Source organism: Sabethes cyaneus, chromosome 3 (genome assembly GCF_943734655.1).
Source record: "Sabethes cyaneus chromosome 3, idSabCyanKW18_F2, whole genome shotgun sequence".
Taxonomy (NCBI): domain Eukaryota; kingdom Metazoa; phylum Arthropoda; class Insecta; order Diptera; family Culicidae; genus Sabethes; species Sabethes cyaneus.
The window spans coordinates 222372534-222444622 of NC_071355.1; the positions used below are offsets into that span (position 1 = coordinate 222372534).

General features: G+C 39.5%; 1 protein-coding gene across 1 annotated transcript; it reads right to left on the reverse strand.

Moving 5' to 3' along the window:
• Positions 1-40264: 40264 nt before the first annotated feature.
• Positions 40265-41149, reverse strand: LOC128740776 (uncharacterized). Its single transcript, XM_053836343.1, has one exon. It carries the CDS (start codon positions 41147-41149, stop codon positions 40265-40267), a length of 885 nt encoding a protein of 294 aa, XP_053692318.1.
• Between the last annotated feature and the right edge of the window lie 30940 nt (positions 41150-72089).

A 72089-nucleotide genomic window follows, 5' to 3' on the forward strand; every position in this document is an offset into this window, starting at 1 on the left:
AATTGTGAGGTGTTCGAAATATGAAATATTGCACCGGTGCTGGTGAAAAACAAACGACGCTTCGTTCAGGACAAAGCCAGAAAAAACGGGTCGGAGAGGGATTTGACGATTGATCCCAGAAGTGTGACATATAATTCTCTGCAACAGTTTTCGTAAGGTACATATTTCTAGATCGAAAGCATTATGGTTGGCTTGAAACGAAATAATGGAGTTTAGTAAAAGATTTTTTGAAAGAGATTTATCTGATTTGAAAGTATATATTCTAAGGTCCGAGGGAAAACTTTAGTGTGAAATTAAAAATGGATTAGTAGAACAAGATCATGCACATTGTGTAGGTTAAAGCTCTGTTCTAATTGTACAGAGGTATAGCGATATAATGATTTTATTCAAAAAATTACGTGACTAAAATTATTTTCATAGCCTTTTTTTTCGACGCCTTTCCAATCTAAGAATTTATTATAATTACAGTACATTTAGTGTTCGGCGTAGTTCGGATTGCGAATGCCTTGCTTGTGGTAAAAGAGTTATTCAGCAATATTTATTAACATTTGCGTATGAACGTACGTATGCGTATGGAATAACTTTCATGCCATCTAAACGACTTTTAACTTCAGTACAATCGGATCTGGGTTATCACGGCATGGTTTGGTTCTATAAATTATTTGATTTAGGCAATAAAAAAACATTCGTTTTTGGCAGCGGAAAATGTTTAACTTTCAGCCAAATGCTAAACCAAATGTATGCTCTTTACCAGTGGTTCCTAACCTTTTTTGGTTCGCAATACCCTTGGCGGAATTCTGTATGTTATTTTGCTGCAAGCAAAATTTTTGCCGAGCTTCTGTGGGTTCGCGCTCTCCCATTTGGGAAACGCTGCTCTATACGACTAAAAACATCTTTTATTATATATATTTGCATGCACTGACTGCAGGTCAGATTTGAGCGTCGCGCTATATAATGTGCATCGCTTTATTCATAAATTCGAAAGCATAAAACGCATGAATCATTTATGTAGGTTAAGAATAGTTGCTATGGCACTTTTTCATTTTGTTAAAAGTTGATAAATCCAATAGTTTATGTGTGGCTTGCGTTCGTAAAAAACGATCAGGGCAACTTTTAACATGTTTTTTGTAAATTTGGGTTTGTTTATCTTATTCTAGTTTATTCTGGTGTATAGGATACCTATCTCTTATTTTTGAATTTTACAGAAAAAAAATGCAAATGAGCTGTTAACTCTTCAGTTATTTTGACATATCATATTTAGTCAATTGCATGGTTTAAAGTCTTCATTACCAATTCTACTAACTATCAGTAGCATCTTCGGGGTAATGTAGCACGAAGGAAGGATTTGGATTCTGTTAATATGATTTGAACCCACGACTATTCGACAGAACTCAATCTGCAACCTTGCCGCTACGGAGCCCCCATCGGGAAACACTACTCCACCGGCTTCACTCGCCTGGAACCATGCAATCCCAGTCCAACCCACTCTAATTCTAGCACTTCCACTGTTTTGCAATTCAGATTGTGCAGAAATATGCGTCGATTAGAATTGCTTTTACAAATATTGTTTTGCGTGGGGCGTTTGGATCATGCACGAGCATTTTGTGTAGAGGGATGATTTTCACAGTGGTGCCGCTGTGCTATTTTGCAAAATACCTGGTATTTTATCTTTCAGTAAGGTCCATCATTTCATCACGAAACTTAACTATAATGCTTGCATATTGTTGAACATTATTTCACCGATTATTTCAATAAAAAATATAGAGAATATTCTGGTAGAAACAATCAAATTATTGAATATCCAGGCTAATTTCAAATAAATGGTGTTTACATATGCTCGTTTCGTTTGGCAATTTAGCATCGTTTGTTTTTGTACTTCGTTTGTTGCATTATTCCACACTGAAACCGCGCGTAGTTTTCAAGAAATTACGTTTCAATTAAATTGGATCTTTATCTAGCTCCACCTTCTACTAATAACAATTCCTTTCCCGAAATGCTTGTGAAGATGCAGAGGATTCCCTGGTCTATAGTAGCAACAAGTATCGGACTAACATTCCCTCCCATCCCACCATGACCCGCATTCGGACGTGACCAGCGTCGGTATTGATCAGCATGCAAGGACCTGATAAGGTTGCACAATGAGGAACAGTGTGTTGTCCCAAGCATGCTTTTTCCAGTCGTCACTTTACAATTTTCATCGGTCCTGGTCAATAACGGAGTAGCAGCTAACGGGCGGTATCCTATGCTTATGCTTATGCTTAATATTGTGGTAGAAACAATCGTTCTTCTAGACAAGCAATTCACTGTATAAACAAGACGCTTCGCGCTCAATTTATTTTAACAGATACATAGACCATAATCTCGCGACATTAAACAGGTTTCAGTTTTTTAAGAACTTATAAATTGTGCTTTGATGTTTCAAGATTATCTTCAATGAAACTAAGTAAAAACTATGGCTTAGGTCGACACACCAGCGTTTAGCTAGGCATTAAAAAACGCTCGAATAATCACGAAGTCAGAAAGATCTTTACTGATGGAAACAAACAAAAGTAGGACCGATCGAATGATTCTTTAAATTTGAAATGAAATGAAACCTAATAAAATCGTCACATCAAAATTTATCTAATAATGACTGTTTTAAATAATTGATAGAATTGTCATTCGCCGCAATTATAGTCTCGAACGGGCCACAGGTAACAACATAGTATGAAATCAAATTATTTGTCATCAGACATCCCAAGTAACAAGTCTAAAGTCACTTGGTTTAATTTAAATTTTATAAAGGTTTTATTGTGGTATAAATCATTACCTCTAGTTTTATCAGGGTGTTGCGTAGAAAAAGTTGAAAACTACTTGTAGCTAGCTATAAAACCATAATAAAACTGTTAATAAAGCAATTTTTTGTGGTCGCTTTTATTACCACGATAAAACTAGTTGGGTGCACCACGTTTCTTATAAGCTTACCAACCGTGTGGCGTAGCAAGACAATATGGCGCACTAATCAAAATGAATCTTATCACGATTACTTGCCAAACCGCAATTAAACTGCTAGTTTTGTGGTGCTGTTAATACTGTACCACGCTGACCAAATAGATTTATTGCTGCTAATATAAAGAATATTAGATTTCAACAACGAAATCATTCTTTTATGCGAGGCCATTGCCGTTTTCTAGCATTTTTCCGGTCGCCCAACAACAATTCTTCAAAACAAACTGTGAGTTGTAGAAAGGCAACTATTATTAATCGGTTTTCCTGTCATAACGCAACTCAATGATTTTGCTACAAACTAAGATTGACGAATCGAATATATTTATTTTATTTAATCAACCAGTTTTCAAAAATTGCAAAATTTTGATGGCTGGTTAATTTCTGCCACTTATCATTCCAATATGCACTATAAAATTTAATGCGCATATGCTGCACAAATACCGAGTCTGCTGAAAATTTATTACATATTCTTTCGGATATTTTATTATCCTTGCTGCAAATCACACACGAAAAGTTAATAAAGTTGTCTGGGCGATTTAGTTTTTTTTACGCAGCAAGCTTTATAACACATTCCAGCGTTACGAGACACCATGAGCAACCGTTTTTTCGAAGCAAATTTGTTCATATCTTACCAACAGTCTGACGAATATCTTTCAAAATAGGTGTTTTGAGATGCTATTTAGTAGTACTTTCTCAATACGAGGGCGAAATATTTATTAGAATAAGCATCATTGAATAGTGGCGGAATACTTTTCGTTACGGGACACCATCGCAGAAAATGCGTATTCTGAACATGATTCAAACATTTGCAAAACTCTGCTCTGTTTCAAGTTTTTCAAAGTCGACATGTTCCGAAAATTTTTAGCTGAAGGCAGCCTGAAACTCAAAATGTAAAAGCATATTTAGGTTTTGCGTTTAGTTTTTAAGATATAATAAAAATCATTTCGTTACGGGACACCATGCGCTGTTGGGCAAACGGTATTCTGCAAATGGTGTCCCGTAACGGAAAAAATTAACTGCATTATATGGTTTATTTTCTCTAGATTTCTGTTCAGGCCGTCATATTTTCTATATCTGGTCTAAATTCACTATATTTTGTAACAATAGTGTACTGGTTTGGTGTGTTATAATCTGGTAATAAGACATAGGTAACGAAGTATATGTAAGGTAAAGTTTACCAGGTAAAGAGAAATACTCATGTGAGAACTATACTGAAGTATTATAATGAAATGCTTGCCTAATCTTAGGGTTTGGACACATTAGTAATTAAAATGTAGGGGCTATGGATTAATTATGTAACGAGTTTTCCCCATTGTTGACTAATCGCCCCCTCCCCCTATGTAAGATTTTGCATGATTTTGGCCAAAATAACAAAATTCAAAAATTTTATTTGAAAAAATTTAAAACGGAAAATAAGGTTCGTCTTGATGCGAAAGGTATGCTTTATTTGCGCTGCACGCCAAAATGGTATTAAATAGCCAATATTCGAAAATTAGGTATTTTGTTTTACTTCAGACGTATCAGTTAACGTATCATAACGCATAAATTTAAAAGTTTTTAAGCAACTCTACTATTTCATGCAACATTAACAACTTATGTTGCGAACTATAACTATAACATAAGTTGCTATAAAAGACTAATTTTGCCTATTCTTGAAAATAACTTTGTTGATAACTTGCAAATTATTCTACAGTCATAAAACAGTTATATAAAATATAAAAAAAATAAAACAGTTGAAAAGGGTCGTGAAAACTTTCAAAAAAGAGACGCTAAAAAAAGTAGCTGAAAATAATGCCGTTCGAAGTACGGCATTTACTATGCATTTTGCAAGCTAAAAATGTTCTCTGGGGTAGGCTTTCTTGCTAGTGTGCTCAGCGAAGTCACTATGATTGCTAAAAAAGCTGACTAAACAACTTTCAGAAACGGAATTCCAAGTTTTTAGACTATTCAAGTATTTTAATGATAAAGTATTCAAGTAAGTCGCAATCGGCGTTAGGTATAAATGTCTTTAAGACTTAACCCTTCTTCTTTATCGAGAGACTTTCTTTCTTTTTCATTAACTTTTTTTTTTGTTTTCGGGTACAGTGGGTTGTTAGCCTCAGGTCCCTATCTCACTGACGTGGCTGCCATCTTAAGGTGCGAGGAAGCCACTCTGTCCCCTTCACTGTTAGCCTACAGCAACCAAGATTGAAAACCCCAGCCGGCAACACGTGGACGTACGGGTAGAAGTTAGTAAACAGAGGTTATGGAATGCACATGTTCACCCTTTGCCTGGAGCCACCCTTTATCGAGAGACTCTGCAGCTAGTTATTAGAGTACAAAACAATTAGGTTGATTTGTCTATTTTGGATAGGCTTTACGCGTACTTTATTTTGGTCACTTCTATTTGATTTTGCCGTAAATGTCCAAAATATCGTACGCGCAACGTCTGCCCAAAATAGATAAATTACTCTACGGGGCTTGTACAACGATCCTACTGACTTTGGCAGCACCATTCAGTCGAGATTCGAACATACGACGACTGGTATCATTCCTCGTTAGGTATTACTCATCAGGCATCACACCTTTTTTTGCGGTGTCCACCTTTCATATAATGTGTCTGTTTTTCAGTACAATGTCTAAAAAATATGATTACTAGGTAATGTTTTTGATGTTAAAGTATAAGCTTTGAACAAAATATAGTAGTAGTATGGCTGTATCAAACAGAGAGACTTGTGTAGATATTGAATTTTAATCTTGAGGTGCCCGTCTTTACCGCACATTCCTTAATATTACAATATATTATTATATTGTAATCATATTTATACATACTTATAGTAAATACATATTTACTTGCATTCGGTCATCAAAATAATAGATTTGTTATCGTCGATGAAGATTAGTTGAAACATGATGTGATAAGTGATTTTTCATTCAATTACTTTTTGCCTTAAAAAAACGTTACGGGACACCATTTTGAAGCACCTATTTTATTTTACATAGAAATGCTTATCAAAAGTCAAGCACAGCGCGATTTTGATTGTACATATATGATTAAAGAAAATCCATAGTTTCAAAAAATTTGGATTTAAACTCTCTGGTATATGGAAATAAATGCAAAATTTTCGTTACGGGACACCATTATAAAAGTACCTGTTTTTAAAGGCCGCTTATCTGGAAAATGCTTTCATTTTCCAAAAAACTCTGTATGAACAAAATGTTACCCTAGTAATGAAACATGTTTTGACGATATACAGTTTTAAATTATTTTGGCTTAAAACTATTGACAAAGAATTAATTGCAGCCTTGCCTAAATGATGAAAAAATCTATATTGTTAACCTCCCACTTGTAAGGTGCATTTTAGCATGAATTGTCAATAAACAATATGACAATTCAGGATTTTTGTAAGCTTTATAGTATGTTTGAACATACTACATACACATATTTTTAATATTACTACTTTCAAAATTTGCTCTCATGAGATAGATGCGCTTGGAATGTGTCTTATGCTTTAAAGTTTTTTCGAACAAGCTTCAATAGACTGTGACGGTTGCCGTCAAGCAGCGAAAAGCATAATCAATTTTATTGCTGCTTCTAGCAGAGCATAATAAATTAAAATTGAAAATATGACCTGACTCTTCAAGAGGTTATAAAAACTTTCAAAAGAATGAAATTTTTGGTCGGAAGGAAGTTTTATAGCGGCCATTAGAAAGTTCTAGTAGAGGTCAAAGTTTTATTAGCGGTTTCATGAAATTGGTCATGAAAACTACTAGAGGAAGAACTACTACTACTAGAAAACTACTACGTAATAAAACTTAATTTGCTGCTTAGGTTGGGTCAGTGTCTGTGTGAGATTTATTTTAAAAGTTGTTACGATTAAAACTTGGTCAAAGAAGTATTCGTTTAATTTTTTTAAGTCCATTTTCTGTTAAACACCAAAAAATCAGCTAAGTTTCCGGTCGATTGAACTCATATCGGGCGTTTAACTTCCCGAGTAGCACACTTTTGTCATTTCTGATTGCTGCAACCTATTTATGACTGAAATTAGTCATTAATCGGTTACCACAACTAGTTTATAACAACTGTGCTAGTAGGGTTCTGCCATCAGGCCATTACATCCCATCGGGGTAATAAGGCCTTCACTAATATTTTATAAAGTTTGTGTTCAGCACCCCATTCACTTCGCTATTAGCCGCCGAACGCCAGTTTGCCTTAAACTGTTTCACGCTTACAACAGTTTGAGCCTTTTTAAGTTCCGCTTGACCATGGTCAAATATTTTTTGCTTAGGTGACACTCTGGTGCATTGATACGGGGCTAGGCCTTGAACATTAACTGTATGTTGTATGCGACATATCACTCCATAACCTTTGTTCCGTAATGGTATAATATCAAATCCGACCAAAAACAGGACGGAATAATTGAATCGTTTGTTTGATAAACCCTACAACCACCATTTGACATGAGTCAATTTGCATGACTTTTTGACAGTTTTGAATTTTCGGGGATTCCTACATCTTTTCTCAAATTCTGAAAAAAAAATTGGTTCCATAAACTTCTTTTGGTTGGGGTTGAAAATATTTGGAGAAAATCATGTGGGGTTTCTCAAACAAATGATTCAATTGTGGTATTTCACGCAAGACAGCAGACGTCTTTTCAGATATTCTTTCCCGTGATATTCCTAGTAACGGTTCCAGTTGTAATAACAAATAATAATAATCAATAAGGAATAATAATACCTTTCTTTTCGTATCAAAATCATGAAAACCGGTTCAATCACTCAAAAGATATGATTTGGAAAACAGTTTGGCAAAACGACGATTTTAGGGCCCACTCTAACTCAGAAAGAAGCACCCCAAACACAAAAGGAAAAAAGTATGAAGGTCTCTGTTTATCAGTTATTTCACAGTTGGCAGCAATACAATCGAAATTATGTAATCAATTGCATGCAACTAATTGCACAGCAACAATTCAAACACCCAAAACCTATTTTCGGGTCAGACAGTCGCTACCTTTCCCTCACTTTGAAAATTGCTGCATCCCGTTACATACATGAGTATTCCGTAGTTCTCTTTTTCATATAAGACATCAGTCTTGAATAAATTCTTGCAGTAGGGGAACTGTGGGTAAGACGAACAGGGTGGGTAAGACGGACAGGTGGTGGATTCTACCAGTTAAGCAATAAAATTCGAAAATGTTTTGATGGGCATCCAACCATCTTGCTATCTCATGATGTCTGAACGTTTCAATCATCATTTAGAACTTTCCAATTTTGATAAAGTACAGAAAAACTAAAAATTGGGCAAGATTCTGCGTTTGGATGTAACTTTTTTCCCATCGGAATTAAGCTTTTTGAGTGGTTTAATTCCAAAATGTTGCCCCTAGCATGAAGTATTTCGATTTAATACCTTTTCAAGTAACGTCTGCATTGAAATAATACGTAATTTCATTTGCGTATGAAAAATTGTGAACGCTTTAAAAAAATGTATAATGATGGGGTGAAATGGACAACTGATAGTGTGGGTAAGATGGTCAGTGAACATATTATAATAAAATTGTTGATTTCGCTTCTTATTGGTATCTCAAGCATATAATTGAAAATTGAACCGGCAAACGTGAACTTCAAACAAATTAGCAGCGGCCAAGTATGAAACAGTTTTTGGAATGCTTGTTCAAATTGCCGCTGCCAAACAACTTTCTATTGGCTGCCTCTAGTGGGAGGGGGTGGACTGCCCCCTTCATTTTTTGCACGCTACACCACCATATTTTACGTATTCAATTTGTTAAGGGTCAAAAATAATAATATGCGCTCAGTTGGGGCGATTTACAATACCTGTCCATCTTACCCCCACACATTGTCCGTTTCACCCGCAGCACTAAAAAAGTTCACTTTTTCGGACCATTTTTAAAACACAAAATACACTTCGAAAAACATTTTTTGTTAAATATTTCACTAGCTGCTTTTGAAAACAATATGTTGAACTGAAGTAAACTGTATTTAGGTTTTATAAATCATAAGTTCTCTGCGTTATATTAGCTGTTCTTCTTAACCTGTTCGTCTTACCCACAGTTCCCCTATATGAATACAATCGGGCGTAAGATAGGGGTGGGCGCTCACTTTTTTATAACTGTTCACTTTCAGGACATCAAATTGAACTAGGTTTGTCGCGGTCCTAAGAAATCTTGTTAGGACGAGAGAACTTTATCACTTTTTCTGGCGTATTTCCCAAGCACAGATATCAAGTGAGTGTAAGTCTGAACGTCGTAAAGAATCTTCAAAATGTTGGGACGTGTGGGTCTTGTGTCACTTTTTTTGAAACAAAGTAATCGAAATCACAGCATAATCAGATGGTATGTTCAACTGTCGTGCCTGCCTTTGTAGCAAGGAGATCACCAAGAAAATGTAGGGCCATTTGACCTTGAAACATTTCGTTAATTTTTACTCGTAAGATTGAAAAAGAAAGTCATAATAGAAATCATATAATTGCTACTACATCTATTATGAGTCGATCGGTATCTAAGACATGAAAATCCATTCATAGTTGGCAGAGATATGGTGTTCTAAATCTTTCATATTTCCGCGATGCTCGCATTTTTTTGAAATTTTGGGACAACACCCTATCCCAAACCTTACCGTAAGACGTAGTCCTGAAAATGATTTTGCTTACAAAATTTGAATAAATTCGAAGCTCTTGTAAATTTTGTTATAGAGGAAAGTAGTAAACAGTAAACCAGCAGGAACTGTGTAGTTTGAGAAAAAAAAATTTAATTCAATTTTTCAATTTTTCAAGAAATTTTTCAATTCAATCGATGAACCAGAATTTTTACTAAATGATAAAAGCACATTACCACAAGGTACTGATGCGAGAGATAAAGGCTCAATCTGGAAGTTCAAAAATAAAAAGTCAAAAAATACCAACATAAAAAATATTTTCTTGATTGCTTGAGCATGGAATTCCGAGGAATTGAACAAAAAATCGTTGAAAATCGATTTCTGGATGAAAAAGACAATAATTGTCAATTTTTAAAAGACGGCGATATTGTAAAGACTGTTCTTAACCTTAAACTCGTATGCCGAAAATGACAATAAGTCGCAAGCAATCGATGATGAAATAAGTTTTCCCAACGACGAGGTGGTTGGTAACGACAATGAAAACTTACTCCTTTCGTATGACATGATAATAAACGAATTGAATTTAGTATTAGGGTAGATATGCAGAAAACAATGGTTGGCCCCTGAACTCACAGTTTATGTTGCCTAAACGCGACTTGATATTTTTGGTAAGATAATTGATTATTAAATTCCATTGATTAATTTCATAGAATAGCTATAAAATAAAGTAAAAATTAAACCCAGCACACCATTTTGTTTGTTGTTTTATTAAACAAAAGGCTAACCACAACACGAAATTTATTTTGTTTTTATGACTATTGCTTGTATACTTCCAGAATTGGATGAATGCACATTTTTAATCTTAGATTTATCATGTACCCACCAATTTGAGGGATAATATTGTTAATATTAGGTGCTTTTGATTTGCCTCCCCAAGCAACAAATTGAGTTTTATTGTACTCTTATGATAGTATCTGTGACCAATTTTGGTAATGCAAACCATCATAAGAGTGTAACAAAACCATCATTGTTACTTGGGTCTCGTCCCAAAAGGTCGAAGATTCTTTACGACGTTTAATTCTATACGATAACATTTTGATATCTGTGCTTGGGAATTACGCCCGAGTACAAACCCACCACTTTTCTTCAACCAATTTTATCGTTTGAACATTTACCCCAGTCTAATTTGATGTCCTGAAAGTAAACAGTTTTGTTGAAGTGTACAACCACCTCTCTCTTCAACGGCTTTTATCTTTTAACATTGAATCTAGTCCAATTTGATGTCCTGAACGTGAAACGTGATAGAAAAGTGAGCGGTCATTCTTTCCTTTTGCAAGGATGTATCCATATACTGCAAGGATTTGTGCGAAACTGTTGTCTTGCACGGAAACAGGACTAAAGGAATATTTGTGCATTTGACATGTCCCAGCAATTCTCAAGGTGAGGACAACCAGTGACAGTCTTATCCGAGAATAGTTTTTGGACGTTTCATTTCCAGCTCTGCGTCAGTTAATTGCTGGAAATTCTTTACATAATTTTTATTGAATTTCTGTCAAGTCTAATCGAATCTCATACTAAGACAGCCGATTGTTGAAAGCATCCTGGAAAATACCGATTACTTGAATCAACCATTTTTTTTGTCAACGCAGCATGTACCGCAGAGAGAATTCCAATTCTAATTCCATTAAACTCCTTGAAATCAAGAGGAAGGAAGAAAGCGTGTACCTCCCGTACTAAACGCTTCCCATAAAGAAAATTTTTAATTTACAGTCGTTGGGAGTATCTTTGCTAATAAAGGTTACGTGATACTCCGGACCCTCGGAGATGAACTAATGGCATTTAGACTTAAAACCAGGCTACTTTTGGCCAAGGATATAGCGTCTCATTTCGCTCTCTGAAAATAGATTTTTCTACCAAATACATAAACTTAAATTGAAGTATTACCAGGTATGGCCACGTGGAGGCGCTGGGTAGGAGCTTGGAATGGCACTAGAGTTATGTTGGGCACTCTTTCCTAGATGCCTTTCCCATTGTATACCCATTTTATTAGTATTTTTGTCAAGGATGCAAAAAGTTGTGAAGTAGAGTGTCGAACGGAACTAGTAAGACGCAGAGTTAGGTAATTGATATTTTAGCTGGCTGTCCACATGCTAGTTGTAAGACAGTTATACTTCAAACCAATCTATCACAATGAATGGCGCTATGTACAATTTCGTGAAAGTTGACGAATACGAATCAGGGTTGTAAATGATAACCCAGAACGGCTATTTATTTTTTCGGTTCAACCGTAGTTGTAAGCAAGCTCCTTGAGTAAGCTAACTAGAACTGCATAGCAGTTTCAAACCAGATACTTAAAATTGACTAGTGCTATAAGTCATGGAAAAATTGTCAAAATATAAAAACGTCGCCAATCATTAGAAGATGTGTAATGGTGGCCTGCGATGGTTTAACTCTTAGTTGGATATTTAAACTTAACTTCATTTAACAAATTTAGGCACAGACTTCCATACTTTTCTATTTCAACCAACGGACCAGAATATTATCCAAATAATCCAAATTCTCTTAAATTGGTCGAATTCAGGTCTTTCTCCTCTTGGTTTAATTACCCTGAAGCATTTCATCCCAAACCTTCACCAAACTTTGCTTAAAAACATCCGCAGTCGATCCTTTGGTACTCCCTAGTTTACCTAGTACGTAACCTCATGCATAGAAGTCGAGAGGATTTAAATCAGGCGAAGGAATAGTCGAAGAAATGAAATCCGAAAAATTGTCTCCGAACTAAGCCTGTGTAGCTTACGCCTGGTGAGACGGTGCAGAAAATTGTTGGAAGCAGTATGGTGCATTCTTGTAGTTTTTTTGACGATGAGAAGCAAATGGTTCGATGTAATATTTATAGTGGATTTTAACACCAGGTTCAATAAACAGTAATGGAACCTTCAAAATATATCCATACCATAACCCTGGAAACATTCTGAAATCTTTGAACAACTAGTTGGTCCCCAGGAGTAACATTTTTTCATTCGAAAACAAAATTTCACAATCACCGTATCACACGAGCAGCTACCGACATCTTTCGAGTATTGCAACCTTCTGCTTTTCAGTCAAACCATTAACCAGTTGTTTTTTTTTGTATGGAATCAATCGAAGATCATCTTTCAATATATTCTTCATGGTTGACGGTTAAATTCCCAGTTCCTTGGCCGTCTTACGTCCAGACTGATCTGGTTTCCATCGAATTTGCCTCTCTTACTCGTTTGATGGCTTCCGGTGTTCTTACAGAGTGTTTACGGCCATTTGCCAGGCCAGGAGTATTTACCAAGAACCGGTTTCCTTGTATCGCTTATTGGTACGTAAGATGAATGTTTCGTTTCTTCCGAGTGGCTTCAGCCACTCTTAAAAATACCTTTGCGATCGAATTTTTTTCAAAAACAGACTTATCACAAGTTCTCTTTTTGCGTCCACGACTCTTAAACGAATGAAAATTCAAAACAAACTTGTAAGCTCTAAACAAAAAATATACACCTCTGACACATCTGTGATTAACCCATTTTTAATTAAACGCGTCCAAAAACACTGACAGTTATTACTGCTCACTCTGTAATAACCTGCATTCTTATTTTTTAAATTTTACCTACTTAAATATTTTAAGACCTGCAATTACTCAAACAGTCCACCAAAACAATAGTACCAAGAATTACGATCACGAACTCCTCGAGCTTCACTCGAGTAATTATACCGAATGGACACCACTCACAATAATCTTTCTTTTCTTGCTCGTTTCCAGGTAACACCGACCACTCAAGTACAGTGGCAGCAAGCTGCCATTCATACATGCTTTCCGGTTCCAGCGAAGAAAAAATAAAACCAGTCTGAATATTCAGCCTGACTTAACTATAATTCCTGCCCATTTCTGCACTTTTCCACCACTCGACAGTAGCGGCAGTGTACTATGCTATAAAGCAGAAAAATCAGGTAATGAAAAGAAAACCGCTTGCCAGTCGCCGTCGATGTCGGTGAAAGCTCAAGTGCTTTACAATTAAAAGTAACATTCTCAGCAGCTTACCAGTAATAGAGCAGTAGTAGTGCGTTGTAAAGTGCAGACTACCGCCCCACGATTGCACTACTGCATCGGATGCACTTAACTGACCCGTTGTACCTATGTAGGTACCTAGTGCTCTCCTGCTTTTGGTCGGGTCGTATAATTTATACCTTTTTTGCCACACACCAAAGTGTGGGTGGTGGGGTGGTTTCGGTTAGCAGCAGCAGCCTGTGGTGCGATGCGCTTAATTTATTAGGTGTAAAGGTGTCAAGCTGCAGGAAGGTCAACTTAAAGCGACAACTACAAGTGCTAATCAAGTGGTATCTTTTTCACTTGAAAGGTGCTCGATGTAGAGTAATAGGACGAGAGAAAGCGTTTAAAGGGTTCTCACAAGACTTTAAGATAAATAAATTTTATTAAAATGGGTACTATACGTGAATAATTTTCCCTGCTCAAGGAGGATTATTCATTCTGATGAATTTGTATTTTTTTTATCTGAAAAAAATGCAAAAAATTTAACTGTTCATATCTTAACAAATAATAGAGTTATCTGGTGGATTTCTAGCAAATTTTAATATGTATTGTAATATATCACCAGCAAACATATTTTCCCAAATGACATCTGATTCCAACAATTTTCTGTTGGCAAAAATTTTCTGGTCACTCATGCGAACCAAACAGCAAAACTGGCGAAACCATCTCAATTGGACACATCTGGATTCTTCGGTTGATGTTGATGAAGGTTCCCTTTTCGGACTGGCCCTCATCTCGGTTTTGGGTGGTACAGTTTTTCCACAGCATCAAAAGATAGGATTTTAATTTATACAATACCAACTGACCGGAATTTCATTATTGCTAACGAAACGAGAATCCATCCACATGACGATGACGATTCGGTCGACAAATCTGAGCCCGAACTCGGAATGTGTCCGGTTGAAGGATTTATCTGCAATTACGACGAATATGTAATAATTGCTCGCAGTCATATTTGATGATGCGCACTGTTGAGATATTTTTTTTGGATATAGCCAAATGTGACCCAATATTTGAGAGTCCCTTCTGCAGACTGATATTAGGCTAGATGCAGCACTAATTTTTCATCATTTTATATCATTCCAAAATGCTGCTGGGGTCAAAATTTATTTGCTATGTTTAAGTTACCCATACTTTCAATTACGGTTTTTTGCCAAGTTCAAATACTTTTGGAACAAAAAATGAGCAATAAATTAATACACGCATAGCTATCAATTCGCATGCCAGACCACCGCAATAAAGGTCACATAATCGTAACGATTCATCATCCTGCAGTATTTACCCCCCTAGTGAGCAATCAATTGTGCACGATTCAAGAGTGACCACACAAATTTGCGGGTGCGCATTGGGGCTAGTACGGCCGGACGTCGTTCGTTGAATATTATTTGTAAAAGGTAACAACGTCAACAGGTCCAACAGCATCACCGGTTTTGATTTTGAGCAACAGCTAACGTTCATAATTTAATTACTGCTCTGGAAAGGACATCACTCAATTTGGTGTGCACACACTCTGTCTAGTTGAATAATATTTGCATTCGATTTCGTGACCATTAGATAGAGCATCGTGAGGACTGAGCGTCAGAAAACCATTCCATACTTAATTTCCCACAAGACGTAATTTATTTCTGCATATTTCCTCCGGCTACAATCGGTTTCATTTGCCGACCCCCGTCGCACGGTGTGGGAAATGCTCAATGCTAACGCTGAAACGGAGACACTATTTCTGTTCGTCATGGGAACACTTCACGGGGCTAACCAATACCGGTTGCCCAATGAGACAAGCGCACAGTAGTGGCTGGGATGTCTCCAGCGAATCGTAAAGTAAGCATTTTAGTTTCTTCCGCCCCATCAATTTCCTAGCAAGCTACAATGGTTGCTATCCTGCGGCGCAGGATCTTCTCTCGCCAGATGGTGTATTCCACTTGATTGAACCGCCACCGCCAGTTTCGATCGTAATGACCCAGCGAACATGGGAACGTTTCATCGTGCTTCGGTACCGGCCGGCGGCGGCGCGGCGGGTGGTCGGTGGTCGCCTCTGATCAGGGGGCGCGACCGGAAAAGGGTTTAGGATTGGACCAACCACATCCGTTCGGCCGGCAACAGGAAGATCTAATTTGGAAGAGCTGCTTCTGTCTTGAAATGGCGATGAAGGCCCGTGGGCCTAGACTCTACACGCTCGTCTAGTGATGTTGGCGGAAGAAGAATTGGAAATCCAGTTTATCTGAAGGATTTCCATCTCAAGATGGGAGAATGGGAAACTGCCAGCCATGCTGTGATAGCAAAATGTTTTACGGTTGATATAAAACGAGCGAACGATGAAACGGTGGAGTCAGGAAATGAACGGCTTATGATTTGAAAACCAATTAAATTATAAGCAACCTCTGAAATGTGGTAATAATAAAACAAGAGTAAGCACTTTGAGAAGTTTGCCGCATGTAAAATGGAAATATGTTAATTCCATGTTTGTCTGGTACGTTTTAATTATACCTCTGTTAGCTATAGGTATTTTCTATATTTTTCATGAAAAATCAATTACTAATTGAGCTGGCAAAAAATCCGCATATTTGTCATTCGAAAAACAACAAATTTATTTCATATTTCAATTTAGTGTTAGTTAATATCAAGTGAACTGTAAATATTTGTATACAGTATTCAAAGCTTTCAAAAGTTTAATTATCAAAATATCGATTCTTTTTATAGTTTATAATTAATTATTTTTATCTCTATCATGTATAATAGCACTGGGCTCACGACACGGTAATTATTGTTTCTAATTAATTGAGTTGAGTGTTTTTTTTTTTCGAGTATGACAGACTATTACGTTGATTAATGCAATGTGGTTGCTTTCGAACAGTAAAACTTAATTACTTGGTTCGATTATTTCTATCACAATAATCCTCCAGTGCATCATCATATTCAACAACATCAAAAGTTGCTTTAATAGTTAACATGAATCCATCGTTCGGTGGTTCTCCAGATATTCTTTAATGGATTGCGATCCGCACCGATTTACCGGTTGTCGAATTTTTTGCTGGTGGGATAGCTTGCTGAAATACGAGTTTTTTTTTGCGTCGGTATTTGGCTTTGGATGGAACCAATCATCTGTTCAGAAATTCATTAAAATTTGACGATAGCTTTCGTATATTTCGTTAATACCCGGTAAATCTAACAAACGTTTCAAGGTATACTTTTTTTTCATCAGGAAAGATCACTTAGTTGCTTAGTTTCCTCAAGTAGCTTAGAGCCAGAGAAGGTCGCCAGGGTAGAGACTCGATGATGGGTAACTCGTCGCCAAGTTGTAGAACATCTCGACACACACCAGTCACCTTCGTGGTGTCTTGATGGGAGGGGGAGTGGGGGGCCCTTGAAGAGAACAGATTTCGCTTCACTGGTCGTTCGGTATTCTTGTGACGTGGCCGGCTCAGCGTGGCTTCCCGGCTTTCGCCAGGTGTACGATGGGAATCTCTCTAAGAAATGCCTACAGCTTATGGTTTTTTTGCCAACACCATTCTCCGCTATTTGTTTGTAATCCGCCAAAAATAGCCAGTAACGACAAACGATGTTTTTCTTCTGTAAGCAAAGTTACAATGTCAAGTTCGTAAAGGATTACCGATCTTACTGGTATTTCGGTTAGCGTTTTGTGCTGTGGCGTATCCTAGATCGAAGCGTCTTGTGGAGAGAAAAGTACTCCAGTTCGCACAAATAATAGGCCGTATGAATAAAAGAGTTAGAGCATACTCTCCCATAAGATTTACACGGGAAAAGCAAACTGTTTTATTCATACGGCCTAATGTTTGATGCTAGCGCTGCTTCGACGCACTATGGATCCTCTCCATACAAAAGCTGGACAAAAATAAACAAGTTGTCCGAAGATACTAAAAATGCCACTTACTGGTAATTTTGTGTACCTAAATCTGATTTTTGCATTTAAAATGTTCTAAAATTATCATATGAACGCCTAAGGTTGACTTAAAATTTTTATTAATACTGTAAATCATATAGGGCGAAGTTCTGTATGGCCGGACAGGCCTCTATGCATATGATTGATGTTTTTAAATAAACATGAAACTCAGAAAACTGCTGGAAAGAATATGTAAATTTACAAAGCTAACTGTGGTATTATTTATTTTTCTAAGTATCGGCTAAATGAGGTACACTCAAGTCACTTTTCACGCGAATGATGCGTTCCACGTAAATCGAAACAGCGTAAATTCCGAAATTCGCGTTAAGTACCGCGTAAATTTCAAAATCGCGAAAAAACCACGTAAATTCTGAAATTTGCGTAAAAAGCGATTTCAGTGTATTTTAATTTTAGGTAAAAATACTAAAATGAGCAATTCTGTTAGTATTGAATACCATAGCAATAACAAAATAAAATATTAATTATTTTTCCTTATAATACTAAAAGGAGATATTCATTTAGTATTATGTATCATCTGAATAACTTAACGAGATATTTCATTTTTTTTCTTAAAATGTCAAAATGAGATATAGATTTAGTATTGAATAGCATAGTAATACCAAACTGAGATATTCGATTGACGTCCCGTGTGCAAAAACATATGATATTATTTAGGTATTGCAATAGCAAAATCAGTTATTATTCAAGTGTTTATAGAACATTTTTTAGCTATTATTTTAGCTATTTTACCTCTTATATCAACCTCGTCAATACCAAATTCAGATATGCAGTTATTCACCCAAAAAATATCTGGATCAGGTATTCTTCAGTAATTTTCTCTTGCTCGGGAACACGCTTGTGATCCTGATCGCTAATGTAACATCCATTCTGTTCGCATTTTTCCTTCCGTAGATTCGTAGTAACGTTTAATCACACGACTTACCGTTGACTGCACGTTTCAGAGTTGTTTTCTGATGTCTCGATGAGAGAGTTGTGGATTTTCCATTAATTCGCGACGTTGCTTTTTGGGTAACGCCATGTTTCCAATTTTCAAAAACTGACATCGATAAAAATAGAGTGTAAACAATACGCTCTAAATCACTTCTACTCAAGTGTTCAAGAGAAAATACCCAATAGGTATTTTCTACAGCGTTTTTTCCGTGATGCAGTTTGATGTGGAACCCTAAGTAATAAAACTGTTAAGAAAGCAAATTTACTGTAGACTAATCTCAAGTTTTTAGTCTTGACCTTGAAATGCGATCATACATATATATTAATTTTTTTTTTTAAACGATGGTTCTACAATTGATGAAGGGACGGTAGGGGAAAGAAAATGTCCATTGGACAAAAGGTAGGAGTCAAAATGACTACTTGTCAAGCATAGCTACCAATACCCCCCCCCCCCCTTCCTTTCCGCTCTTCCCCTCCTTCACCAAAAAAATTTTCATTTTCTTTCCCCTACCGTCCCTTCATCAATTGTAGAACCATCGTTTCAAAAAAAAAATTTACTGTGGTTGCCTCTTAACTTACATACTTAATTGGCCTAACGTCTTACGACAAGGCCTGCGCAGTATAATTTCTCCATCTGTTTCTGTGGTCAATGGCAACTGATCTCCAGTTCCGCGGGCTCCCAGTGCTCGCCAGATCTCGCTCCACCTGGTCTTGCCACCTCGCTCGCTGTGCCCCTCTTCGTCTTGTTCCTAGCGGATTTGATGCGAAAACCATTTTTACAGAGTTGTCCGGCATTCTAGCAACATGTCCTGCCCAACGTATCCGTCCAGCTTTAACCACTTTCTGAATGCTTGGTTCGCCGTAGAGGCGCGCTAGCTCGTGGTTCATTCTTCGCCTCCATACACCGTGCTCTTGCACTCCGCCAAAGATGGTTCTTAGCAACCGCCGTTCGAAAACTCTGAGTGCTCGTAGGTCCTCTTCTAGCAGTGCCCACGTTTCGTGCCCGTAGAGGACAACCGGTCTAATTAGCGTTTTGTACAGTGTGCACTTTGTACGGGGGCTCAAATTGTTCGACCGCAAGTGTTTGTAGAGTCCGTAGTAGGCCCGACTTCCGCTGATAATACGTCTTTTAATCTCACGGCTGGTATTGTTGCCCTCTATTGCCAGTGAGCCAAGGTATCCGAACTCGTCGACTACCTCGAACTCATCCCCGTCGATTACCACGGTACTGCACAAGCGGGCCCTGTCGCGCTCGGTCCCGCCCGCCAGCATATACTTCGTTTTAGACGTATTTATCTTCAATCCAATCTTCTCTGCTTCGCGTTTTAGTCTGGTGTACTAATCTTCCACCGCTTCAAGTGTTATACTGACAGCATCCACGTCGTCAGCAAAGAAGATAAATTGACTGGATTTATTGAAAATCATGCCCCGCATTTCGATCGCCGCTCGTCTTATAACACCTTCAAGCGCAATGTTGAATAGCAGGCAGGAAAGACCATCTCCTTGTCGAAGTCCCCTGCGAGATTCGAATGGGTCCGACAATCCACCCGAGATTCTCACACTACACTGGATCCCATCCATCGTAGCCATAATAAGTCTAGCAAGCTTACCCGGAAAGCCGTTTTCGTCCAAAATTTTCCATAGGTCTTGTCGGTTTACGCTATCATATGCGGCTTTGAAATCGACGAACAGGTGGTGCGTGGGTACTCGGAATTCGCGACACTTCTGGAGGATCTGCCGCAGGGTGAAGATTTGGTCCGTTTTAGACCGACCCTCCATGAAGCCGACCTGGTAACTTCCCACAGATCTATGGACTATTGGCGATAGTCTATGAAAGATGACTTGGGACCGCACTTTATAGGTGGCATACAGGATAGTGATTGCTCGGTAGTTCTCACAATCCAGCTTATCACCTTTCTTGTAGATTGTAGATAGGACAGATAACTCCGCCTTTCCACTCCTCTGGTAGTCGTTCCGTATCCCAAATCTTGACAATCAGTTGCTGCAGACAGCCGGTCAACTTATTCGGGCCCATTTTAATAAGTTCCGCTCCAATGCCATTCTGTCCCACTGTTCCTCAGCCGCTGGATGGCTTCTTTAACTTCCCTTATCGATGGGGGTGGCACATCTTGCTTGCTTGTTGCTTGTTGCTGGCTACACCAACGTGGTCACTTCCTCCGCTATCATGGTCTTCCGCCGGTCTTTCGATCATCTCACGGTCGTCAGTCAAGATACCTCCATCTTTATTTCTGCACATTTCGGTCTGCGGCACGAAGCGAGATCCGTTGAGTCTCTGATAGAACTTCCGTGTGTCACGATGAAAGCGGTACAGCTGTTCGAGTTCTTCCAGCCCGGTGTCACCAATACACTCTCACATATGATTTGACAATACCCCCATACTGATGGGCCCCTCGATGCTGGGCCCCAAACAACAATGGCCGCTCCATAAAATTTCTATGGAGTGATTTCCCGCCCAGTGCTTTTGACGTGTAGATTTTAGTCATAGAAAAATGGCGATGTGCCGGGGGGTCGAGTTCTTCGCACTCCTTCTCCTTTTGGTGGCGCTTCTTCTCCTTGAAGAGTCGGGTTTGCTACCTCCGCTTCTGTTTGTATCGCTCCACATTCTGACGGGTGGCTCTACGCAGCATTTGTACCCACGCTGCGTTCTTCTCAGCCAATATCTGCTGGCATTCCGCGTCTAACCATTCGTTATGTCGATTCGGTGCCACACGGCCTAGGACGTTCTCCACTACGCTGTTAATGGCTGTTTTCACGGCATTCCAACAGTCCTCAAGCGGGGTTTCATCCAGCTCACCCTCTTCCGGCAGCGCGGTTTCGAGAGATAACGCGTAGTTTTCGGCGACCTCCGGTTGCTTCAGTCGCGCTAGACTATACCGTGGCGGGCGCCGGTATCGTATGTTGTTTACAACAGATATTTTTTGACGTATCCTAACCATCACTAGGTAGTGATCTGAATCAATGTTAGCGCCTGGTTAGGTTCTGACGTCGATAATGTCTGAAAAGTGCCGACCATCTATCATAACGTGGTCGATTTGTGATTCCACCACCCGATCACCCGCTTCTGTATCTCGCCCATCACTATAAAAACTGCGCCCAGCTCGTGTGTATTGCCGCAGCTCTGCTAGATGGTATGACCATCTCTATACGTACGTACCATCGTTCCTTTCCAGTATACCTCCTGCAGCGCTACGATGTCGAAATTGCGGATCTTCACTTCTTTAGAAAACACGTGGGTACTTCCGAGGAAGTTTAGAGACCGACAGTTCCATGTTCCTAATTTCCAATCGTTAGTCCGTTTTCGTCGCCTGGGTCTTTGCCGATTGTTCCGATTAGCGTTATTATTACTTACGGAGTCCATTATTACTTACGGAGTCAGGCTTGCAAAGCCCGCAACCAACCCCACAATATCGCCGAAGGGCCAACAAAGCTCGAAGGATCCCTCCTCCCCTGTCAGCATACGACCTTGGTTTCCACCGGAGTTGGTTACCCGATCTCCACCGAGATTGCTCGTATCCCGGCTGGTACCACGAGGAGGTATGGGTAGGAGTTGCTAGGTAAGAGGCTGTGGACCACTGTGGGGTCTATTTTATGCCCAGTGCACAAGGCACCGATGGTACGCATTACCAAGCCGTTTACCAGCCGTGTGGTTGCTTCTATTACCACGATAAAACTAGTTGACTAGTTAAAAAGACGTGGTACCTTTTATAAACTTACCGAAAGTGTGGCGTCTGTTAGTTTTATAGAGTTATTAAAACGACCAAACCAAACAGATTTATTGCTGATATTTTGAAGAATACTAAAGTTCAACGCCAAAATCATATTTTTATGCGAGGCCATGTTGCCATATTCCAGTATTTTGTTTTAGCTTACAAACAAATTATCAATCGGTTTTCCTGTCTCAGGAAGTATGATATGAATGATTTTACTAGAATGATTTTACTAGAAGTTGAGATTGACTAACTGAATGCATTTATTTAGTTAAAACAATCAGTTTTCGAAAATTACAAAATGTCAATGGCGCGTTGATTTTATCCACCAATCATAGCAACATGCACGATAAAATTAAATGCGCCTATGCTGCAAACGAACTAAGATTGCTCAATATTTAATAATTATTCTATGGGATATTTTGTTATGGTCGTCAAATCGATAAGAATGATCTGACAGTGAAACTTTAACTTTTCTGCTCACGGGTGTTTTTTCAAGTTGATAAAGCTGACGAACTGATTTAGCTCTTACCAGAGCGAAAAGCGAAAAGCTTTATTAAATTATGGCGGTGGCTGTCAAGCAGCGATAGCTTATTCAGCTTTATTGCTGCTTTCAGCAGAGTGAGTGTGATACGACGACTTGAGCTTATAACCTGATTCTTGTAGAGGTTATGAAAACATTCTGAAGAGTGGGCCACTTGGTCAGAAGGCAGTTTTACAGCGGTCATCAGAAAGTTCTGGTAGAGCTCATAGTTTTAATAGCCGTTTTATGACATTGATCATGGAAACCATAGAAACATAATAAAACTTAAAATTGTTACTTGAGACACCCTTTAAGTAGCTCTCTGCGTCCATTGACGGTTAGCGTTCCTCAAGGTAGCAAGCTTGAGCCGTTGTTATTCATTCCTAAGTCAGAGCAAAATGCAAAAATATACAAACAAGCTGTAAAATTATTGATACGAACGTGGATTCGTCGATACTTAATCTGAAACCACTATATATCTCGCGTAACATCAACCTAGCACTTCACAATTCTATCCATACCACGCGTGGCCACGAACTATCTCTCCTTAGTTGCTCGAAGTTGAACCGGGATGCACGCAATAACACACTATTGGAGCCTCTGTAGACTCTGACCCAGTCGTGCGTGACTTTTAAACTGATTCGCAACAGCTGTACTGTAGCAATTGAACCCAAATAAATCGGTCTATGTACATTCTGGAATCAAACTTCGCTATCAAATTACAAGGCTGTTCAGGGGTCGCAGAACAATCCTTTTGCAACCGGTACTAAGCAGCAGCTTGCTTTCACTATCAGCATCATTATTGCATGTTTTGCGAAATAGAATTTCTAGAACAACGATACTGAGAATTATATTACGAATAAGTTTTCCTCTTGGTTCGCTTGCTCGCTCCCTTGAGGTGAAGAACAGAATCAATTTCATCATCTCTTAAAACACCATCCACGGCTCTGATTCTAGGCAACACATCATGCGATATTAAGACAACATTCAAGCGCCAGGTATAAACAGCCGTTTTCAACACTGAACTGCACGGCAACCGAGGGCTGTCGTCGCGAGTCGGCCAGCATCATCGTCATCATCACAGGGAAGCTGTCATAATGACGCGATTTAAAACAATGAAACTACACTCGAAGCAGCGACTGAGCTGATGATGGCGCTGCTGACTGGATGCTGCTGGCAAAACAAGATCCCGTTCACACGGACAAACTCGTAGGTACACACCAACAAACGCAATACGTAGCTGTTGAACGCGCAGATGATTTTCCATCTCGTTCCATGGTCGTACAAAGGCTGAAGCAGAAATCGGGTTGAAAGGACGTTGCGCTCGCTACCATCCCAGCAGCAGAAGTATCCCATGGTTTTTAATGCGGTAACTGTGGGGATGGCAGTTGGGAAACACATTTCCATGGAATTGGAATTTGCATGAAATTATTTTCAACAGAAAGCTAAATTGAAGAAAATGGATACAACTTTTGGGCGAAGATATTGCACAGTGAAGCTGCTAATGGAGCGGCGCCATTAGTTTTGCAATGAAGATGCATTTTTGATAGCACTGAAACGTTCTGTTTGTGTTGTCGAGAATTGTTGTAACTTTTGCTCAGCTTCCTGCGGGTTTTGTTTTATTGACGTTGGGCTGTCCCTGCAATCTCTGCGGGAAAGTTAAGTTTGACTAGTAGCTGCTCTCATTTTGAAAAGTTGATTTCACTCAGACCAAGCTGTGATATGCACTTTACGAAATGATTTCGATTGTCAGTTTGTTATACTTTACATCACCCATTCGTCTGGTAAAAAATAACTGGTTCGAAAATAACGTTGTAGAAGCAGCAAAATCATCGATATATATTTTTCGCGAATTCCGCATCGTGATTCCGAATCAGTTCAGCCACCGTTTTAATTTTCATCAAATCGTTGAACATTCATTATCCTCACCTACCTGTGCCAATAATGGCCACATAGATCCCCATTTGGAGACAAGTGAGAAAGCATTTCGTAATTCCGAATAGCCCAGCTACAAATGCTGCTCTGTGTTTCACATCAGCATTCTCTCTTTTCGGATATGCATGCCATACCTTAGACACTATCAGCAGCGTTCGATCGACGAACGACTCTTCCTGCCATGCAGGTTGATTTTCCGATATTGGAAAATCAGGACAACCTGCCAGCCAGTCAGCCAGCCAGCCAACCAGCATCTCCCCTTTATTCACTGTTCGATGCATTCGAGCTGACGTGTGGAGGAGAAGTGTGAGATCCAATTTCCCGAAATGGGATGTTTTATTCCGGATTTGACCGCAAACGGTAGAGCTTTAGCGTTTAGCGTAGGCGGATCTGCTCCATTCGGTACGTGCCTGATAGTGACGAAAACAGGATTAAAATTTCCTTTCCTAGCATTAAAGGTTTAAGGAAGTGGCTAATTAATTGTAGGATTGCCAAGATAGGCGTTGTCAGAAGATCTCCAGTATAAACGTAGGAAAACGGTTTTCTTTGGAACGACGTACGATGTTGATTCCATTATTTAATTTAGTGGGAATTAACTCTATAATGAGTATCCTATCAAACCCTCAAATACTATAGAATAGGAGATTATTCCTCCTCGGAGCGCTAGAATGCTCACTAGAATGGTTCTATTGTAGCACACACTCGTGACGCGACTTCAACGCCATGAAAGGAAATCATTTTCCGTACGTTTCCTCTGCGAAAACTCAAACTCGACAAGAGCTCTTGCCACTTTGATGAAATCGGAAATTAGAGTCGTCTCTCTGTGTGTGCCTATCTGTACCTACCTTCTGTTTTGCGTGGGGCTGGATTTAATTTCCAACCTGTAAGACACTTTTCGAGGATGTTTCGATTGACGACAGATGTTCTTTGAGTCCGTTGGCAGGAGGAAATCGATTCACAGCGATGGTGGAATATTTAACAGCGTCGATTGAACCATATCGACAAGTATCGAGTAACAGCTGATTTTATTAACGATTGAATTCGAACTTGGAAGCCTGGTGACGATTTGGTGTGGAATGAAATGTAATGATAATGGTATAATTTTCACAGCTTTCATTCGAACAAGCTGCCCTTATTTCGTTTTACCGTTTCTATAGAGCAAGAAAAGTTAAAATTTTGCCTTGACATTAAAACTTTTCAGGGCTTGTATGTATAAGGAACTTGCATACCTTTCTCACGACCGATGATTTGGCCGGGACTTCATAAGGCAAGTTAAATATTATGTGAATTATTTCAAACTGCAATTCGACAGACGGGTAACGATGTAAAAAATCATGAATGAATATTACATTCGAGAGTACTGAACAAAAGTAAAACACGAACAGAATGGCTAGAATTGGTAGACTAGCAAAAACTGACTGTTTCCAACGTTGTTGCATAACCGATGGAATACATTTTTTAACTCTTTTGTCTACATTTATGCAATTGAGAAAGGTAACAAGAGAATTATATTCTACATTTCTGTTTTATACGACCCTCTCTTAGGAGGGGAGGAATTTTTTTGCTATCATACAGATCAGGGTCTACTTTGCAGTCTCTTTTTTCTCGAGTAAAAATTGTCGATTTTTTTCAACTTAAAGAAAAATTTTCACACCAAATAGGAAAAAAACTTAACAAAACACTTTCTAAATACCTAATCTTCAAGTGTTGTCATTTCTAAGCAGACAATTTCGTTTCAGACTTTCCTTTGTATCCTATATTATAGCCACTTTTACAGAAATCTCAAACATCCTCACTATGTCAAAAGTCAAAAGTGGTCACTATGTTGGTGGAAGGTGTTATACAAAACGCACATGTTTCCAATAAATTTATCACTTTCTGGAATATTTCACTTCTTCACAACAGTCACTATCTGCAATTACTTACCAATTTGACCATCGACCGTTGTTTTAGTCTCTTTCCATTTTATTAAAATTAAAACTAATAGCTGCACTTTTTTTGATATTTGCTTATTTGGTGTCTACTGGCATCTGTCAGCCACTTATTATGCCAATTACCGACTCACCGGAACCGGCGACTTCATTCAGTACCCGAGCGCCCAGTCCGTATCAGCTAACCAGCTCTTTTTCTCTTCTGCGACGCTAGGTTGCTAACCGAGGAGTTTTTTGCCCACTAAAAACATTACCGGCATCGACTAAAAAGGCTTGGGTTTTAGGCGAATACACTTATCCGTCGGCAACATGGTAACTGTTATCCATAATTGAATTTTTCTTGTTTATACCTACCAACAAATTTATTCGATGCCAGTTTAATATTTTTCACTATTCGAGAGCAGAAAAATCATGGACCAGAACGAAATATTTGACAAATGTTTGACGCGGGGTAAAAAATAATTTTTGTCTTTAAAGTACATGCCTTTAGGCACGTTCGTTCTTCATAGCTTTTCGGAAAATCGTTACTATGAAACAACTACTTTTCCTAGTACGTATTGATCTATTGGTATCAAAGTTGCTATTTTGCCTCGCGATGATTGCTCATCGCCAGCTTATCAGTGATTTGAACTTCGACAATCGTTAACTCTGTCTTATCCTGAACTGAACTGAAACTGAACTGAAACTGAACTGAAACTGAACTGAAACTGAACTGAAACTGAACTGAAACTGAACTGAAACTGAACTGAAACTGAACTGAAACTGAACTGAAACTGAACTGTAACTGAACTGAAACTAAACTGACACTGAAATGAAATAGAACTGAAACCAAACTGAAACTGAACTGAAATTGAACTAAAACTGAACTGAAACCAAACTGAAACTAAACTATCGACTCTGGCCACAGTCTCGTCATGCGTAAGATTCTAGCAAGTTTGTGGAACGTGACGAAGGCTCGCATCGACAAGACATTGCATTTCAACATCCAGCGGTTGACGACAGATGGCGTTTAAATCGGATATCGACTAGAGTGTAAAAACTATCGGGCATTACATTGCACAATTCTGTCTATAAGGTCCTCTTCCGTATCTGTAAACTGTAAATTGCTATCGTTAGCGGAGTCCTTCATCGACGAGTACCAGACGCATCATCTGCATGGGAACTTTAAGGTGGCGAACGATACAGTCAAACGAAATCGGGTAAATAATGTTAGAACATAGTTAACTGACGAAACTAGTTACGCTAATTCGTGGCTCAAAATCATGCCTCAGGATATTTAGCATTTGGTTGAGGTTAGGCTAAGTGAGATCTTGGTCGCTATCGTGATAACGGAGGGACTGAAGTAAGGGGATTCACTTTCTAACAATGCCTTGGAAGGTGCACAACGAAGAGCAAACGTGGAAATGAACGGGACCATCATCACGAAATCTCGCTGTTCATCGATAAAAGTACTGATTCGGTTCGAAACACTCTCAAATGTGATTCCAAAACGACAAATTCGCCAGCAGTTCAGTTTTTGTTCAATTTCAGTTCAGTTTCAGTTTGGTTTCAGTTCTATTTCATTTCAGTGTCAGTTCAGTTTCAGTTCAGTTACAGTTCAGTTTCAGTGCTGTTTAAGTTCAGCTTCAGTTCAGTTTAAATTCAGTTTTAGTTCAATTTCAGTTCAGTTTCAGATCGGTTTCAGTTCAATTTTATTTCAGTGTCAGTTCAGTTTCAGTGCCGTTTCAGTTCAGTTCTAGTTCAATTTCAGATCGGTTTCAGTTCAATTTCATTTCAGTGTCAGTTCAGTTTCAGTTTAGTTTCAGTTCAGTTTCAGTGCAGTTTCAGTTCAGTTTCAGTTCAGTTTCAGTTCAGTTTCAGTTCAGTTTCAGTTCAGTTTCAGTTCAGTTTCAGTTCAGTTTCAGTTCAGTTTCAGTTCAGTTTCAGTTCAGTTTCAATTCAGTTTCAGTTCAGTCTCAGTTCAGTTTCAGTTCAGTTTCAGTTCAGTTTCAGTTCAGTTTCAGTTCAGTTTCAGTTCAGTTTCAATTCAGTTTCAATTCAGTTTTAGTTAAGCTTCAGTTTAGGTTCAGTTCAGTTTCAGTTCAGTTCTATGAAAGACAAGTTTTAAAGCTCGCCTGTGAAAATAAAAACGAATCTAATTGCAACCGCAAAAGTTCCACTAAAACAAATTTGGAGCATCCATTCTAGTCACATCAATTCAATTAATTGTGGCAAAAAAAGATTCCCTTCTCCATTGACAAACCAAAATTTAGAGCACGAAATTGAATTTAGCCTCCGGTGGGCTCAGCGCACTTGTACGGTAGTCTTGCTGGTCACTAGGCGACGACGGTGGCGGTGGCGGGTTTACAATGTTGGTAGATTAAAAGTCTACGTGATTCTACGACGACGTCTCGGTTGGCACCATCATGTTACCTAATTGCTTGCGGCGTGAGTGACAGTTGGAAAGTTTCGACGAATGAATTATTCCAGGAATTTGCCTTGATCCACACCGAGTTACGTGAGCTGAAACGAAAACAGGAAACGTTCGCCTTCGACTTGCAATTTTTATCTCTAGAGAACTTGTTAGAATGTTCCAAATATCCTGTCACTTGAAATAAAATGTGCTGAAACGTAGCCTGGTGGCAGGTAAACCCCCATATCAAAGTTTAGGAATTCAGTTTAATTATTTAGGCACACAAAAATTATCTAAATTGCATTTGATCTTAGTTTGCTATGCTGTTCATCAAGGAAATAAATCTTTTTGAACCGGCAGGCTGAGCATGCCGAATAGAGGCAACTTTTCCCTCCCCAAGGTACAACCGTAAATAGCTTCTTTTGATGCCAGCAAGTCAAAAGGCGCACGGCAACGAAGTGATTCATCATGTTCCGAAGCAAGAAAGATGGAGCCAGGATCAACTTTCCCACACAACACCGAACATACTGCATAATGAATGTGCCGGTGGAAATTGAAAGCACACTCGACAACTGCCGAAAGGAGCAACTTTTCACATGCACATCCGCACTCTAACATTATTAGCATTGTGTCCGGCGAGGATAGCGATCAATGGTAATTTCATTGTGGTGACCAAACAAAAGTAATGGCCTTTTGGTTGCGCCACGTGCCCGGAATCCGCAAGCACGGTTCCCCACCTTTGTAGGTGGCTGAGGAAAACAATCCGGACAGCACCCAGACAAAGGCTGAGACTGCTGCTGCTGGCTGCCCTGACATCGGAATCGTTATTATTACCGGTAAGCTCCTTTTGGTCTGCCTTTTCTTGGGTGATACGCTGCTGCCCGGCAACCAGCACTTCGTGCCTCAGTGGACACCAGCCAAGAGCAGCTTGTGAACTTTCGGAAAATCGGCTTTGTGGTTAGTTAACTCCGGTGTACCAGGTTGGGACTCGAAGGAATAGAGCACGGTTCACTTCTTTTTTATTTTCATTTGACAATAATGGTTTGTTGCGAAATGGAAAATGGTCATTTTCATTTCACAGCATTTTTATGCATCGCGCATCACGTAGTATGCTATTGGGAATAGTTTTTAGAAACAATTTTATTCTATATCTTCAGCTTTGAATAACCTCTCCTCGAAGTAAGATGCATCCCGTACAAATGTTATGTCAGCCAAGTACTGTAAATAGAAAAGACACAGTTTGAAGGGTCGTCAACCGAAACCGCATATCAATTTCACTTTATAAAATCTACTCAGTATCTTTCTCTCTATGTTTTCCTCATGGAAATAAAAGCATGCTTGGCTGACGTTTATGGACAAAAGTTCTCTTGGCTAGCTTAATACTGTATATTGATTCAGGAAACAACTTTGCCCATTTCGAGAAAACCGCTCACGATTAGAAGCTTTGGGGATGAAACTGAAATTTACTTTCTTTGGAAAAGCTGAGCTTTGATTAAAATTGTGCTTCCTGCTGAAACTACGCAGACGATTCGCAGAGGAAGATCTTCTTACTTAAGGCGAAATATAAGACTAGTTGACAAAATAGAACAACTATGCAGCCAGTCAGCATACCGGGCAATCATGCAACCATGTTTACTGTGAAATTGATTAAGATTAAGACTTATTGACGTTAATTAACTTGTGGCGTCTATTTAAGTGTATCTCTCCTTGATAAGTTTATTAATTGTTTTACTTTATATTTATTAGTTTTCGAATCCACATAGTCACTTGATCGTTGTAGCTACCGACATTGATTACTGACAAATTTGGCATCTCTATCGAACGCAAACGAAAAGAAGATACTTTATTTCACTTGCAGTCGACTAAGTTTCTGTGAAATATTGAATCAATTTGAAAATTATGTTTGGATAAACTTTAATCTAGACAAAAAGAAAATCCAACAGCAAAATAAATGGCAGCAGATAAAAAACTGGCCATTAGCAATAGCAACTGACAACACTCGAGCATGATACTTTTATCGCAAGAAAAGTTCGAAAAACTCTAAAGATAGCAAGTCGAACAATAAAGAAAAGGCCCATCTCCGAACTCGAGAATAAGAAAGGTTCGACTGTGTCTATCAGCAAGCAGCAAGAACTCAAAAGAGTAAACTGCCGTGCCGTTCGACGCAGTAGACTAATCAGTTGGCATAATAGGATCAAACGATTAAAATTTGCCAAAAAGAAAATATTGAATCACAACAAAAGTCTACCTCTTTTCTAGTCTCTTTTTGGATACAAATAAACGTTATTTGGTCAGATGTAAAAAGTTGATTTGAGCTGTAAAGTATGGTAGTAGTATTTAGCATTACAGTTTTTGTCTGGTTTCTTATTATAGTCGGTCCTTAATGATGAGATAATCACTACCAACTTGTTTTGTGGCTAACGTTGGATACGAACATGGTTTTCTGTTTCAACAAGGTAATAATCCTAAAACTTTGTTTCGTAAAGCACTAATCTCTATAATATTATATTCCTGGAGTGATGGTTTCTTCACTTCCTAGAAGTGTACAGTTAATATTGCTTTAATACATGAACACCAGTAATTTGACAAAGCAAGAAACTACTCTTTGAAAAGAAAATGCAGAAGCAATAATCAGTAATCAGTATCAAGGAAGAATATATGCAGTACTGACTACTAACAAACAAACAGAAAAAATGCTTTAAAAATAGTGACAAATGTTTACTACCACACCATTATTTGCGACAAAGACAGGAGGACTCTTTCTTTCAACATCATCTTATTATGTCATGTAAAAGAGCTTGCTCTTCGTGTTTGAAAACTTTTCCCACCGCCTCATCTCAGTTGTTCAACAGATCGTGTTTTCTTTAGCAGCATACATGTATAGATACTGTAAACAAAGAGCTATGTAAATATTATCTTAAACCGAAGTTTGCGCGGAAGCTTTTCTGACAGCTTCCCCGAAATGAGTGCTACCGCACACATTTGAAGCATACTAAATAGATACACAGCATTCGGCCCACACATCACATCACATTCACGCTAAAGCTGCCTGCCAGGAGGCAACAGCAACATGCTTTTCAGTCAATTTAATTAGACCGCTAGTTGCTACATTATTGAAATTTCGATTTAAATATGCAATAGCATAAAAGATGCTTCGAATGTTTCAATGCTTCGAATAATTAATAATTTGAAATTGTTTTTATGTCATTACCTGTTCAGTGAACTGGTCCGGTGCCACATAATGGATGAAATGAGAAATTAACATTTGCAGCAATGATCATAAATGGTGGAGATTCATAAAAATTGTTGAGAATTTTTCAAACCTATATACATACCTATATGTTTTATTATGTATTTCACGCAAATGACAGGCCATAATTTCATTTTCATGTTCATTGCTTTTTTTTAATGACATAACACATAACACAATAAGATTGGGTGTCGTAATTTTGACCGCACGGGTGATACGTAATATGTTTGTTTATAGCATTACGTTAATAGGGTACGTGAGGGTATTTTCAGTAGTCTGAACAACATTCATAAATTTTATTCGAGACAAGTTTTTCATACCAATTGGTTGGATAACATTTATTGAAGTACATTTTGATATTCATAAAACGCTTTTAAGTTTGAGTTATAGTCGTGAAAAATTATGAAGATGACGGGCTATTTTAAGCCTGCGATACTATGTGGACGAGTGGTTTCTATATCCGGCAGGCCTCACGCGCCAATACGATTCAAACCATGCCAATTTAAAAAGCAATCCCTCGAATAACTCAATGGGTGGTACAGCGCGTGCGCCCACCGATTTTTTCTTAGTTGTTCCATTAACAATAAAGATGGTTTTGGCATATTATTCGAACTTATCAAAGGCTTATCGTTTATCAAAAATCAGCTATACCTATTTGAAGAAACCTGAGAAATTGCGATGAACAAACAGCACCATACCCAAGGGTTCGGTGGATTGCTGTACTTCAATAGCAGATCGAAAGGGAGTCAGATGGTTTATGTGTCGATGTTTTTCAAGTGCTGCCAATATCTCGAAAATATAATTAATTTAGTATAAATTTTTACTCAATTTGCTAGAATCGTACTTGGTGCCTCTGCTTTGCGCTTTTGCAGAAGTGTAAATGATGTAATTCACTTTGTTTGGTTAGTTGAGTGATCGGAATTAGGAACCTTCTGTTTTTATATGACAAAGTTCGCAGCCAGCTGTTAGAGCACAGGACGATTGCAGGGCCAGTTGCTACGATTCTATTGACTCTAACAGCCTCTCCCAGCCGAGATTCGATCATAGGACGATTTACTTATTAGGCCAGCATCTTACCTAGAGACCAACTGGAATATTTTTACCGGGAGAAAAAGAAATTTACTATGCAGGGATTTAGGGTGTATGTTGAATGGAAATTTTAAGCAGCGTGTATGCGGAATATTTCATCTGAAATCCGCACATTTTATTAAAAATATTAGTCGCATATACAATAAAATACCATTACTTGTTTCAACGGGATGTTTATTTGGTACATTATAGGAAAATTAGTCTAACCACGTTTTATTATCCCAGTATGAATAGGATACTCCGTACTTGAACTTGAATGACTGAACTTGTAGAGTATGGTTTGAGGTGTCATTCCAAAAATCGAAAAATGCGAGCATCACGAAAAAATGAAAGATTTTAAGCGCCAATAGCTTAGCAATCGATCGGTAAATCTTCTACACATCCACACCAATAATGAAACCTATGGATTTCAAAGTATGTAAAATTGAAAAATTTAAAATAATTAAGCATTGTTCAACTGGAAATCCACGCTTCGTGATTGGTTAGAGTAGACACCATCATAATTTTAACGTGATTTTAGAAAAAAAAGTGACAAAAGTGGAACGGGGAGGCCAACAGGTCGAAGATTCTTTACAACGATTTAAATTTATACCAATTTGATATCTGTGCTTGAGAAGTAAGCCAGCACGTGACAAAGTTGCCCCGTCTAAACAAGATTTCTTAGCACCGCGATTAAGCCTAGACCATTTTGAAGTGCTTGCTTGGGAAGCACGCCAGAAAAAATGACAAAGTTTCCTCGTGAAGAATCGAATGATTACTTGATACATGCTACTATCACTACAAAGAGACTTAGGTAGTCCTGCGTCACCTATGCGGTCGTGTCTTGTACACAACCCCTTTAATTTTCTGTAATGCTTATCTATTATCTAACTTTCTTGCATTTTTCGACCTTTCCGATGAGATACTTGGTCCACATGGTCAACATAATTGAGTAAGGGAAACTCAGATATTTCAAACTCCGAAATAAATGAAACGGTCCGATGCGACCATAGTTAAATTTAAAGAAATGACTCCATAAGACACATTTACCCAAAAAAGCAAAGCCTTGGGCTTAAACTTCTTCCTAAGACTGATAGAGCAGGGTATCGACAGACTTCACAGCCGGCTGTTAGAGTATGGGACAGAGTGCTACAATCTTACTAACTCTATCTAGCAGCACCGCCTAGCCGAATTTCGAACATACGACGTCTGGTTTGTTCGACCAGCACCGTATCTCGAAGTCAACTGGGTGGTCGCTCATTTACCCACCCATGGTAAAAATACCCCAGTTGGCCTCGAGGTAAGATGCTGGCCTAATATGTCAGTCGCCGTATGTTCGAATCTCGGCTGGGAGAGGCCTAAAGAGTCAACAGGATCGTAGCAACTGGCCTATGCAATTGTCCTGCACTCTAACAGCTGGTTGCGAATTTTGTCGTATAAAAAACAGAAGATCAAATTTCGATAACGGAATGTAGCACCTAGGCTTTGCTTTGGTTCTTTTTTGGCAAAAATAATTCTGTAATTTCATAAACTTGAAGGATTCGGTATAATCATTGTTGGTCGCCGTATAAAGTTCGGTACGATCCTAAATGAATTAAATTTTTCGTTACGACCATTGATAAGTAAAATAATTCGGAACGATCATTGTTCAGTGAAGTATATGGTTCTGTACGACCATAGATGAATGAAATGGTTCGGTACGACCATTGCACAGTTGGCAGAAGTGACCCAAAAAACAGACCATTTTGTTAGCGTAGTTTTTAAGGGGTAAAAAGTGACTTTTCTAATGTAAAAAACCAGAAGGGTCGTTCAGAAGACACGACCGCATAGGTGACGTAGGACTACGTATGTCTCTTTGTAGCGATAGTAGAATGTATCCATGTATGCAATAATACGATTCTTCATGTATACATGCTACATGCGTTGTACGTAACGTTTATCAAAGTAGGAACATTGTGTACGTTCAATTCTCAGCAGATTTTGGAGTTATTTATATGAATTGATTGAATCTATTTTATTGAAACGAACCAGTCACACTAAATCAAACAGTAAATCAGTTGAATAGTGCTTTTCCTCTGGTAATCGGTACACGGCACGCGCTAGTTTTCAAAAAGCTGAAAATTTTACGCAAAACTTTTCTTCGGCGCACAAAAGAAGAACACTGATTTACAAGCTGCAGACGTTTTGGAAGTGGTAGAAAATGCCGTCCGTGACCAGAAATCTTATTCCCGCAATTTTTTGGTCGTCCGCAATGACGAAAAATTCAACTTTTCTCTCGTTGCCTGTGTTATTGTATTAGCTGAACAAGAAAATATAATAAACTCTTCAATTGTTGCATGGTCCTTAAAAGAACCGATTGTTTGATTATCATAACTTCAGCTTGCAATAAACTTGCACTAACGCACCTAACGTAATTTTCTTTTTGGTAAATTGGAGTACCGATAACCGCAAATCAGGCACGGCTTGTTGCAACGAACCAACCGGAAAGTCACAGCAACTATGCGATCGACGAAGCCGTTCGTGTATAGTCATGAGTCACGATGAAATACCAGTCCAGGTAGCCATATGCAAGCGACGTGGGATAATTCTGGTCTTTTTGTTGTCGTGAATACGTCGATGAATACGACTGACCGAGAACTGCAGACGAGCGTGACTTTCGCATGCCCTTGATGCTTTTTCCTTTTTCGCGTACAGACATGCCAGTATGATGTTGGCAGTAGCTCAGCTGGCGTTTGAATAATGCTGTTCGCTGGCTTACCTCATGTTATGTACCAGAGCAAGCGACAAGAATCGGTTCCGCCTATTTTTCGTAGTCCGTTATTCCATTATCTACGTTGAAGAAAATGGAGCATTCAATTTCAGTCTGAACAAAAGAGCAAAGTTACCAGTGAGCCGTTCACCTTCTGCTGCCAAAGAAAAATTACGCTACGTATTACTGTAGCATTGGTGATGGATAAATTTGTGTTGCTAAAGAAAACCTAGTGAAAAGCCCTAAGTTCCAAGTTTCCTATGTTTCATCGATTACCGAAAACCGTTCTTTTAAGAATGAACAAATTCTTATATGAAGATGCAAAAGATGTTACTAAAACAATTTCAATCCATAGTTTTTGACGCTCGACCGAACACATTTACTTGTAACTGGTATATTTGTTGACTGCTTTGGTACCTTCCGAGACGGCCAACTCAACTGGCAGTAACATGCGAACAGAAGCGCGGGAGGTGATCGGTTAAAAATTATTTAATACGAAGCGAACAATTAGAATCAATCGAATTCAATTGAATATCAGTGAGCGAAAATTCCTTAAATCTTCATGAACATATGTTTCGTTCTTAAAAGAACGGTTTTTCGACGTGATATGTTGGAAATTTAAGCCTTGTTTTCCGTCTTCTTGTGCAGCAACAAAACAGTTTGGATGTTCGGAAAGACACTTCTCTGAGCAGTGGTGACACCGGACAGCAATTTGTTCAACTCTTCGTTGTTGCGGATGGCCAGCTGCATGTGACGATAATTCTGATCGTTACGTTGTCGCTGATAATTACCGCTTTATTCAATAAAACACTTGGTACTTTTAAACTATACTTTATTCTTCGACATCCGAAAGGTGAAAGAGGTCGAACCTTTCAACGCAATCTCTTTTATATAATCTAAACCGGAAATACAATCGATACAACATAATTATATAAACTCAAGATACAAGAAACTTATCTAGATTAGTTCAGGTACGAGGGGACTTATATATCTACTTAACACCTCCCTGCTTAAATTCATTTTTAAATAATTTCATTGTAAACCAGAGCCATACCTATCTGGTTTCTTCATTGCTCTCTTACTCCTGCGAATTTCCACTGATGGCGATTCGACACTTACACTTCGTTTAGGCTCATCAGGGGATTTTTGTCTTCTGGGTGAATCAGCACTAAAAGCTCGTGAGTGCCTAGGCTGAACACGTGTCCTCACTTGAACTTTTTCATTTACAATTTTTGGGTATATATAATCATCTCTCTTTACCATTCTAGGTTTTAACTGGTTTCTACTAGCTAATTTAACAGCTCCATTGATATCGATATAAAATGTATTAGGACTATTAATTCCTACCACTTTCGCTTCGAGCCATGATCTCGTAGATCTCACTTCACTTTTATACCATACCAGATCCCCTTCTTTGTATCTGGCTTTATCTTTCATTTTATCATAGATTTTATCTTTACCATCCAACTCAAAAGTAACTCTTTTCTTTAATTTTTCTTCATGTGGCTTTAAATTTGAATCAAGCTCCGTTTTTGGAGTAAATGAAAAAACCTTACTAGCAGGAGTACAATTTATAGCCTGACTATAACTATTACGATAGCTGAATAAAAATATTTCAATGACCTCATACAATTTCATGTGGCTAAACTTCGGATCAACTAATAATTTTCTAATACCACTCTTAGCAGTCTGCACTGCCCTCTCTGCAAGTCCGTTGCTTTCTGGAGAGTAAGCAGGACTTTTCAATAATTCGATTTTCATAACTTTCGCGTACTTACAAAATGAGTTGCTAGAAAATGGAGGACCATTATCGCTCACTATAGTATCACAAATACCAAAAATTCTGAACACTGAGTTCAGCACGTTGATTAATGCCTCTGCGTCTGTCCTTTGCATCATGGTAATGTCCATCCACTTAGAATGAGCATCTATCAAAATCAAAAATGTCTTTCCGGCTAAGTAGAAAAAGTCCAAATGTATACGACCAAAGGGACGGAAAGCTTTAGGCCATTCTGAAAACTTTTTCTTGATGGATCTACCCATACTACTGCACACTTCACATTGCTGGACGAACTCCTCGATTTCTTTGTCCAACCCTTGCCAAAACACAAATCTTCGAGCTGCCTGTTTCATGCGAACAACACCTAAATGGCATCCATGCAACAACTCTAAGGTACGCCTTCGACAAGACTTTGGAACAACTACTCTCTCCGAATACATCACACAGTTCATGTACAGCGATAAACAGCTCTGATTCGAAAAATAGAATTTCAAATCTCCTGGAACTGCATTCTCCTTCCATCCGTCTCTCACACAACGAAAAAGCTCTCTCATTCTTGGATCCTCCTGAGTGGCCCGACCGATCATCTCTAGATCGACAACTTCCGCCTCGTCGCTCACCCATCGAAGGTCAGCGACATCCTCTATCCCTGTCTCGCCTTGAACCGGCAACCTACTCAAGGCATCTGCGTTCGAGACTTTCGAACCCGGTCGATACTCAATATCGAAATCAAAAATAGACAACATGTGCACATACTTCTGCAACCGCGTTACGGTTAGTGACGGAATGCCTTTTTTGAAGTTAAAAATGCTGGCTAACGGCTTGTTATCGGTAACGACTGTGAACTTCTTGCCGTAAACATATTTAAAAAACTTCGTTAGCCCAAATACCACCGCAAGTGCTTCTCGATGAAGGTTCGGATAATTTTTTTCCGATGCGGACAGTGTACTAGATACGTAAAAAACAGGCTTCTCTACCTCACCTATTCTGTGGCACAACACTGCTCCCACACCGTTTGAACTAGCATCACATATAATCACAATAGGTAACTCAGGGTTATACAATTCGAGCAGGTTGTAGCTGAGCAAAAGCTCCTTACATTCACCGAACACTCGTTCACACTGTTCATTCCACTGAAAGCGTACGTTTTTCTTTAGCAGGGCATACAGTGGACTTAGTTTCACAGACAAGTTCGGAATAAACTTCGAATAATAGTTAATCATACCTAAAAACGATTTTAGCTGCGAAACATCTTGAGGACGTGGGGCCTCAACGATTGCTTTTGTTTTCTCGTCAGATGGACTGAGACCTTTTTCTGACACCTTATGCCCCAAATACCGAATTTCTTGCACCAAAAACTCACTTTTGTGCATATTGACCTTTACTTTATGCTTTTGCAACTGATCAAGTACTTTATAAACGGCTGCAATTAACCCTTCAGTGGTCTTGCTCCCAATCAGAATGTCGTCAAGATAACACTCTACTCCCTCTATGCCTGCTAGGATTTCGTCCATAATTCGCTGGAAGGTAGATGCCGCGCTCGAAATTCCAAACGGCAATCTCGTATATGCGTACAAGCCTTTATGTGTGTTTACGACCAAATATTTCTGCGACTCATCCGTGACCTTTATCTGCATGTACGCGCCCTGGAGATCCAATTTAGCAAAATACTTATACCCACTTAATTTGGCGAATACATCGCTAATGTTAGGCAACGGATAATGCTCGTTGCAAATAACCTTGTTCACTGTCACCTTACAATCCATACAGATCCTCACGCTACCGTCAGTCTTAGGAACCACTACGATTGGTGATGCCCAGTCACTATGGCGCACCGGTTTGAGAATATTTTCACTTACTAATCTATCCAACTCCCCTGAGACTTTGTCTCTGAGAGAAAACGGTACGTCATATGGCTTATAGAAAATGGGAGACGCATGGTCTCTTACGCGGATGCTAGCCTCAAATCCTTCTACCGGCTGCTGTAGACTATCTGTAAAAAGCTCCCGGTACTTGGTACCCAATACCGCGGTTAATTTGCTTTTCTCTCGCTCACACTTCTGGTCACTACCAGAAACACTCGTATTCGAGTAATCAGCTAACTCGTGTACAAAAAAGTTCCGCCATTCGGGATATAAAATAGCTAACCAATCCCGACCCATAAGCGGGCAAAATCTATCACCATCGACAATAATTAACGGTAGAATGAACGATCGCCTATTATCACAACTAACCTCAACTTGAATCGATCCAGCGATCTTCAAAATGCTTCCAGTAATCACTTTTAACTTAACCTCACTTCGTCGAAGTCGCAAATCTGAAAAATTGTCTAAATAATCATACTTGCTCATAACTGTGTACGTTGCTCCTGAGTCGATCTCGAAATTGAACCACTTTCCATTTAGTCATATCTTTCGAAACAAGGGATGATTGGCCACGTGGTGGACTTCACTGTCGCTCTCCACCAGACCGGCGTCGTCGTCGCTGCTCATCAGTCCGTTCATATTTCGTTTTCCCCAACAGTTCCTGGCGAAGTGCCCCTTCTTACCGCAAGCGTAGCAAGTGATTTCTTTCCTGCCGCGTCTGTTCATGTTCTTTCTGGATTGGGACCGTCTCGCCGAGCTCCCATAATTGCGCTGACATTCTTCCTGGCCACGTGTTTTTGAACGACCTCGTCTTGTGTACTGTCCAGCGTTGATCCGATTGGTATACTCCTGTCTGGTCTTCATCTTCATCATGTCTGCTTCAATTTGCTCAAGGTTCTTTGCTACGGTTACTGCTTTTTCAAACGTGGTATCGTCCGTACTGTTTAATAGCTCGCCTTGGATTTTGGCGTTCCATAGGCCGGCTATAAACTTATCCCTCAGCGCGTTGTCGAGGAATTGACCAAATTCGCAGTGCTTTGAGAGTGCTTGCAGTTCAACTGCAAAATCTGCTACTTTTTCGAATTCGTTCTGATTTCGTTTGAAGAACTCCACCGATTGAGCTATACGGTTTTTCTTCGGACTGAAGTAGGTTTTTAATTTTTCGATCACCTTCTCATATGTAACCTCTTTGTGTGTTTGAGGATACAATAATTGCTGAAGCTTTTTCATCGCCGGCAACCCGATATAGTGCACGATCAGCTTCCGTTTGAACGTGTTATCCTTGATATCGTTCAATTCGAAAAAGTTTTCCGCTCTCTCCAAGTAGTCATCAAAGTCTGTACTTGGAACAAAGTTCTCCAGATTCCCGATTAGCTTCATGGTCTGCACTGCCGAAGCCTCTCCATGTTCAGCTTTAGTCGCCATATCCCCAACGATGATTCGAACAATACTCACGAACACGTGCTCCGCTCACTCTTCTATATACGATAAGACGATTTCTTACACACGCGCTTTCCGCAACTTTTGTTGCACTTTTCTCGTCGCCAATGATAATTACCGCTTTATTCAATAAAACACTTGGTACTTTTAAACTATACTTTATTCTTCGACATCCGAAAGGTGAAAGAGGTCGAACCTTTCAACGCAATCTCTTTTATATAATCTAAACCGGAAATACAATCGATACAACATAATTATATAAACTCAAGATACAAGAAACTTATCTAGATTAGTTCAGGTACGAGGGGACTTATATATCTACTTAACAGTCGCGAGCAGCATATTTCCTGCCAATTCCGGAACTTCATCAGCCAGATATTCCTTCACGGCAGCGAAACGAGTGCTCCAGCTCTAACACACGCTCAGCATCTGCTCAACAATTTTCGATCGGATTCTATAGGGCGTAAATTAAATACAATCATTAGGAAGCTTAACCCATAGCTTATATCGTATATATTTCTGTCATCCGTGCTAGGGAAGCACTGACGAGGGAAGGCAAAAATAAGAGAATATTCCATTTTTCAATGATGTGCATTGAAAATCAAAAGTTTTTTGTATTTCCATTATATTTCAAATCGACCAGCATCATACCTCGAGGCCAACTGGGCGGTCGCTCACTTACCCACCCACGGTAAAGATATCTCAGTTGGCCTCGAGGTAAGATGCTGACCTAATAAGTCAGTCGCCGTATGTTCGAATCTCGGCTGAGAGAGCCTGATAGATTCAAAAGGATCATAGCTACTGGCCCTGCGACTGTCCTGCACTCTGACAGCTGGTTGCAAAGTCTGTCGTATCACAAAAACAGAAGGTTAGAAGGAACGGAATGTAGCACCTAGGCTTTGCCTAAGTAAAAATATTTCTATAACGTCGTAAACTTGTATGATTCGGTATAATCATTGTTGGTGAAGTATATAGTTCGGTTCGCCCATAAATGAATTAAATGGTTCGATACGACCATTGACAAGTAAAATGATTCGGATTGATCATTGTTCAATGAAGCATAAATGGAATACTTCGGTAGTGTCTGCCTCATAACGGTCCAATGTTTTTCGATGGAGCTTAGTTCCGGTGCGTTGGGGGAGGTTCATGTCCTTGGATAGGAAAGTAACCCCTTTTTCTTCGTAGCACTCCAGGACGTCCTTTGAATAGTGGCACGAAGCTAGACCCGCCCAGAAGATCGTAGGGCCCTCGTGTTGTTTCAGCAGAGAAAGCAAACGCTTCTGTAGACACTCCTTGAGGTAGACCTGCCCGTTTACAGTTCCAATAGTCACGAACGGCGCACTCCGTTTGCCACATGAGCAGATCGTTTGCCAAATCATGTATTGTTTGGTAAACTTTGAAAGTTTCTGCTTCCTTACTTCCTCTGGAATATCAAAATTGTGCTGAGCGGTATTCTCAGAGTTTCGTAGTAACATTTAATCACACGGCTCACCGTTGACTGCACGATTCAGAGTGGTTTTCCGATGAGAACGTTGACGACGTTGACTTTCGAGTGACGCCATTTTTTCCAATATTCGAAAAACTGACAGCGATAAAAATACAGTGTAAACAATACACTCTAAACTACTTCTACCCAAACTCTCGTGAGAAAATACCCAATAGGTAATTTTCTACAGCGTTTCTTCCGTGATGCAATTTGATGTAGGACATCCCTTATGGTTTGGTACGACCAATGATGGATGAAATGGTTCGGTACGACCATTGTACAGTGGCGAGAGTCGACCGAAAAACGTAAATTTTTGTCGCCGCTGTTTTTAAGGAGTAAAAAGTGACTTTTCTAATGTAAAAAACTAGGAATAAAAAACTAGGAAAAAGAAGGCATGCCTTTTATGCAGGTTGAAAAAGTTAGAAGAATGAACGAAGGTCTAGTTTTTCACTAAAATGTTGTGTAAGGGAATATTTTGCTTTGTTTTACACTAAAATTTATACTGAAATTTGAGAATGTAGTGATAGAAAAAGTAGCAACTGGTTAGAGTTCCGATTTGAATTAGAATTGATGTGTTTTTCCTAGTTGAAAAATTTTAGATCCATTTTTTTTATTGGACGCTTAGGGTGCCCTTTTCTGAGTTAGGGTGGCTACAAAAATCATCATGTTTGCCATTCTTACATTCTCAGATTTCAGTACAATTTGTAAGATAATACAAGGTAAAACATTTTCTTACATGACATTTTAGTGAAAAACTTGATCATCGTTCGATCTTCTAATATTTTCAACCTGCACAAAAAGCGTGCCATCATGAAAATCTGTGGTCAAAGTATCGAATGTGGATCTGGCCTGTAGTACAAAAGCCTTGAGCAAAATGAGACAAATCAGACTTCTAGATTAGTTTCGAAGTTCGAAAACAGACACTGAGGAAGCCTGCAAGTCGTAGGTGAAATACGTATCTGTCAATAATAAATATACATAGTAGAATTAAATTAGACCAGTTTTCTTCTTATTTGATTCCAGATAGAGAGTGTCTGTACATGATTCTTTCAAAACTATCATAAAATAGGGGTAAATGGGTCAACATGTGCTACTTCTCGTTATTTCTGCGCGTTAAGACCAACTACTAATAATAATAATAAAAATAATGTTAATAATAATAATAGTAAAACAAAAACTTAAATACAATTACTCCACATACGAAGAAACACATAACTATTGTATTTGGGAGAGTCTTCTAAAAGTGTCGATGGAGATGTCGAAGTCAAATAACTCGTAGACTGTGTTGAACTGGGCTGCCATGTACCTTGTATATATGAATTAAATGGTTCGGTACGACCTTTGAATAAGTAAATTGATTCGGTACGACCGTTGTTTAATGAAGTTTGTGGTTCGGTACGACCATAGCTGCATGAAATGGTTCGGTACGACCATTGGTGAATAAAATGATTCTGAATGGCGTTTGACCCACAATCTCATGGTTAGTACCCAAGGGTTTTTACAATTAAACTACCGCCACATACTCACTCTTATCACACACTATCAATAAAATCTCTTGGGTCTCTCGACACTTCTGGTCGTCATCTATTTTTCAATTACTCCGATCGTCACGATTTTTCAATCGAACTTATATCGTAATACCAATGTTATAATTGGCCATCATTCCCCCAAAACCATTCAATAAAAAAGAAAACCTTCGTAGAAAAGTGTATAGTTTATATTTTAAAACAATTCTGCAAAAATGTCAAATTTAACTTCGGTGTAGATAAGTGTTGCAAACCCTTTTTTTTATTTCCGCGCTTGAATCCACTAAATTCAATGGTTTTCATAATTTGAATACGTCAAAATTTTTGCTAATTACTGTAAGCTCGTTGCTGAAAAATTACATTACCACTTCAGTGTATAAACCCTTCAGGGGAGGAGAGCGCTAAGCGATGCAAATGTCAACAGAAATTAAGCGCCTAAATTGGTCTCGTTTTTTGTCCGACAACTTGACACGTTCCCGTCCCGAGTCAGGTGCAGCTTTAATCGTCCAAATCTCGTCACACCACGCCACCGTCGTGCCTACTAGGTTCGGGGCGTTTCTCGTTCCATTTTTATTTTTCGTTGCTTCGTTGCCTACGACGAAGCCTATGATGACAGGAAATGAGGCACGGTTTTCCCGAAATGTGTGGTATGTCACCGCTGTTTGGCACCTGTGTGTGTGCCACTCACTCATGGGACCACGATGGGATGAGATGTATTATGACATGATTCAGATGGCGTGCAATTTAATGAGGAAAAATATCATTTGACATTTGTTGCTTCGGGCGTCAGGCTCTGTGAGCTCGGGCCTGAACTGCAAATGAGGTGAGTATGTACACTTTAATTTATTACCATAAAAACTTAATTGCTCGACGGTAAATCGCATTTGCTGCTGCTGAGCTTCTTATCACCGTTGGTGTTGCGTTTACCACGCCAACGGTAAGCCTTTAATCTCCGATATAAATTTTATATTAAATCTAGCAGTAGCATTAAGCTAATTCAGCTTAAAGTTTAAATTTGCTCTCCTAGAAAATTGTATTTTTAATAACAGTTCTGGAAATTATCATTTAATCAGAAACCACGCTTACCGTGCACACTTTCTAATTGCCAATTAGCGTAATTTATTTTTATAAAATTCATTTACCGTGCTGCCAATCACTCATTTAACATAAATGATGTCAAAAAAATATTCTGAGCCAACTTGGATCTGAATCGCTTTCGTCAGCAAACAACCTCAGGTTGAATCTGGCAATAGCATGTGACATTATTTAGTGGTGTTGAAGCAAGGAAAACGAACCAATGCCGGAAGGACGAAATTCCCCTTCGGTTGAAGCAACTGTCGGTTACACTTTAGGTTTTGGAATCGAGTTTGAGATTAATGTCGGTGTCAAATTAACAACCGGCCCCGGTTTGATCAGGTGTCGAAAGTGACATAATAACTGTGTCGGTGAGGATTAGAATCTCGCCTGCCGATCCCGTCCGCCGTGTGGGAAGCATTCAGCCGCTAGAACGTCGTCAGCGTGACAAACACTTTGGTAAAGGATTCTGGACCCATGTCAAAGTCGGCTCGAAAGGTATTGGTACTCTGAAGTGGACCGCTTGTGAGTGGTTGATCGTTTGCATATAAATCGTGCTCGTACATTTTTTTTGTCTTAAAAGCAATAAGTCAAGAGGCACCGTTTAGTTGTATTGTTATGAAAATATATCTTGTAATAGCTTCTTACAGGAACTACACTTAGTATTAATCTGCATAATTTGCAAAAAGTCTAATATTTGAAAGTATGAACTAAACTTTTCTATTTAATTCTCTTGTTTCAGGTAACTTATTACGGACGTGGCAATTCGGCTTTAAATATTCATAAAATTTCAATGCAGTAAGTGATACTTTAACGCTTCGCAGAATTAAACTTAAACCAGTTAAACCATACAGCAAGGTAACTGACGCCAAGGATCAAAGCCGATCCGCGGTAATACTGCGATGTCACTCTAATAAATTTATGCAAATTTTTCGAAGTCTATTAGCAAACAACCCTTTTTGCTGTTACTATTCGCTTATCTACTGAACATAGAAGTTATTACCACCCTGAATTTCACGAAAATTGACACCTATCACCCGTAAACAACAGGTGTGCTCGATGCTGATACACTGTAAATTCAATCAATTAGTTTTAAGCAAATAGTACAACCGAATCGGTTCATTAGTTAAGCCACACACTCACACACCTGTACGACACCTGTAGAGCTAACGTGTTTCAATTAGTTTATCACATTGATGGAAGCGAAACACTGGCTTTGCGTTATCATCCGAACAGATCATGATGAATGAAATAATAAACGACCCGTGTCGTGTTGGCATTATGCCGATAATTATACATGTACACTACCCTGTACAAGGTACATATCTCCATTTCGTCGGTAATTAGAATCAGCGTCCACCGGAATTGATTACCTATCGGTTGATCTCATTATTCACCCTCTGAACATTGCTGGTTCCGATTAGGCATTATCACCCTCTAGCTGTACCATAAAACGGCTCAAGGTAGAAGGCGAAATCGGATGTCAGAAAATCAATTTTCGTCGCGACGACGACGACGACGACGATGGCACTGGCGACCGACTCTGACGGCCACTTAAACTCGACTCCGCAAATCCGTCGATTTTGATTTATTGCTGCGATTTTTTGGCCGCCATATTTCAATGAAAATATGAACGAACGAAGCGCTCTCCTGCCGCCCGACGCGGCGTCAAGCAGACATTTCTCATAAGGAATTTATGAGCTTGCCCTGCGAAGGAAACAAAAACGGAAGGAACTCTCTTGGATCGGTTATAGACGACGAAACGGGAGATTTTGTTTTCGAGCCAGTGACATGGCCACATGGCACTGCACAAAAAACATTCGATTTGCTGTATAATCGGATTTTGATTGCATGCTCTGGCAATGTATTGGAAACTTTCGGTTGGTTGGGTTGTATGCAGATTAAATTAAATTATTCGACAGAATATCGATCGGGAAAAACTTTTCGTTTCCCTTAAAATCTTCGGAGAAACATACCGTTAGCAATTTAATATTTTAGAACATACACGTTCATGTTGCCATTGCATAGGAAGTTAAAACAATGTGAAACATTGTTTTCCGAAGGTAAACGACGGGTTCCAGATTGAAAACCCCATCACACAGTCGGTTAAGCTTCATTAGCTTTTGAACTGCCAGCCGCCACATATGTAGAGCTATGCGCTCGTCATTCGAACATCAAATTACGATGGAAGTGGGTGACAACCGCAAATATAACAAAAGCTTGGTTTGGCATTTTGACTCGTTGATTATTATATATGTAGGCTTGTTGATATTGAAGAGCAGACTGCATGACTGCTTCCCGGCTGCCGGTGCGTAAACGAAAATCATTGATTGCACTCAGCAAATGTTGAACGAGCTTCCAACGGAAACTAATTACGGTTCTCGCTAGAAGCCCAACACCTAGCACGGTCCCTTTGGGTAGAGAGGGCTTGTTGGGATTGGGCAACGAACGGGCGGTTCGGTTCGGTTGTGTCGCCGCAATGGTTAAAATCGGTTGCGCCGGGTGACGCTGACGACACATATTGCCAGCGCCTAACAAGTCTCGGACGGGAAATGGAAGAAAAATAGTGACAAAATTAATGCACCAGAGGGCACGCGCTGGTGTTGAATCATTCACAGTCTGATGGTTTTGCGATTTTTGTCCACCGGGCGACGACGGTTCTGCTGCCAGCTGTAGGCGGCTTAATTGACGTATGTCCCGTAAGACAAATATAGTTTGCTACGGTCTGTGCCATTTTCGCCTTCACGGATGAACATGAGAAGGCTGCTTTAGCTGGCAACGGTGTTACCCAGCCGGAAAGAAGAGTGGAAGCGAAGTAACATAAGCAGCCAAAACGGAGAACTTTAAACGATGTGCCAATACCCCCCGCACAGTATAATCGAGGTGAATATAATACTCTTGATCTGGCTCGAAGGTGTTGGAGTATCTGGCAGATCTATCCGAGCTGAAGGCAGTCACCGAACCGTGAGATGTGATTTGCGGTTGAAGGATTTAGTTTGCGATCTTTTTTGCTTATTTGACTGCATTGTTTTACGGGTCTTTCCTTTGCAAATGAAACTGCTTCCTATGGGTTGGAATCCTATTTTAAGTTACATAATTATCAATTCACCCACGGATAAAGGTTACGTAGCGTACGATGTAAAATAGACATTTTGATACCAACATAACAACATTCTGACCAGTGTTCTCATCGGAGATGCCAGTATTCAAGAATTTTCAAAATAATGACTCTTTGACGTGTCTCCTAATACACTGAAAAGTCCTTCTTTTTTCCTGCAAACTTGCTGAGTAGCCAATCTTACTCGGTGCCCCTTTCTCTCTCGTCCACTTGTATGTCTGTAATTGTTCCAGAAATTGTAAAATGTAAAACAAACAAAGCCCATTTGCTGCTTTGGATCTCCCCCTCTCCCTTGTTAGGAGCCACGCACCGCCCCTCTTGTCGACCTCCGGAGCGCCCCAAGCCATCTGAAGCTATGGCTTAGCTACTTTTATCACGTCCACGACGTAACCTCTCAGCCATCAACTACTTTTACCATGGGTTTCGAGATTCGAGCGGTTTTGTAGGCTCTAATGACTGGGTACGCCAAGTTATCGTTGGAAGATAATTGCTAACCTAGTGGATGCCAAAATGACGTTACCGAGACCTTTGCAAGGTGCCAACCATCCTTCAAAGTGTTCAAACCTGTGTTGATAGCCATAGCAAGAAGTGGTTTGGATTAAAAAACTCCTGCTCCGACCATTCTAGTGAAATATAGCAAAGCAGTCTAGAGTTAATGAGTTCCGCTTCCAGGATTTCAGCTGCACAATAAAATGGGAGATTAATCCCAATGCATTGAATTGCGACATTATGGTTTTTAGGACCTGCTGTTTTGTCGATAGGGTTGAACCTTCAATCTGTACTTTGACGTCTTCGTTCAATATGCCTGAGTTCTCTACCGGCGCACAGTGGGACCATCCTGGAAAAAGGCGGTCAAAAGCCTTTTCTCGCTTTTCCTGACGTTTTCGACCTAAGGGGTCTTAGGAGAAGTTTCCACGTCCACGTCTGTTTCGCTATCTGTTGCAGAATTATTTTCGTTCTGGTACCTTTGTAAAAGTTTGTATGCTGCTGTTGTCCTTCTTAAAGTTAAAATCAACGGATCCTACGTCATTAACAATCTTCTAAATTATATGCCACAATCGGTTCATAGAATTTTAATTCACGGTGCAGAAATATTAGATGCAGCTGTTCTACCAGTGCGCCGTCTTTCGGAAGAACCGAAAGAGTGCCGTAACAAAGACATAAAACGTTTTAGAGAAAATGCGTAAGGTATGTTAACAGTGATGAATCATGATTGTATGTAATTATTTAAGTAATCTGATTTCTGAACAGAATATCGACAAACGAAGATGTTTCAGAAGCTTGTTAATGACGTCGCAACCATTGATTATAACTTTAAGAAGACCAACAGTAAAAACATCAATGCGGTTGTTACCAGTAGCATACAAACTTTTACAAAAGTACCAGAACGAAAATAATTCTGCAACAGATAGCGAAACAGACGTGGACGAGGTCCTGTGAAATTATTATGAACACATACGAATAATAAAGCCCTGATAACTTACTAAAACCAGGATATATGTATGTAATTCATAATTGAAATAACCAAGCGGTTCAAGCGATGCTATCCAGCAGGTGCCTATTTACGGAAAAAAATACTTGTAAAAACGGTAAAATTTATGCTTCAAATCAATTTTTAAAGCAAATAAAGCAACAGATGATATTTACACCTTCTAGAAAGTTACGTATTTTGATAGTATCCAAAAGTTTGTAGAACATGTCGAACCTGTTAGATGAGGTTTGGTGTACAAAAAGTTAAAAAAACTGATTTTAAGGGAGTCACGACAGAAAGTCAATTATATCTCGTAAACCATATGATGCAGATACTTAGTATCTTCGGCAAAGTTTAATGAAACTCAAAGTTCTACAACTTTGCCGAACACATAACCATGCTATCTAGTTCCTATAAAAAATTAATTTTTTGAAATTTGTTATCCCCTTAACATCTAATTATATGAAAACGTCATTAGATGCAAAATACTTTTTTATGAAACTTCTTATAAAACACCTTTTTCCAGAATGGTCCCACTGTACGGCGTCCAAATTATGCCTAACACTCGCTATGTTCTCAAGGAATTCTCCAAGTTCATTACGACCGACGACGATGCATTTAGTTCTTCTATCCCAGCTAGAACGTTAGTAGAGTTAGAGAAAATATTTCGGATCTTAACTCCCATCTATGAGTGAAAATATTTGATCTCATTGACAAGGTGAATCGCTTCTGCTTCCAACCTCACGCAATCCAGAAAATCATCCTCATTCTGGTTTTCTATAATTGCTTTAGCATCCGTTGTATGTAACGATTATCAAAGTAGTAACATTGTATACATTCAATCCTCAATAGATTTCAGAGTTAGTGATGTACGAAATTTTCAATTATTCGATTACCGATTAGTCGGTAATACCGATTAAAAATATTCTAATATTTCTTTGATTAATTCGATTAATCGAACGATTATGAACGATTAACGAGCATTATTCGGGCATTATTCGTACTCATTGAACTATTCGATTAATTCAACTACTCGTGCTGGTAGTATTCGATTAAAAATTATTCGAATAAGCCATGTGTTATTCGATTAGTTGAATTATTCGAACGATTAACGGACATCACTATTCACAGTTATTTCTATGAATTGATTGAATCTATTTCGTTAGAGAATATCGACATTAGCGATCTAGTAGGGTTTTGGCACTAGTTCTTAAATCTGCTTCTATTTTATACCTATTATATTCCTATTCTTGCCATTTAAATTTAAATAAACAAGATATGTAGTGATTTTGATGAATATATATTAATAAAATTGTTGATGAAAATGATTTTATCAATATTCAAGAAAAATCTTCAGCTGTCCAGAATTAGACTTTTTCGAACAAAAGTTTGAATTTCGCGAGGGTGATCGGTAAAAGTTAGTCGTAACGAGCCAACCAAGAAATCTCAGCAGCTACGCGTTCAAATAGTTGAAAAATTTAACTTTAACCTTGCTGCACGGGTGTTATTTTGGTATTAACTGAGCAAGAAAATATAACAAACTCTTCAATCGCTATGTGTGGGCCCTTAAAATGACCGATGATTTGATTATCCTAACACCTACTTGCAATAAACTTGCATTAACGCACTCAGCGTAATTTTCTTTTTGGTAAATTGCCATACCAATAACTCCAAACCAGGCACAATTTGTTGCAGCTAGCCAACCGGGAAGCTTCAGCAGCTATGGTACGCATTATATCATCGCCATGCATTAGTGACGCCATGAGTCAATGGATGGCCAGCTGGAAGTGACGTAGTATAATTCTGGTCTTTTTGTAGTCGCGAGCAGCATTTCCTGCCAATTCAAGCACTATCGCGGCTAAATTTCCATCACAGCAACCAGCTCCATCTCCAAAAGTTTCCTTTGCTCAACAGCCGATGAATACGACCGACCGGGAACTGCAGACCTGCACTACTCGAGCGTGACTTTGCCTTGCCCTAGGGGTTTTCCTCCTTTGCCGCGTCCAGGCATGTCGATGAGATGTTTACAGTAACTCAGCTAGCGTTTAAATAATGCTGTTCGCCGGCTTACCTCTTGTTATATATCAGAGCAAGCGACAAGAATCGGCTGTGCTATGTAGATAAAGGAATTGCATAATTTGAAAAATGAATGTCTGTCCTATTTTTCACGGTCCGTCATTCCATCACCTACGTTGAACAAACCGGAGAATTTCAATTTCAGTCTGAACAATGGTGCAAAGTTTCCAATGAGTCATTCACCTTTTGTCTGCTAACAGAAATTACGCCACCATTACTGTAGCTCCCGGCAGAGTTCTACAAAAATGGCCAAGAACCGCTAGCAACGGCACTTCATTCGATAATTTCTAGGATTTGGGAGGAGGTGGAACTACCGGAGGAGTGGATGGAAGGTGTACCCTAGTAGCACAGTTGTTACAAACCGGTTGTGGCAACCGATTTATGACTAATTTTAGTCATAAATGAGGTGCTGCAACTAAAAGTGCCAAATATGTGCTGCTTGAGTATTCTATCTGTCTACAAAAAGGGTGACCGGCTAGATTGCTGTAATTACCGCGGCATCACGTTGGTCAACGCCGCCTACAAGGTGCTCTCCCAGATTTTGTTGCGTCGTCTATCCCCAATAGCCAAGAATTCGTAAGGCAGTATCAAGCGGGCTTTATGAGGGCAAACGTGTTTATAGTATCCAAACAGAGCGGAACAAGACGCTATGATGGGAGCCAATTATAACCGGATAACCAAATCCATTTGGTTGGCTTCCCCTTAATCATAATGTGAACATTGTCCTCACAAGCAAATGATGCCATATAGATTAAGACGTTTAAATCATTTTTATTTTGCACATCGTGCAAATCACATGGTTCTGTGATACAAAAAAAGCGCATCTGATATTTAATCCTTAACATTTTTATAGAAATCTCCATTTCATTCTTGGATATTCTTCAATTAATATGACTCACTGTGGAATAAAACCCAAATCTAGGTGGACAAGAGTATTTATGCTAAAACCGTTAGTTCTAGATATATAGTATCTTCGGAGAAAATTTGTTGCTTTAACTTCCGCATTTTTCTAGTATATATGACTTTACGGTGGCCATCATAATAGGCGAGTCTGAAACATAAACTTTTATATGGCTCAAGTTAGCTGAATAAAATGTTCAGCAAAGTTAAAGAACATTATATTTTGAGTAACTTTGCTAAAGAAATGAAGATCCTATCTCTTATCGTTAATAGACAGCAGCAATTTAAATTTCTTGGTCGGAGTGGACCTAAAAGATCTGTTTTTGCTTGATATCTCATTTATTGTTTATTTCTGACAAATCATGCCTTCTGAGCACTTTTATATCCATTAAAAACACACATTTCGTTCGAAGGTATCAAGTCGCTAACTTCTTCGGTTCTGAAGCTATAGGTTCCCCCTGCGGGGTTGGAATTTAATCCTGGGTCCTCGGCGTAACAGGCGTGAATGCTTACCAATACACCGGAACTGACCCCGAAATACTTATTTGAATTTTAGTTAATATTGTGAAAATTAATTATAAATCATTACATTGTAACTTGGTTTAGCAAAGATATACCTTGCGCGAATTGCAAAAGAAGAAGGTATACGTTCTAAAATTGGTTTTTTATTCTGTTGTAAATTAGTTATAACAAAATGTCTTATATCGAGGTATCCCTGTTACATAAAAAGTTGAAGATTTCTTTTTGTTTTAGATACTTTCCTTGCTTTTCAGGATGCGGGCATACTTTTGAGTTTTGGAAGGAAGTTGACCTACACCCTCGAGCTGTACCTTTCTTTCAATCCCAGGAAGTTCAGTTAAACGGATGTGTTTTAACTTACTGTTCATAGAATGCGCGTATGATTTTTTTTTGTTTTCCAATTCTGTGTTAAATATCTTTCACTCCGGTAGCAAAAACAAAACCGCAAGCTACGTTAATATTTTTGAGTTTCGACGAAACATGCGGTATCATGCGTTGGAACCGTTTGCTGGTGGGCGAGACTTTCAGCTGTGAAACCTCTAATAACTTCTACCTATGCAAATGAAAGAGGGGCTCACGGCCTACAGTTTGTGTGGGAGTACAGAGTAACCGGGAAAAACCAAGCTGACGTTTATAGAAATAAATTTCAATTGATTGTTTGATTATTTCGGCAGAAAGTGACTGTTTCTACACAAATGAGATAAGTAGTTGCATGCGTCCGACGAGCAGAAATCATACTCCTATTTGATTTTAATAAAGACAATTATTAATGAGAACCAACTCCAATGTTCCTCAAGGTTCTAATTTGAGATTTCAATTGTTTATTTTACTGATCAATGAAATTTTTCAACTTTAAGAAAAAAAACTATTTTATTTTTTACTATTCAACAGTTTTTATAACAAAAAATTAACAGAATTTTGAAAAAAGTGTAAGATTTTGAACAATTTTCAACAGGAGTAGCAACGCACCCAAAGTTATAATCTCTTCTGGTGATGGCAAAAGGACTAATCTTAATTTTGGCCCGCACTACAGGATAAAATTTGAGTGCAGCAAACTGTTTCAATTATTTCTCTAATTCAAGTATCCAATATTCCACGGTTGAACCATTCTGCTAATGAAACGAATCCCGGTTTCTACTCCATTCTGACTGCATTGCAGCGGGTTTTGCTGTCTGGCGTAAAATTCAACCACCAACCAACTTTTACAGTCAGCCAGTTCGGCCCCCGTCCCGCGGCGAGTATTATATCACACAAGCACAAGCTTGTTTTATCATGCGTAATATACCTACGTAGCGTAATACTGTGTGATTCGGAAAATTTTCCCCGGCATCAAGTTTTGCCGTGCCTACGGGGTCAACATAAAAGTACGAAAATTTCCTAGGGGAGGTTTTCGCGGCTGTGTGGCTTGATGAGGCGAAGTTCTGCATGAAAAGTTAGTTCGTTCTATGTAGTGTAGTTGGCATTCTAATGCAAATCTCGTTCTCGGGAGATGAACCGTACGTTGAATACTAACTAATAAGGAAAGGTCGAGTAGGTTGTTGCTCGAGTAAATTCTAACCAACTACGTTGCTTCAGCCCAGATGACGTTAAGTTATTTGATCTTATCTGCGAATTTGTGAAGTGTGTGGTGAATTAACGCCTTCGGCGTAAAAAACGAATACACTCGGCAATGTGGCATCCTGTCCTACACCGTGGCCTGAAACTTTGAACATTCGTTCCACGGCAGTCTCGTTGAAGTGAACTTGTTAGTTGGTAATTGATTTCGAAACTTGTTATGGTAACAGTTGGGAAAGTTATACTTGTACTAAGTTCTTGGCAAGAGCCGCATCCAACGGTAAGTCCATAAGTTGTGCTTCGTCGTTTTGATTTATATCTTGTTAAAAATCGGTTATCTTATTTCAAAGTTCTTGAAATTTATCGATTCCGTGCTTACTGGCGTGCTTAAGACTTCAAGCAAGCTTCTTAACACAAGAAGTTTCTCTTTGCGCTGAAAATTGTTGCCGGTTTGTTGGACTCTTTGATCTGGACCTATTCAAGCTGCCTTACCGTTCAGATAAACAAACAAAAACTTATGTATTTAGACCGGTCTCGCAGCATAGCACCGATCGTCGTAATGCATTATTCATTATTGGCTGCTCATGAATTAATCAGTCATTGATTGCTCCGCAAAGAGGTCAGTTTCGAAACTTCTAACTAGTTACCGAAACGTTCTTTTTGCTGTGCTGATAGTGATAAATTACGGTTGACTGGTTAACCGGGTTTCAATACGAGTGGTACATATCAAACGATTACATAATTTCGAATCGACTGAATGATTTTTATTCCAGAATTTCATTTGTATCAATCATTGAGGAAAACCTTAATTTAGTAATGTCAGATGTAAGAGTCACTGTGTGGTTTCAGGTCAATTAATTCAATTCAAACTGTTTAAAACTTCAAACGATTTAGGTGCACTTTCAAAATGTTTTTCACAAATTAAACATTTTGCAAACGTGACGATTTCTTGTCGATAATAATTAGATAAGATTAGATTAAGAGTTGAGTTATATTAAAACTCTAAAGATCTTGTTAAAAATATTAAAATATGGAACATGAACCTACAATAATCAAGAAGGTATTCAAAACTTTGTACAAGAAATTAAAAAACTAAGCGAAATGGACAACACAAACACTAGATTATTCCAAGAATTCCTCTCAAAGATTCCATACATCAAACAATTCAGATCACACTTCCAACACCGATAGGAGGCTCAAAATCAACACCATCTTTGAACCCAGTGATTTAACAAGCAACATTTGTTAGATCTCAAGAGTTAAGCACACTTCCCTTTGATCATTAGATGGGAACCGGTCTCGGTTCATCACCTAGGCTCATCCGATTTGTGTGATGGTTCCAGATCGGCTCGCTTCTAATATATGCGCCCATTAAAATTTATTTAAATCCCATTTCCCCTGAAATTGCCCATTTTCATAATGAAGCAACTCTTTTATTCCTCCTCGGAGGAAAGGAGCCGCTCTCTACTCTGCGCATCATGACTAAACGGTGCATCCGCTGTGCACCACGCGGCGACGACGACGACTACGTTGAAAAGATAAATAACTGCGTTTGTGACGACATGCACACGCACCGGGGATCCTCGCGTCATCAGGCAAGTGATTCTTTCCAGCCTCTTCCTCTCGCGTTCTTTCCGCTTTGCCTTGCGCGCCAGCCAGCAGTCTAGTGGCACAAACATAAACAGTTTCCTCTCACCATTTATTTATTTTTTTGTTCTCGCGCCATTTGAACGCACAGGGCTTGCAACAATATGAAAAAATGATTTAACTCTGCTCTTAAGAATTGTTTCAGATATTTTTCGGGCTTCCGTTCTCAGCTCCTTTCAACACCTCGCTCCAATCCGGCTAGCCAGCCCTGAAAACTATCATTTTTATAACTCAATTAACCGTGGGAAATGTTCCGACTGCTACAATATATCAGTTGCAAGACATTTTTGCTCCCCTCATATTCCAGTTTTTTTCCTTTATCGAAAGACACATTCCACTCAGCTACCGTTTTCACCATTTGTTGACATTCTCTGACAGCTCGTTTCTTCTGCGGAACGAACCGCTTGAGATTTTTATATCTTTCGGATGAGTGGTTTTTGCTATCTGTCTGTCTGTCTGTCTGGAGCAAACATGCAACATTGGGACTGAGAATAAGAGTGTAGAAAAGACAATAAAATAAAAATATCTTAACACCGAACCAAAACAAAGTTGTTTTAAAGGATAATTCCCATTATCGCTTTTAGAGTTATTCTTTTGAGAGTGACGAAAAAAGCAGCTAAATTTTTAAATCAATTTGCTTCGATTTGGTCTCGGTTGAAAATTTACACACCTGATTTTTATCGTGAAGTAGGGTAAGAACCCCACAATTCGCCCCCACCCCAGAATTCGCCCTCCCATTGGTATTCCCGTGATTTAACTCAATATATAGTTGAATTATAAGTTGTTAGTTTAATTTATATTCAATTTAACCCAGTTTTCAGTTATTTGAATAGAATTCGTTGTGTTGTTTTATGTATTTTAATGATTTAATGTGGTTTGAAAAATAGGTATTGTATTTAAGACGCGATTTTTCCATTCTCAAGAACGAGCACGAAAAATAAAATTGAGGAAAAGTAATGGAAAATCGTATCTCTCTGCACTTTTTTCGCATCAATTTGGTTATATCTGTTTCAAATTTCATAATTGTGCTTTTGTTTTAATATTTTATCGCAATTCTGTTGAAAATAGAACATAAATGCACTGGGCGAAAACTGGGTATTGTAAATCATATGAGTTCCAAAATTCGCCCGGGTCGAATCTGTATATACTTGACCGAACTTACTGCGTGAACCAGTTTTCGCCCTCATCTATCAAATACATGCAAATATGCCACACATAAGCAAAAGCAAGTCACAACCGATTAGTTTGTTCGCTGATTTAAGTTTATCAAAATGGTGAGTAAAAGTATCAAATAAATAATATTTTGATGCAGAAAGCACATCATATCTTCATTTGAATTCATCTAACAAAAGAATTACCTGCTAAACATGGGCTAAGGGGCTTCTACCAAACGAAATGTTGAATTAGCAATAATCGACATCGAAATTGATAATAAGATTAAAACTGCACGAATTAGTAAGACGCGCATAATATTCTCAAAAATCACAATTTTTCTTGTCATGAGAATAAATCTGACTATTGGAAAATCAAACGAAAAATCCGTTTACTATTTTATAGCATCTAAGCGCAATAAAATTGTTGTCATGGATAAAACTTTGAAAAGTATTTAATGTGCACTGCAGACAACAAAGAAATAATCGCGGTGATAAAATAGAATATTTCGATAATATCATGAAAACTCTAATATCTTAGCATTACAAACCCGGTTTAACCAAAAATGCTAGTTAAGAATTCCAAGTTATGACAAAAAATATCCTAGTTGAGTAGGTAAGATGGGTATGCTTTGCAGTTACCAGAAATATTTAATACAGTAAACCGGCATACCCATTTACAGACAGTTATTTACTAAACAATTTTTTTTCTTCATCTTTTTATTGACTACATAGCAGTTAAGCTTAGTTATTTCTTGGGGAAGAGGTTAGGTTGTGGACTCGAGTCTCACCTTCGATTAGTCAATATATATAGCCGAATATCAAGATTTTCCAGTTCATCTAATTTTTTATTGTTCACAGTAAACATTTACTCTTTCCCAAAAAATTACTAAACAATGATATAAGTAATCATTAAGGTTATTTAAACTATTAAAATATACATTGTACCATTCTGTAGGCACTGAATTATATTTATTCGCCCACAAATCAACAGTGAAAATGAATTCAACAAAGGACCAGAAAAAGCACCAACAGGACCATTCATTTTAAATATATTTGACGAGTGTCAAAAGCCTTATTTTACTGCAATGAAAATAAACATTTAGTAAAAACCCACCTTCTCTGTGTTTTTTAGTTTTACTGAATCAGGTATCAGGAGGTGATCATGATCAGCTTATTTCAATTTAGATTCACATTTAACGAATTCCTGATACAAATTGATTGCCATATTAATCACTGAATAGACATAATCTTAACGTTAAATAATAGTAACAACAATTCTAATAAAATAATTGAGGTTATTTGGGAAATTTGCAACAAATAACAAGTGGGCGAAATTTGGGTCACATGGGGGACGAATTTTGGATCGCTATGGGCGAAATGTGGTACTAGAGGTTCCTGCTCAAAATTGGGTCTTTTGCTATCAAATTTCAATTTTCGCGATTCCGGATAGCCAAAATAGATAGAATATTAATATATAGTCATACTTGTCTGAGTTCAGGGCTGATTTTGTAATAATATGGCGATTTATTCATTTTACAGCATACAAACCTGATAAAAGGGGCGAATTCTGGGGTCGTTACCCTATATCATTGTTATAAATTTAGTTTTTCCATTAAATGTTTTTCAATATAAAGTAGGTATAGTTTATTCAGCACATCCCAGTTGGCCTCGAGGTACACTTACTTACTTACTTAGGTGGCTTGCCGTCCTAAGACAAAGCCTGTTGAACAAAGTTTCTCCGTGTAACTCGGTTGAGGGCTACCGCTCTCCAATTCCTCGGACACCCAGTACTCTCCACCAGATCTCGCTCCACCTGGTCTAACCATCTTGCTCGCTGCGCTCCTGGTCATCTTGTTCCTACCGGATTTGAGGCGAACACCATCTTTGAAGGGTAGTTGTCCGCATTGGCGTAACTAGAGGGGGTGCCTGGGGGACCAGGCCCCCTACAGAAATTTTCCCCACTGGAATTTGAAAACCGGAAAAAATGTACCGAGTATGTTCCCACTGTGTAGATGTATTTTTGTAAACACGCAGTTGTTGTCGTTGTCAGCAGCTTAGAGCTGAGGTGTCTCATGCTGTTTCAAGCAGTCGTCTCCATTCAACTTGATTTTGGGCCACTCGTCGCCAATTTCCCAGTCGTCTTAGAAGTCACAAAACATTTTCGACCTGGTCGAGTCATCTTGTACGTTGACTTTTCCTATTGCTCATGCTGGTGCGGATGTTAAAGGGAACTGTCGCACTGTCATCCGGCATGCTTACGACGTGTCCGGCCCACCGCAACCTGCTGACTTTCGCCAAATGTAGAGTACGGGAGGGTATTTTCAGCAGGTTTCTAAATTCAGCCTATTTGCCTTTTCTTTTGCAAATAAAAGTACTTTGCGACATACTATTTTAATATGTAATAACTATTTTCTCAAGACTGTAAGTAATCTACTATTTTTTATTCAAAGAACGTCAAAACCACTTGTTCTTCCACTAGAACTAGGCCATAGGCCGAAAAAATAGATACCATCGCTAAATGGGCTGAAAATACCCTCCCGTGCCCTACGATGGCAATCGCTCATAGCAGTCCGTGGGAAGCACACGTTTGTTTCCTTTGAGCCTCTTCCTCTCAAGTATTTGATCTTTGACGCATTTATTTTTAGCCCAATCCTCCTATACCCTGCTTTCAGAACGGCGTAGATTGCCTCCGCCGCACCGTTCCAAAGTTCTTGGCTATGATATAAAAGTCATTTGCAAAGCCTAGGAACTAGTGAAAATCATGCTTCTGGTTTCGATGCTCGCTCATCTGATCACCCCCTTAAGAGCGATGTTGAACAGCATGCAGGATAAGCCGTCACCTTGTGTCAATCCTGGTTGCGTCTCGAACGGACTCGGGGATTTCCCCGAGATACGCTCGAAACACATTACTCGATCCCACGTAGCTCTGATCAGTTGCGTTAGTTAATCCGGAAACCCGTATACGTACTTTATCTGTCGTAGCTGGTATCAATGGACTGTATCGTATGCTGCTTTGAAATAAATAAAGATATGATGAATAGGCATGTTGTACGCCAGATATTTCTGCAAGATCTGTCTATCGCTATCGGTACCATCGGTGACTGCCGCCGTAACAGGATCTGCGAGAGTACCTTGTAGACGGTGTTTACCAGCCGTTTATCGACCTTTTTGTTGATAGGACAAACCACTCGTTCCATCCATTCCTCTGATAGCAACTTCTCCCAAATCTTGGATATAACGCAGTGTACAGCCGTTGCCAGCATTTCTCGGGCATGTTTTTAAAGATCTACCGGTAGGTGATTCTTACCGGCTTCAGTAACCCGATTTTTCGTTTGACGTCTTGGAGATCAAGTGTTAGAACATTACTATCTTTCATAGGCACTCTTAGGTTAATTTCCGTTCCACCTCCTACTGCAACTTCGTCAATCAGGTGTTCATCAAAGAACTGCTTCCCCCTCTCGACCAGCTCGCACTCGGTTATGATTATCCCTTCCTCGTCCGTCGTCCCTACACATGGCAGGCTTCAGTGTGTAGTCCTTACGAGTTTAGTTCACCTTCCCGTAAAACTGCAAACTGAAAAGTTTTGCATTTGAGAGTTTTTCACTGGACCATTCTTATTACTCTTTACATCGTATAAGACGACTCGCAAAACTTAATAAAATAAATGAATTATTCATGCTGAGAACATTATATTTGTGCAGTTACTATTGATGTAATCCAAGTTGGCTCCGAGGTATGACGCTGGCCTAATAAGCCAGTCGTCGTATGTTCGAATCTCGACTGGCAGAAGCTGTTAGAGTCAATAGGGTCGTAGCAACTGGCCCTGCAATTGTCCTGGTCTCTAACAGCTGGCGGCGTAGTCTGTCGAATAAAAACAGAAGGTAAAGTTTCGATAACGGAATGTAGCAGGCTTTGCTTTACTATTGATGTTTTCATACAAAATGAAATTTTTTTAGGAGGCACCCCCTGGGCCCCCTCCAGGAAAAATTCCTTGCTACGCCAATGGTTGTCCGGCATTCTTCCAATATGCCCTGCCCATCGTATCCGTCCAGCTTTAGCCACCTTCTGGATACTGGGTTCGCCATAGAGCTGTGTGAGTTCATGGTTCATCCTCCACCTCCATACTCCGTTCTCCTGTACGCCGCCGAAGGTCGTTCTTAGCACTCGTCGTTCGAAAACTCTCAGCACTTGCAGGTCCTCCTCGAGCATTGCCCATGTTTCATGCCCGTAGAGAACAACCGGTCTAATAAGCGTCTTATACAGGGTTCACTTTGTAGACAAATTTTCCTCACACTAAGTCACTAAATTCCATCATTACAAACCATTTCGCCGAATACCATTTTGCGGAACACCAATTCTCGGTTGACCATAACGCGAAATATAGAGTTTCGCAGAATACCATTTCGCGAAAAGCCTTACGCGGGATGTACCGTTACACGGAAAATCTTTTCGTAGAAAGTAACATTTCGCAGGGGTGACCCAACTGAAGGAAAGTAATAGAGATCAGTAGATCTAGGAAAATAAATAAACCTAGATAGAGGTGATCTCTACGGGGGCCTGCCCCCCGCAGTGACCGGCACTTCCGACGGCAGATCGCCGGTAACACTCGCGACCTGTGACTGTCTCGCGCTGAATCGTCTAACGTTACTATTGATAGTTTTTGGTGGACTTGTTATTGATTAATGTTTTATGAAAAAGTCTAAAATTTCTCGAGCTCGATTAGTTTTTGAGTTACGCAAAAATTTCTGTTTTATTTGTATGAGAGTCCTTATCCCCCTACCACAGGGGTGAGGGGTCTCAAACCATCATTAAAAAACTTCCTGCCTCCAAAAACACCCACATGCGAAATATGGTTCCATTTGCTTGATTACTTCTCGAGTTATGAGGAAATTTGTATTTCATTTCTATGGGAGCCCCCCCTCCTAAAAAGGTAAGGGGTCCTAATTCATCATAGAAAAAAATCATGTTTCCAAAAACACCCACATGCCTAATATGGTTCCAAATGATTAATTCGTTTTCGAGTTATGCAGAAATTTGTATTTCATTTGTATAGGAGCCCCCCCCCTCTTAGTGGGGGGAGGGGTCTCTAACCATCATAAGAACCTTCCCTGGCCCCAAAAACCCCTATATGCAAATTTTCACGCCGATCGGTTCAGTAGTTTTCGATTCTATAAGGAACATTCGGGCCGACAGACAGAAATCCATTTTTATAGGTATAGATTTGTATGGGAGCCCCCCCCCCCTCTTAGTGGGGGGAGGGATCTCTAACCACCATAAGAATCTTCCCTGGCACCAAAAACCCCTACATGCAAATTTTCACTCCGATCGTTTCAGTAGTTTTCGATTCTATAAGGAACATAGGGACAGACAGACAGAAATCCATTTTCATAGGTATAGATTAAGATAAGGTAACCCGGGGCAAGTGGGACCTAAAAATTGCATAGTTAGAGTTTATTCGACCGTGTAATCATCACCTCTGATAATTTTAAAATTCTACTGTGTTACCTGACTCACTGCGAATATGCGTTGTGTTCGCGGGATCGTGTTGGTTCGAAAGGTTTCGAAAAATATTACCCTTGTATCGAAAATATCGTTAATTTTGATCACTAAAAATAACGTACTTAAACGTTATATTGCAAGTGCTAGTAGTACGCAATAATTGTATTGTGAAACTGAATTGTTATTTATGCAACTTTTTACAAGTTAAATGCAATAACAAAAGCACAACTTATAAAAAATCGTTTGTTATCGATATTAGCTGCATATGCGTTATAAACGAATGAAACGCATGGTGACGTTTTATTTCAATAACACGCATTTACGACGTTTTATTTCAATAACACGCATATTCGCAGTGATTCAGGTAAAACAGTAGCGGCACAGAAGCTCTTCAGCGGTATCACTTCGAAGGTTTATTTACAAAGAAGAACTATTGATTTACATAAAATAAATCTGAAGGGAATTTTTCAAAATCATGGCGATAGGTCTCACTTGCCCCGGTAAACCTAGTTTCCGAGATACGATTTTTCGAACATTGTATAAAATAAAATAAATACGCCCTTTTTACAAGTGATTCTTGAGCCCAAATGGTCCCAAATTCTGTGGAAGGTGCATGTTTCCTCGTATCAAAATCGTAGGTAATGTTTAGAACAAATAGTTCAAGATTTGTCATTTACCTTTTTTACATAAAACAGTTAAAATTTGAAAATTACAGAAATATGTTTTGTTCCGCAAGTTTTATGAGAAGGTGAACCAAACTCGAAAGGGCTACACACCGAAACCTGACATGTGTAGGGACGATGGAGGGAATCTAATTACAAACGAGCGCGAGGTGGTCGACAGATGGAAGCAGTTCTTCGATGAACACCTCAATGGCGAAGTCGCAGAAGGAGGCGGAACGGAAATTAACCTAGGAGCGCCCATGGAAGATAGTGATGTCCTAGCACCTGATCTCCAAGAAGTCAAACGAGAAATCAGGCTGCTGAAGACCAATAAAGCCGCTGGGAAGGACCGCCTACCGGCAGAGCTTTATAAACATGGCGGAGAAACGCTAGCAAAGGCTCTACACTGGGTTATTTCGAGGATTTGGGAGGAGGAAAAGCTACCGGAGGAATGGATGGAAGGAGTGGTTTGTCCCATCTACAAAAAGGGTGATCGGCTAGACTGCTGCAACTATCGTGGTATTACGCTGGTAAACGCCACCTACAAGGTACTCTCCCAGATCCTGTTACGCCAGTTGTCACCGATAGCACAAGGTTTCGTAGAGACTTATCAGGCGGGTTTCATGGGGGCTCGCGCAACTACGGACCAAATTTTTACTATCCGACAGATCATGTCGGGAGGGCAGAAATGTCGGGAATACAACGTGCCCGCGCATCACATCTTTATTGATTTCAAAGCAGCATACGATACAGTCGATCGAGACAAGCTATGGCAGATAATGCACGAACACGGTTTTCCAAACAAAGTGGCGCGACTGATCAGAGCTACATTGGATCGAGGGATGTGTTTCGTACGCATCTCTGAGACACTGTCGAGTTCCTTCGAGACGCGGCGAGGGTTGAGGCAAGGTGACGGTTTAACCTGCATGCTGTACAACATCGCTCTTGAGGGGGTGATCCGACGAGCGAGCATCGAAACGAGAGGCACGATTTTTACCAAGGGTAGCCAACTTCTAGGCTTTGCAGATGACTTCGATATCATAGCCAGGAACTTTGCGACGGCGGAGGCAATCTACACCAGCCTGAAAGCGGAGTCTAGGAGAATTGGGCTAAAAATAAATGCGTTGAAGACCAAATACATGAAAGGAAGAGGCTCAAAGGAAACAAACCCGCCTTCCACAAAAGGTAACCGTTGACGGCGACGAACTAGTAGAAGTGGTAGAGGAGTTCGTGTATTTGGGATCGCTGGTGACCGCGGACAACATCACTAGTAAGGAGATCCAGCAGCGCATCCGAGTGGGAAATGGGGCCTACCTTGCCCTTCGTAAAACGCTACGATCAGGAAGCGTACGCCGCCGCACGAAGCTTACAATGTACAAAACTCTTATAAGACCGGTATTTCCTTATGGACTTGAAGCCGTGACGCTGCTCACGGAGGACATACGCGCCCTTGCCGTGTTCGAGCGGAAAGTGCTGCGGACGATATTTGGCGGAGTACAAACTGAAAGCGGAGAGTGGCGGAGCCGTATGAATCACAAGCTACAGGCACTGCTTGGGGAGATTCCCATCGTACATCTAGCGAAGGTTTGCAGGCTACGGTGGGCCGGGCACGTGGTAAGGATGCCGGACGGCAGTGCGACGAAAATAGTCCTCTTCAACAACCCCACCGGCACCAGGAACAGGGGGGGCCAACAACGTGCACTGAAGAAGAAGAAGAAGAAGAATCTTTTTGAAGCTCGCTTTACGTAATCGAATCGCAACAACCGCTTATTAACAGGTTTTGACATGAAAATAGCTTATGAAAAAAGTTACATCGGAATCTACTCAAAAGCAAATTTATTTTTGTTTTGTTTTTACAGCAAGTGACAACTATCATACTTGCATATTAGGCTGGTTCCATCAAATACTATGGTTTCTGGGCATATCAATTAGCATATCTGCATTTTATACAGCACGTTGCTGTATATTAGTTATTTGACTGCGTAACTGTTGTAAATTGGCATGCAAAATTCAATTTCAAATCTTCTTGTCGGTAATCAGCTGGTAACAAGCATTGTCAGCATTATAAGAGGGTTAGCAGTAAAATAGTCGTATATTTAGCCAAAGTAGCATTTAAGTAGCAATTAATGTGACATGTAAATAGCATTGGTAATGTTTATTGGTTACCTGGGTAGTTTGCAATGAAATAACCTTTAAGGAGAATGAAGAAACATTGATTTTAGAAACGTAGGTCAGCAACAAAGTATTTTGATAGAATTTTTATACGAACATAAGTATGGAATACCATTTAACTAAAGTCTATGCAAATCGTTGTAATACAAAAGAAGCAATAACGGGACCATGTTGCTCCCCTGAGGTACTTGAGTCGGTTTCAACGAACTTTTAGACCTGTGTACCTCTGAGTCTGGATAAAAAGTGTTATCTTCCTGAAATTAAGTGAAAAACAAAACTTTCCAATTAAATTCTTCTATGTATTTATTTATTTTCGGCAGATACGTATTTCGCCTACGACTTACAGGCTTCATCAGTATCTGGTTTCGAACGAAACTTCAGTCAGTGTTATCTTCCTGACAAATAGTTTCGAATACTTTGATTTACAACACATCTGATTATATATGCATGAGGACAGTATGTTTGACATGACCGGAATCACTAGTGCATTACTATAGAAAGAAAATACACTGTTTCAATAAGCCATAATAATTTTCTACATCATCCTTTAAAATCATATTAAATATATGGATCTCTTCTTGTACAGTACTAAAATTCGAAAGCAAAAGTGTCATTACCAGAAACAGTCAAGACCAAATACTTACTTCCTTCCCAATCGTCAAACAATCGGATGTTGCTTTGATCACCTTCTCAACTGCGTCTTAATGTCTACAACGCTAATCCCAAGGACCGTAACCTTTCCACAATTTAATCCATATTTAATCGATATCGCTGCCACTGCTACTACTGCTGCTATTGACCATGATTTCACTTATTTCGACTGAATTTCCAATCTGAGCGTCTTATGTCCATCGGATACTAATCTGATCTGTGGTTAAACGTTCACGAATCCCAGCAGAACGAGCGGACGCTTCCACTTAATGGAACTCTTGTCAACGTAACACACCACACCGGAATCGATTTAGTTTTGGTTCTGCCTGTTGACCACACATACATTGTATGCTCCCACCTCCCCCTCCAGCGCAGAGTTCTATATATATTCAGGCTAACTTTTCTCGGTAGTCGATCTCATCAAGGAAATAATAGAATTCATTTTGTACCTCCTTCAGAATTTCCAGAAACGTCTGTGGGTGTTTTGACCGAATTTCTACGAGACGGAAGCGGGGCTTGTGCTACAGAGCGTGACAAAAATCTGCTGACGTGGCGGAAAATGAGCAAGGCTCGGGTAACCCTGGCTCCATGTGAAACTTTCTGGTTCTCTGGTAATCCACCCTACACTTGTTCCAGCGGTAGACGTACCCATCGATCCAGAGCACCGTACCGACCGGTCGGTACCGGTGCGGTGCGGTAGAAAAGGCTGTTTTTGCACACGTACAGCCGACGGTGACTGTGCGAGTTTTGTACTACCTACTATGTAACGATATCAAGATGTTTCCTGTACCAGTTTCACCGCTAGCCGGCATGCATGAGCAAAAATCAATTGAGGATAAAATGGACCGCCCTCCTCTCTACGGGACGATAGGCATTGGAAATCGATGGCAGAGCGCCAACTCTCCGCAGGTGCCAGCCAGCTTTTGCCAAATAAATAATTTATTGTGTGACCCGGGACGTCGCCGGCGTTGGTTGAATATATCAGCACACTGAATGGGCCGGCCGGAGATTAGTCACAGGTTGGGCTTTCCGCATACACACGTACACACAAACACATCCACATAGGGCCGAAGATTATCTTCGAGCAAGCTGTCGTGAGTAAGCAGGTTTTGCTACCGTGGATTTGTTACGGTGATTACTATTTGTCAAAACTTTGAATAGGGACTTTTTCCGATATGTTTTCGGCTTCTTAGAAGCGAGACCTTTGGCAATAATTTTCCTCATTGTATCGAACTACAAGTGGTAAAAAGTTGCCTAAGAAATTTGATGCTAAATATTCAAGCCAGCGTTCTTCTCAACCAAATTCAAATCATAATTGAAATCGCTTCCGGATCGGATCGGGCCATATTGAAGACGTCTCAGCTCAGCATCGAGCTTTGGCTTTTCCACAAAAAAGTACACATTTCTTCACTATTAGCTAATTCGATTCTATTGTAGCTCCGCTTGGTTCAGGCACTCGGCCAACTATTTGCTCAAGGAATACATTTCGGTTCATTCTCCACTTAAAATCACAGCCATCTCCGCCGTTGGCCGGTTCGCTTCTCGGCATGCCACAGCCGGGCATTAAATTCCGCCAGTTTTAGCACAGTTGGGATGCCGGATCCATTCAGGGCAGAACCAATTGGCGAATAAACAATGGTGTTGGGCTTGAGGCCAAAAATGCTTACTCTTATCTCAAACCAGTTAAAACGTCCGACCGGTCATAATTATTTATAAGAAAACTTGCCGCATAACTTCTTCTGTCGCGGTATTTTTCTTCAGGGGTGATTCTTCATTCCAACAGTGGCTTTCTGGTTGGAAAACACACCGAAGGCTGGATCCTTTCGAAGAATAAATTATTGAGCGGAACTTTTGCCAACAAGGAATTAGTTCGATGTTGGGAATCTTGTAAACTCCAAACGTTTCCAGTCGTAATTCCATTTTCAAATAGCTACTTAGCGTTACCAAACTAGCCCGTAAACAATGTTTTGCGGAATTCTCCCTGCCATAACTGCTCTAGATAGTTGCCGGTTTGCTGGGCTTGCAACCTTTTTCTTGAGCTTGCCGATATTCTGCCGGAACTGATTGATTGACAAAAGCTATTTGTATGGAAATCATGTTTACGTACCGCAATCAAGCTGATTGTTATCCATCAAAATCAGGTTTTAAACTGATTTCACTAAATTTCACTGACTGACGTAGACGTACGTTGCAGTGCAACTGACGAGTAGCTGCATTTCTGCCAACGAAATAGTGCCGGATTTGCTGGCCTTTAGTGAATTCTAATCAATGCGAACTTGGTTTCAAGTACGGTCGGTTGCATTCAGATTTGCATGCTCTCAACAAATTTAAACCGAGAAATTTTCTTGTGATTTCTAAGGTAAACATTTTGCTTCTCTCCCAATGCAAAAACTAAAATGAAAACTGATTAGACTGGAGACCGATGTGATTGACGTGATGCATCGTGCCTACCGGTTTACCGGATGTTTGGGTTCGTTATTTCCTTTTTTGCTTTTTTGCAAACGCGCATTGCGTTTCTAGTTGCTGTCGCAAAGTCTCTTGTTTTTTTGTTGTTAGTTTCCCCTCCAAAGATTTTTTTCGCATTCTGATTGCCAACTTTTTTTCAATCAACGTATGTGATTGGTATTCTAGTGCATACTTCCTACTTGGTAATATCACACATTTCAGGGGAACAACGACATCGACGGCCTCTGGAATGATAGGTCTTCACTTTGCTTCCTTGCCTGGCTGCCAGTCCGACTATGGTGTATCAATTGTTATCAAGTTTTCTCGAAGAGTCGAAGCACAGACCAGCACTGACGCAGGCGGCAAAACAGTGTTGTATCCTGTGGGTGGTAGGTCAAGTGTTTTGATACAAGCCTATCAGGGTGAGGGTGGTAGCAGGATGCGCTTTAACCTATTAACGAGTCACCGGCCAGAAGCCGGAACAAACCGGAAGACCACCAATATCGTACGGTTTCGTGCATGCAGCTCTACATATGTAGGTGATATAACGCATCGTCAGAGGACGACCCTCTAGGCAAGGTGTTTCTGATGTTGCCTTGTCCTGTCTGTCCTTCGAGTGAGTGTGAGCTGTGCTTGGGAGTGATTGATAAGATTGGCAGATAGGGGATTCAGTTGCTGGTACATATTGTGTTAGCCTGAACCACTCGTGTTGGTGTTGGATTACTGTCGTAAACGGCATCAGGCATAATGCGGTCATCATGAACATTGCCTTTTGACATGACCATCGTGGGAAGTATCTAAAGTGTCTTCATTATAGGGTGAAAGTGGCCGGTATGGATAAGGCACACTCGATAGAGCGGATGACAATCGATTTCGAATTTTAGAAATAAAATCCTTTTCCTAAAAGGTAATGTTATATGTAAATCGCCCAGTAATTTCTTTGAGAACCCTATGACTTACGAAAATTTGCAATTTTTCCTATTTTATTTTAGCTTTCGATGGAGCAATTCATCTTGTTAGAAATGGCGATCAACACACCTTCACCATGGGATGCGATCTTTTCGTTTATTCAGGTATCCGTTAAAACGATTACATCGAAGTTCAACTCTGTTACAGCAATAAGAAAGGCATCAATTTTGGTTCATAGTCCACGCACGTTTTGGTAATAAATCAGCAGCAGATTATAAGAAATCTGCTGTGGATCACGCACAGAGATGGAAACGGGAACATAATTATCGGAAAAATTGTTATAGGAGTTATCGCACTTGCCTGGTCGAGAAATTTGAGAGTCCTGTTTCGCACACCCACACTTAGGACCAAGACGGCTGTTGTTGGCTGTCAGAAATAGCCCGACCGTGGTTGACTAAGGCGGCATGATTCAAATCACTAAAGGACGCCGCTATTGGCAGAAAATGTTGAAAATACCTAGTGAATAGACGATAAAGTCAGTCATCCTGTTCCTGAAATATTATTATCATGCGCTATCGCTACTCCCCGCTTTCAGGTTGTGCTTCGCTCAATAACCCACGCAGCACCTTCTGGTCGAACACTGCAATCTCCTAACTAGTTCTTATGTTAAGCAAATAAGTCAATTTATAAGTAGAAACTCCTTACTAGTGTTGTTGTCCGCGGTAACCAGCGATCCCAAATACATTGCATTATCTGCCATAGTTGATCTCGATCAACTGTATCATACGTTACTTTGAAGTCATTGAAGATATGATGTGCTTCCGATATTTCTGCAAGATCTTTCGGATGGTAATAATTTGGTCCGTAAAACTGCATTTACCAGTCGAGAGTCGGGGTGGCTCTTGCCGTATCAAGAATTTCTCTTCATTGTACTCGGTCCAGACCTACTCGTCGCCAATTCGTTGCGCATCTCGACACACGCAAGTCGGCTTCAACGTGGTCAAGACATCTAGCACGTTAGGCCCATCTATTCCTTGTGCCGGTGGGGTTCTTGAATAGAACGGATCGCACTACACAGTAGTCCGGCATCCTTGCGATGTGGCCGGCCCACTGTAGACTCCCAACTTTCGCCAGGTGTATGGGAATCTCTCCAAGTAATGCCTGCAACTCGTGGTTTATGAGCCTACGCCACTCTCCACTATCCGTTTGTACTCCGCCAAAAATAGTCCGCAATACCTTTCGTTCAAATACGACAAGTGCACAGTGCAAGTAAGCAAAGTTTCTATCTCAAGTTCGTAGAGGACTACCGGTTTCATTAGCGTTTTGTACATCATCAGCTTTGTGCGGCGGCGTATGTTCCGTAAAGGTGTGAGCTCCAATAAAACCCGCCTGATAGTTCCCTGCGGATCTTTGTGTTAAGATTGTTTTGACTTGGAAAAACGGAGAATTCGTAGGATTGCGAATCTGTTATTACTTATCATAAAATTGTCAGCCGATTAGGTCGAAAACTCCGGACTTTCGGGTGTAAATGATCTTAAAAACAAAATTGATGTATGGCTAGAAATTATAGTTGAAATTAGGCATGAAATTGGGCTTGACATAAGGCATTCAGTGCTGGAAAAAATCACTTTATCGAAACTCAAAATGATTGATTTTGAGTCAATGCAATATCAAAACTCTTTTTTCCAGAAGGAATATGAATATCATTGGAATAAAAATTCATTGATAAACCAAGCCGCTGAGTTTTGATGTTGCTGTATATTCGTGTCGAAAAATTCATTATGCGTTACAAAAAAGTCAGAGCGGAATATCATTTTCAGTTCCATGGCAGTGAATATGAATATCAGTTGCAGCGCCTTGCACTGAATATTTATATTCTAGTGGATTGAGACGCAACAGATTGCAGTAGGCTTTGTGATGACAATTTATTTTAAAGTTGAAATAACTGTTTGTGCGGTTTGCGTTGAAATCAAACGTTTATGGTGAAAACAACGCTTAGTGAAAATATCAACACCTTGAAATGTAACTGACATTTTTGATACTGAGTATCATTTTTCTTTTC

Excerpts from the sequence above, each read along its gene's own strand:
- LOC128740776 (XM_053836343.1), bottom strand. The coding sequence starts at position 41,149 with ATGGCGACTAAAGCTGAACATGGAGAGGCTTCGGCAGTGCAGACCATG.